Source organism: Trematomus bernacchii, unplaced genomic scaffold, assembly GCF_902827165.1.
Source record: "Trematomus bernacchii unplaced genomic scaffold, fTreBer1.1, whole genome shotgun sequence".
Lineage (NCBI taxonomy): Eukaryota > Metazoa > Chordata > Actinopteri > Perciformes > Nototheniidae > Trematomus > Trematomus bernacchii.
Genome location: NW_022987477.1, coordinates 5,083,015 through 5,143,962, shown reverse-complemented (window position 1 = coordinate 5,143,962; position 60,948 = coordinate 5,083,015). Strand labels below are relative to the sequence as shown.

Sequence of the window (60,948 nt, the reverse complement as noted above, 5' to 3'; positions counted from 1 at the left end):
GCAGCAAATGATCTCTTCAAGTAAGGCCAAAGATAAGGCAAATAAGTCCTTCAGTTTTCTGCTGAGAGGAGCTGAAGAAAAGACCTTCTGTCATACTTTTCCTCATGAGAGATATCGCCTATAATCTTGGTTACACTCTGGTTCCTCAATTGTCTGCCACTGCTGACCACTGACTAAAGCCTATACGGAGAGATATTGACCCAACTGCACACACGCTAAATTAGTTTTGAGGATGCTACTCAAAATCCACCGTACTGTACCCGAGCCGAGCGTGGGCCTTTAAACCTCTGTGGTCAAAGGTAGATTAATCCGTAAATGTGGAAGCTGATCCACAGTTAATGGCAGGCATATTTGCATCCATCTGGTAGGATTGCATTTGATCCCTCAGAGGAGTCACTTAGGTCTATGGGGAAATAAAAACTCCCCATTGATTACACAGCATCAGACTCAAATAATAGAAGGATTATGCGCAGTTCTTTGTGAGAGCTTTTAAGTAAATATTTGGGGTATTTCTTTGAGATCAAGCAGCTTTCACTGCCCACTTCATAAACCACTGCAACTGCACGAGACAATGGAGCTAGTCTGTTTGCAGACAGTTGGTTTGTTATTCCCCTTTGAAAGATAATAGCGCTGAGAATGGAACGATAACAGAAAAAATACCAATTTCCATCATTGCTGACTTCTTTCGGTTTAATCCAATTGAATTGTCTTTATCAGTCCGTGAGGGGAATTTTGCTTGCAGAAAATAAACATGCATAACGAATCACCTCTTCCTCGAATATTTGATAACGCAAGATATGGAGCAAAATTGCACAAAGCATTTCAAACAATTCCATGCTTTTTTCACAGCTATATGAGGTATTGCCATGAAACATGCTAGAAAGTTCTGTAAATTGTAATTATTTGTATTTATGTGCATGGCTTTTTATTTTATAATGTTCTATTGTTTTCGTCTCTTTGCTGTAACAATGTCATTTCCCCTCTGTGGGACGAATAAAGGAATTCTGAAGTTACTGTGACTGTTTCTGAAGCACAATGTGGAGCGCTCATCAAAGGAAGCACCACGCACCGTTTACTGCTGCACTTTAAGGAGATTTCCTCTTTGCCCACTAACGTCCCACTCTCAGCTCGGTGCCCTTTGTGTGTTTCTACTTGCTGACACGTTACTTCCAAAATACACCGTCAGTGCTCATCTGCTACCCAGAGGGACATTGATCTCAGGTCAGTGAGTTTGGGCAGCCATTGAAAGACTTTAACAACTCTCCAATGCCCTTTGCCGGAGAAATTATGCATGAACTTCCTCCAAATGACATCATGAGTGTTAGCTATTTAGTTAGGCACTAACCAGAGACCTGTTGAATCGGGGAGAATGAGAGTAAAGTGTTTTTCCTTCATCATGACCAAACCCATGATTAGTTTTTTTCTGCTTTTCCTCAACATCTCATTGCAGTTGAGCAAACTTTGTTGCAAAGTGTTTTATTTCAGAGGTCAAGCATGACTATTTTTATTTTGATGGCATTTTCCAGTTTTCTGCTTAAGCTGAAGCAAAACAAAAGCAAATCAGTGGAACTAGAGTAGAGATATATATTTTATGAGACTAGACTGTGGAAAAAAAGTAGCATTTTGCCTTTTAGTTAGATTAAATATACTAACTTAAAGGGGACCTATCATGCAAAATGCACTTTTGTACATCTTTTATACATGAATATGTGTCCCCGGTGTTCCAGGGAACTCACCAAGTGTCAGAAAACACAACCCTCTCTATTTTCCTCCATACCCAAATCTCTAAAAAAGGGGCTGCAACGGATCTGATAAAAACTGATCCAGATTTGAACACTGTCCTGACGTCAGGACAGTGGCGCTACGGCTATTGGGCCAACTCCACCAATCAGGAAGAGACAGCCACGGCCATTGCCGTTCGAAAGCGCTGGAGACGCTGTAGTACATATGCCAGGCCTGTAGATGGTGCTGTTCTGCCCTTATCTGCCCTTACAAAAACAGAGCTAACAAATGTCAAATTGAGCAAAATGAGGCATGGCTAAAATGCATGATCTGTTTGGTATTTAAAAAAAAAAAAAGTATAAATATGCCTTATATAGGTATGGTCCTACACTATATTATTCAAATATAGCATGATAGGTCCACTTTAAAGAAGAAAAATTATGTATTTTTCCAAAGCTATCTGTCCTTTTTTGACAGTCTTGCAATGACGAAGACCATGCAAATTGGTTTGAAGCCAACGAAAAGAGAAAGAGATCTTTGGTTTTACTTTGTCACTTTCCAAGTTTAGAATTGTTTTATTTAATTTATTTTAGCTGCACAACAAAACACCGGGTTGACTGATTGCCTTTTTAGATAATTAAGAACATCGATTTAACATTGAGTGACTGTTGGTGAAGTTTTTACACAAAACATCAATAAAATAAAAGGTAGTCATAATAAAAAAATGCTTTTTTACTTAGATGTTTTAATGACCCTTTCCAAGCCTTTTTCAAATCTGTATCCAATAATCCTTGCAGGTTCAGTCTAATACATGACTTATCATCTGCAACCAAAAGCATTCATCAAATGTGATTAAAACATAAAAAGAGAAATAAATCCATAATACATGATGTGTGATGTTGCTAAACATGATTAAACTTCACTTGTAATTGTGTTTTGCATTTTATACTCGCTGTTTAAAGCACTCCTTTCTCATACTAACATTAGCATTTTAATTTAAAACTTCTCACTGGAAAAGTGGTTATTTTGAGAACGCTGCTGTTAACAGCTTGCATAATGCATGGAGGAGGGAAAGGGCTCTTTAAACCTCATTTTAACTCGACAGCGGCCTGTCACCAAATATCTGGATTGTGCTTTCAGTTGTTTCACAGTGATGTGAGGGATGCTATGCAGGAGGAGTGACAACAAAAGAAAAGACTACAGCGTGCCTTATTTGCTTCTTTCTTTATAAAAGATAAATCATCCTGCTATCTGGTGGGTTGTTTTAAACTGTTTCAAAAAAGGGGAAACATCTAAGAAAAAGCAAGTTTCTTCTTCTTTTACGTCATCCTTTCTAAGATTAGCTCCTATTTCTCATATCTGGTATGAGCCTCCTCTCAGGCAGGTGATGTGGTGACTCATAATGATGTAGATGAGAGCCATTAGTCTGAGCTGTGTGAATAAAAGGAGGCTGGAGGCCTTGTGGAGGTGGACAGCTCTGTCTCAATATAAACCTGGACCCTCCAAACTGAAAGATGTTCACTTACAGCTTAACCCGACTACGAGGAGCTTCTGGAGGAAGAAACCTTAAGGGGGTTATCAGAGAAGCTTGACTGAAGTTTCTTTTGTCACAACACCTGTCCCAGGCACTTTTGCAGCTCTGAGGTTTGGTACACACACTGAGCATGGGGCAGCTGGTTCCCTCCATTAGCCTTCTTATAAATCTGGTGCTTCAGTTGGATGGCGTTGAAGCTCCTCTGGCTGGATGTGGTCCAGATGCTCGGCCCTGCTGCTGCTCTTGGTTTCCCTCCAGCGATATGAGCTTTCCCAAGCCAACATTGGTGGAGTCCGCAGAGCTTTCGTTGCTACTCGGGCACCGGGAGGAGCTTCGGGATGCCCGCTGCCGGAGGTTCTGAGAAATAGAGCGATGGAGGTTCTTCATGGAGGAACTGGCTGCCATGGTGGACACCCAGGGGTGACGGAGAGCTTGGTCTGCGCTCAGTCGAGAAGCGGGGTCCAACGGCAGCAGGCGATGGATAAAGTCCTTGGCTAGGTTGGACACTGAGGGCCAAGGCTGTGGAAAAAGGAAAGAGAGCGATTTCCGTCAGTGTGAATATAAAACCACTCGCACCACATTTCAACCTACGCACAGACACTCAGGAACCTGCTGTCCTGTAAAAGCGCCTGCTGGGTATCCAGACGAGGCACTTGCACACATTCAAAGACAGGATTTCATTCTACCACACAAATTAAAACTGATCCCTGTGCCGTGCAGACCCAACAAGCAGAACTAACCTCAAAGGAAAGCTGAATGTCACTGGTCAAAGGGAAGCAGCAGTGTTGGCTGAAAGAATTTGAAGCCTGGGAACGAAGGACAGCCCTGCCATGTGGGATTTGGGCACATGTTTATTCTAAGCCTGCATTAGATTCTTAATAAAGGCACCGCAGATGAGCCTCGCTGGGTTCTTTTGCTGTTTGTTTACTCAAATAGCAAATCATTCCCCTTGTCATGAGGGAAGCTGACATTTAAGAATGCTTTGAAATCTGCCATGCCATCTTTCCAGCGAGACAGGATTATTTATTATCATAAATCACAATTTTTTAATTATTCATCATGACTTTGGTTCTCTGTCATGAAACCTAAATTGTGGAGGCCTGCCACAGGAAGTGATGACCTTTGAGCTTCTGTCCTATTTTAAATTAAGGAAGAGCAGATGGAGATTTGACCACAACACCATGGATTGATTACTACACATGCCTCAAAGGCTCAGGGGCCAAAAGGGTCAGATGCCCCCTGGCCTTCACCAACAAACAGGATGTCACTCAAAGAGACACATTCCAAACAGTAAAAGATTAAAAGTCAAAGATTTCAAAGAAACTGAGAAAGACCAAAAACAATTATAAAGACACTGAGAATTAATTGGTAAAAGTGAAAAACAATCCAAAAGAGACACAAATCAATTAAAAAAACATACAAAACAAGTTACAAAAATTGGCAAAATACAACTATGTGCAAACAGTTAATACAAAAGACCAAAATAATTACAAAATCGCCCAGATTAACTACAAAAAGACTTGTGATGACAATAAAAAGAGGCAAAACAGACACAAACAGACACTAATGGCGCGTTTCCACTACAGCGCGGAGCACGGTTTAAGAGGGCTGTGACGTCAGCGGCCCGTCTTTGGTTGCGTTTCCACTTGGCCTAGTACCGGCCGGCGGGTCCTAATTCACAGTTTTTCTGGCCTCATAAAATCGCGGGTCTAGGGCCAGAGACAACGAGGCTGAGTCGGGCTGAGTATGCTAAACTAGAGAGAGCATCGCTGGCAAGGGGGCTACAACTACAACAAGATGGACATATTTGACCGTGATTTAATTGTAATACACGTTTCAAAATGATGCCGAAGTAACAACATACTGATACCGGTTAGTAAAAACCATGAATTAGTGCTTTGTCAAGTCTGCAGACAGACGGCAGGGGAAAAACCTTTTAAAATGCGTGTTTTCTAAATGGAGATTGGCTAAGCTAACGCAGTATATGCTCCGACCGTCCACACTCACAACAACGGCCTATACAGACATAAATAAACCAGCGACTGTATTCGCCATGACACAGGCAGTCTGTGGTTTGTACTTGTTTAACTTTTGTCTAGTTTCTGAACATATATGAGGAGCTGTGAGCTCTGAGTGCTAACAGCTAACGGCTGTGTTGTTTTTCTGGGGTTCTCATTGAAGATGACGTCACGGCTCCGCCTACACTGCGTTACTATAGATACTACCCCAGTTCCTAAACTGTAATGGAAATGCGCCATAAAGTGAGCCAGTCCTAACGAGGCCTAGCCATACCGAGCGAGGCCGAGCGAGGCCGTGTAGTGGAAATGCGCCATAAGCAACTATAAAAAAAGACTAAAAAGACTGCAAGGAGACAAAAATGACCACAAAGAAACACAAAATAACTACAAGGAGTCACAGAATATTTAGAAAGTAATGTAAAATAACAACAATGAGACTCAAAACCCCAGAAAGATACAACCAAGAGAAGAAAAAACAACAACAAAGAGGCCAAACTTCTATAAAGTATGTGTGTCTTGCTCATGTGTCTTTCCGATTGTTTTATAATCCACCCATACACAACACAATAACCTTTATCAAAAAGCATGGATGACTTCCTCTACATGATGTTTGGTTGTGTAAATGTCAGGTAATTATCAGAGACTTATCGCTTGTATCAGTTGTCTTTAACATGAACAAATGTTTCCACCAATCAGCCGTGTTATGCTCCACTGTGTCTGTCTGAGGAGGATAAAAGCTAAATACAGTAAAACCTGCGTGTGCAGAATTCTCTCATTCTTCGCTCAACCTGGCACAGACTAAATCGCTCTCTTTAGGGAGGTCTCGCTCTCCATTTTAATCCTGAAATGCATTTCTCTCCCCCTTTTTTGTCTCTCGCCGAGTAATGACAATTAATCAAGCATGAAATTGACAATCGCAGGACTGAGAGGAATTCAAAGAAGCAGGGACTCGCTTATTCTCACGGTGCACTGACTGGAGAGGAGTGTGTGTGCGAGCACAGCGCAGAGTGCGGAGCCGAAATGCTTCTCACTCAAACTTTCTTCTCATTGTGTTGTTATTTCACACCTGAGAGGCAGGCAGAGTGACACTCGGCAGCCTGGGAAGGAGAGCAAGTGTCTGATTGAGCTCCCACGACCAACAAGTCTGACTTCCCTCCTTCTCCGGTGCTGTTGGTGATTTCACGTCGCTCCTTATCTGCTGTGCCATGAAAAACACATGTGATGGCAGCCGGGGCTAACAGGTGCCTTCTGTTCGAGACGGGGTGGAATGTAACCAAGTAGTTATTTTGCCATTTTTGTACTTTACTTGAGTTATTCTTATGCTACTTCATACTTTTACTCCACTATATTTGAGAGGTAAACATGGTTCTCTTTACTCCACTACATGTTATATCAGTTACTAGTCACTTTTTATACATGAAAAGAAATGATATGCTTAAATGATATGTTAGTCCACTCTGTAAGTCTCATAAATGTTGAAAAACTGCAACATTCAAATGCTTTTAAATGTATTTGCAGGTGAGAAAAAAACAGGAAAATACAATAACTATAGTAATATATTACTCTAAAAAAGAGCAATTCTGCGGAATGACTGTACTTTCGATACTTTAAGTACTAAAATAAATACTTCTCTACTTTATGTTAAAGGTAGGGTAGGTAAGTTTGAGAAACCGGCTCGAGATACACTTTTTGTTATATTCCATGGAATGCTCTTAACATCCCGATAGCAATGACCGTGCATTTGAGGCGGTGGCCCCAAGGCTATGGAACAAACTCCCCCAGAAAATAAAAACCTCTCCCTCAATAGAGATTTTTAAGGGGCAGTTAAAGACCCACCTCTTCCGACAGGCCTTTGGGGCGTCGGAGGAGGTGAGTTAGTAGCTGACTTTTATTGGTGTTTTATCGTATGTTTTATCCTATGTATTACCTGCTGTTGTTTTATGCCTTTTTATGCCTTTTATTCTACATTTTAGTTGTACTGTGAATTGTGTACTGTACTGTAAAGCACTTTGTACATTCGTGTTGAGAAGGGTGCTATATAAATAAAGTTTTACTTACTTACTTACTTACAATGAATATTTTAAGTGCTTTGACAAAAAATCCATAAAAAATGTCATCTGTGGAAGCCGTAGCGCTGTAAAAAGCACGACCAATCATTTTAGCTGGCCCGGCTAAAATAACTGGATGGCCTACCTGCCTGTCAGCCTTCCATCTGTGCACAAACTTATCTCGTGCCCTCATTGGTCATGTGCGCGTTCGTGTGTGTTGGAGGAGGGGCTCTGTAAGGAAGTGGCAGATTTTTTCCGGTTGTGTATTTTCAAATTCTAGCGATCTCGAGCCGGTTTCTCAAACGTCCCTACCCTACCTTTAAGGGTTAGGGTTAGGCTCACTGGGATTCTAGCATTTGCAGACCATGTACATAAAAACCCTATAACACACTACAGGAAAGAGAAAATAAAGCATAAAAGGGCCTCTTAAATTAGAAATGGAAGTAATATGAAATCCCTTTTTATACTTTAAGTATATCTTGATGCTAATATTTTGTATTATTACTTTTAACCAATATTAATTATACTGAGTATTTATTCCCCCTCTGCTGGAAGATGGTGAAGCATTTACTCAGTGGGAATAATGCGGGGAAAACAAGTTTACTCTCCTCCTGCTTTCAACATGGTGCACCTAAAGGAGAAGAGACATAACTGTGTTTCCTGGAACGTAGCCACCTGCAGGAAGTTTATCTCTCTGCCTTATTTCGAACATTTCTCACCTCAAAATACACAAAGGCTTTATTGTGTTTGCAGCAGAGGGTGAGAGCCGGTGTTATACATCACTGTTGAGCTAGACCAAGAGAAGGGAGAGGGGGGAGGGGGGGAGGGGGGGGGAGTGCAGATATGGCATAAGCAGGGGGAAACCTACAGGGCTTAGCAACATCTTGTTAGAGTGAATGAGAAGCTGAATTTGTTTGCGGCGTGCTACATCTTTACCTGACAGAGCAGTAATTGCAACAAATGAAGAAAACGCTAGAAGGTTGGATTAAGCTAATGTGATCACGAGTTTGAGAAATGAACTACTTCACCCACCTCACAATTTACTCAGATCTGATTCACTTGGCAGCATTTCCTGAGAAACAAAGCCAAGTTTAAATATGCCTCGTCACAATGGGTCCAAATGGGAAACACTGCTACTTCAGGTGAAAGCCTTTTATAACGGAATTTTGGTAATCAGGATACAAACAAAGGTAACTGTATTGCATTTAGTAAAAAAGAAAAAAAATGACTACTATGAGAATTACAATCCATTTGGAAATACTGAACGATATATAACGAAGAAACGCTTTGAGACTATAACTTATAGCTTCATTTACAGTTCATTTTCATGGCTAAAATAATGTTTTCATTACATCGGGAAAAAACATTACACTTTGTTACAACCTGTGCCTTCCAGCTGAGTCAAAATCTAATTTGAAGAAGCATTAAAAAAGGGACATGCTTTGTAGCCTAAATTATACACTTTATTTTCTTTCTTTGTATGTATGATTTGTTTAACAAAACACTGAATTCTAGATAATAAGGTATGTATTTTCTCTTGTCTCTATTTGCATTGTATTTGATAGTGAGGTAATACAGAAGTAAGAGTACGTAATCAGAATATTCCTCTTTTAGTAGTAACCCTCCCCCTCCCCTGTTTAACACACTGTGGCCATGCAGAGGCTGGATGTGTTCAAATGGTGCCCAGAAGGGGGCAGACTGGGCTTACCATTACCCAGACTGCACTGCTGCCGAGTTATGTTTGGCTTCGACCTGGAGTCTTTAATAACACACGGCAGAATGCAGAGGAGGTTACCTGCTGGCTGCTTTTCTGGCTTGAGCTGATGCACAGATTCGTGCTTTACTGCCACGACATGAGCACACATGCACAGAACCCCCCCCCCCCCTCCCACTCTCACACACCTCAGATGAGATGCCCTGATTCTGAGCGAGGGAAACGCTTCGTGCTACGTGCGGGGAGCGGATTGAGTGATAAGGTGTGAAAAGCCCCCGAGGCTACAGGCGCTCTTCCTCTGTCCTCTCCTTTCTCTTTTCCACACCCTGCTATCCATCCCTGACTCCCCCACCCTCCCACTGTTGAGTAAACACATCAGTGTGAGTCTGCTCTACAAGTCTTCAGGGGCTGTTGCACCAGTGGGGGAAATGTACCCAGGGTGTGTGTGTGTGTGTGCGTGTGTTGATAGTGCAGGGAAGGGGTGGGGGCTGCTGGGGATACAGAGGGACCTGTTTCATGGGCAGGTGCCGGGGGCCGTTTGCATTTCCTAGTGAGTCTTACCCCCTTTTTAATGCTGAAACCCCCAGCCCGCCCACACACACACACACACACACACACGCACGCACGCACACGCACGCACACACACACACCATTTTGTTTTGATAAACACACCAAGGTTACTGATACTTTTTGTAAGATTGTTTGTTTGTAATTGCAGCCCCTGAGTATTAATTTGCATAATAAAGAACAATAGTTACTTTCTTTATATGTCCATCTGGAAAAATGATACCTGCAGTCATTCCTTTTTTTACACTTCTGTCGCTCGCTGCATGTTTATGGATGAGCTTCTGATGACAGTATTCTACAATCTGCTATTGATGGACCACAAACACATGCTCAAAATAACTGTGCCAGCTATAGATATATATAAGCCTCTACACACCTGCACTGCAAGCTTCAAATCACCTATGCATAGTGCTTGATGCGTGTCCGAATAGAGAAAAGATATTTAAAAAAAAAGGTTTTATGTTCATGACACAGACTTTTAACCAAGATGAAAACAATACCGCGTTTTCCATTTTTGCAAGAACACCCTGAATGCCTCAAGTATGGGTTAACCCTAAAAACATCAAAAACTCCCACCCCCCCCCCTGCCTGAAACACTTCGATTGTATCCCTTGACGACTTCTGTATCATAATGACATCACTATGCAATTTCAAGCTTATATTGGCTGGTGCTCCAACACATTGTACACAATATAAAAAGGGGTTGGACATTTCCATCTCTAAGCGTTTGACCAATCTCAACAGAGCCGGCCAGCTAACCAATCAGAGCAGACTGGGCTCTGGTTTCAGACAGAGGGTGAAAAGAGGTACTGCAGCACAGGCAGTATGAACAAATAAATAAAGAGCTTTTTGAACATTAAAGCATGGAGACATGTCACAGGAAAACCCTTTAAGCTCACATTAGCAGCAAACTGACAAAGCATACATTTAAAAACAGATAAATAGATGTACCCTGCTTCTTATGCATTCCGTGTTTGGCTCCAGCGGCTCATGATCATGACCCGTTTTATTATATGTTTCATGATCATTTCAGTAGCTCCCTTGACATTTTGACTGCCATTGCTCATGTGAGCTCTATTCTGGTCCGTAGACCTGTTTCAAGGACTCCATTTCGACATGTCACAGTTGGAAAAGCACGGGTGTCGGTAATCAAATGAATGATGTTTTTTTTTTTATTTAGCTGCCTTGGTTTCAGGGTCCTGGTACTGTGCTCATTGGCACGACTTACAGATAATAAGAACCGAGCCATTGGTAATACTATTAGTGCCCTCTGTGCCTTTCTTACTATGACAGGTCAAAATGTCTGCTGTGAAAAAGGCCCATTGTATTGACATCCAATTAAGTTGACAAGTGTCATCTTGAGCCAAAAAGACATTACCCCATCACATCTATGAAAGGAGGTCCCTGTTTCTCTTTGTTGAGCTGGTGGACAGCTCGTTTCAGATGAAACTCTTCAAGTCAAGTTTAATATGAGATGGGAATTGCTCAGGTCGTTGAAACTGTTCTCGTCCCGAAGAGAAGCACCCTTCTGAGTGACATGAAGAACCCTTCTGAAGACGGAGGCCCACATTTTGTGCATACTTGTGAACCTTCATCACACATTACAGCATTATTACCGCAGTGTGTGTGTGTGTGTGTGTGTGACTGGGTTGTCAGTCTATCAGAGAGGATGGATACTTGCACATGACGGAGAATAAGTGTCTTGTCAACATGGAAATGTGATTGATGGCTCTTCCCATCAAGCCCTGCACTGCTACTCAGCCATGTGATGTCTTCATAATGTCATGATGTGAATTCACACATTGATTTCTTTACTGCATCTCAGTGTACTGTAAGATGCTATATGTGAGGTCCTACGAAATATGTTTTTTAAGCTCTGCTCCTAAGGACACACATGAGCCGTGTCGAAAGCCACCATGAGAAACGTGAAATAATCCCTTGAATAAACTCAAGGATTTTGCACTATTGTTGGGTTGGTGGTCAGTGCAGCGGTAAACACATGGATAATAGTCCAGGGCCTATGTAAGGGAGCCTCTTGTATGCCAGACTAAAATGTCAGGCTTTATCCCTGAGAATCGGGCCCGGCTTAAAGCCCAGTGAATAATCCAGCATTGGGTGTAATCAGCGTGAAAGAACAAGCTCCGAGTTGCCGGCGAGCTCCACAGAATAGGCTGTTAAAAATAACCACTTCAGTTGTATGATGAAGGAAAGGGAATAATAAAAACATGCCAGGCCGCAGTACTCCCATTTCCGAAAGCAAACCCTAGCCGGAATTTAGCATCAATTTTTGGGCTTTACAAAGTTGCAGGAAAAGGAATGAAAACGAGCTGCAGTCCTCAGTGCTAAATTGCAAATGTTGTTCTTACAAAGGGTAAACTAATGTAGCTATTTTTGGTAGTTATAATGCAGTCAATTATGTTGGATTGTGTTGTGGGGAGATGGTCTAAGGCAGTGACCATCAACTGGCGGCCCACGGGCCACATCAGGCCCGCCAGTTATTCTCATACGGCCCGCACGGCGGGGGTGACTGTGCCGTGAAAAAAAAAGGTGAGAAAGTTGCATGCTTTGTGATATGATGACGCCTGAGATTGTACTCTTTTGCAACAGCGACCATTTCATTGCAGATAAGGCAAACAGGTGTAGCCTTATTGAATGATGGCATGATGAATGCGTATTTATCCGCCCATTCCTCATTAAAACTGCAGTTATCCACGTCAACTTTACGCTTGAGGCTCTTTGACAGTGACATTTTTGCGTGCCTGGCAAACAATTTTCTTATATCCTGCAACCGTTTCCCACCAATCAGGACACGGTATTAATAAAAAAGTTGATTCCTTTCCCTGCCAATCAGTTTTATTACACCGGATACAGGCTTATAAAAAAAAAGATAATTTTTTCAATAAAGTGAACATATTAATCAATTATATATATATATATATAAATATATATATATAATTTATTATGATTTATATATAAATATATATATATATATATATATAATATATAAAAATCTCTGGCCCCCGAAAGTGTCTCTTGGATTAATTTTGGCCCTTGGACAAATGTAATTGGTGACCTCTGGTCTAAGGTCAAAATGGAAATGCCAGATGGATGATTTACTTAAAAGGCTGAGATACACCCGCACATCTGCACCAGAACTGGAAATAAAAAACGAAATAGTCTTATCCATAAGCACAAATAATTACAACCAGCCAAAGAAATACAATTTTTTCTAGTTAACTGTGCTTCGGTCTAGTATCGACAGAACAAAAAAAAAACGTTACATTTTGAGTGAAAAGGCAGCACGACTCTGGAAATTCAGAATACTATGGTGCCTTGGTACACCACAGAAAAATGTGGGTAAATAATCTTTAATACCATCAAAATTATTGGAAAATGTCATATATATATATATAAACTAAAATACTCAATAACAGGTAAGTAAACTTACATCTCCATGGAAGCTGTATTTCCCTCTCACGATGGACCTGTAGAGGCGCGTCTGGCTGTCGTCTTCAAATGGCATGGACCCACTCAGCACGATGTAGGCGATCACCCCCAGGGCCCACATGTCCACAGCACAGGAGTAGGGTCTACTTAGCAACACCTCAGGGGCCATGTACTCAGGGGTCCCACAGGTAGTTCTGATGGACCAAGTTTCTGCTCCTGAGTGATCTCCGGATGAGACCTCGGACTCTGTGCCGCCAAAAGTGGCCAGTCCAAAGTCTGTGACGAGCAGCCTGGAGTCAGCCCCTGGATGGTAGTACAGCAGGTTCTCAGGCTTCAGGTCTCTGTGGGTGATGCCCAGATTGTGGAGGTACGCCACCCCAGCCAGCACCATCCTGAGGGCCTGGGTGGCGTCCCTCTCCGTGAAGTGGCCCCTGCTGACCACGCGGTCCAGTAGCTCGCCCCCTGTGGCCAGCTCCAGCACCATGTAGACCCTCTGCGGGAACTGAAACACCTCCATCAGCTGGATCACGTGAGAGTGGCTCACCCGCTGCAGCACCGCCAGCTCCGAGGCGCACACCTCGCGGCCCTCGGGGCCCTCCACCTCCATCATTTTAATGGCGAAGGGCTGGCGAGTCGCCCTGTGCTCCACGCGCACAACGCGGCTGAAGCTCCCCCGACCGATCAGAGCCTTGATGTCGTATCTGACAGGACAAGAGGGGAAAGATGAGTCATTACAGCATTAGTATCTCATGATACATGTTACTCAGCGCTGAATGTCCCTCACTGCAGATGCAGCTGTGATGTATGGGGAGATATCTGCATGTTGTACGGTGAAGTCGATGAGACAAATTCATATAAGAATACACAATGATTTAGATCCCCAACAAGGCAATATATAACCCTCCACTAATCAGATGTAGAGGGAGATGCGCACTGACATCAGTATCCGAGCTTTAATTGTCTCTGCTCTCTCATCTGACAACAGGAAGCCAGTCTTCAGGTATAATAAGGCCTCTCAAATGAAAACTGTTACTGCTAATAAATTGTGTGGCATGAAGGTTGGCGTTGGCAGGCTGAGTTAATGAGAGAAGCCGGTGACATTAGCAGTCTTTCATGAGCACTGTGAATGCCTTTAATAAGTCACTTCACCTTGTGTCGTGCTGTGAAAGATCTATTTTTTTTAATGAAAAATGGTCTTCTCACAGGGCTGAGATAGTAGTACTTGTTTACAGTGCAGCATTTATATCTTTCAAATGAGAAATAAGAAACTCGAGTATCATTAAAAAGATCTTCAAAATATCAGTATTATTTATTTGTTTTTTGGCAGAATAGGGCGCAATTTAACATAATTGATGTTGGCAAATAATATAATTTAATGACAGTTGCACTACAAAAACAAAATGTGTCATATTGCATTGCTGGGTTAAAGGATTACTTCAATAATAGGGTTGTCAAAAAGTAGATCCGCTCACCTTGCTGTCACACGTGGATCAAACTTGTCCTTATACTTTGCGACTCTGTCCTGCTGTCGTCCCTCTCTGAGTATCTGCTGCTGTCCGCTTGATGCAGGTTGGAGATTTTTAGCACCGGTGGAAAACCATGGAGCTCTTCTCTTCTTTGCATGCTTGTTCGACTCATCATCACTGTGAGCTTTACTGAAGGCCACGAGAGACTGCACCACACTTACATAGCCCTTCTTGGATGCCTCAGGCAGCACCTTAGTGTTCCCACAGCCCATCACTCGATGATCAAGCCATGCAGGGGACAGAACACATCTCCTGTAAGCTGAATGTAGCTCAGAAATAAGAAGAGTCCACACTGCAGCAGGTATTCTTTCATGCAGGTGTTGCTTGAGGTGTGCAAACAACAAGCTCCTCCCACAGCAGCAGGGAGGTCGGCAGGTGTTTGAACGCACCATCTCACTCACATATGTGATAGAAGTGTCAGGTAAACGAAAGTGTTTTGAAGCTATTGTCAATCCTCTCACGGTAGATTAACGTAACAAGCACAGCATGAAGGAGAAAATTGTGAAAGGAAGAACACCAACCAAGCCAAGTTTGGTTATAGTGACACTCCAGGTAACAGTAGAGCAAATATTCATGACCTACTTTAAAGGTGGGGTAGGTAATTTTGGAGAAACCAGCTCGAATGCACTAGAATTTGAAAATACACAGCTGGAACAAATCTGCCACTTCCTAACAGAGCCCCTCCTCCAACACACCACAAACGCGCACATGACCAATGAGGGCACGAGATAAGTTTGTGCACAGATGGAAAGCTGACAGGCAGGTAGGCCATCCAGTTATTTTAGTCGGGCCGGCTAAAATGATTGGTCGTGCTTTTTACAGTACTACGGCTTCCACAGATGACATTTTTTTATGGATTTTTTTTGTCAAAGCACTTAAGATATTCATTGCTATCGGGATGTTAAGAGCATTCCATGGAATATAACAAAAAGTGTATCTCGAGCCGGTTTCTCAAACTTACCTACCCCACCTTTAAGCTGTTATACGTGACATAAGTGTATCAAAATGCATTAAAAATGACTATCTTTTGTTGTTGTTTTTAATTGTGAGGTGGTCAAAAATGACATTCGGTGCATTTAGTACTCCATTTCAGATTGCATTTTGAAAAATGATATTGTGAGGGCATACACAACAAAACATGTTGTGAAATATGATTAAAAAAAACAATCAACAAACCTGAGGAAAAATAGGAAACTATGATGTGTTTTCTCGATTACATTGATTTTACAGCTATAGTCACCAAAAGAGACATATTAATATAAGATTGATAAAGAATGAATCACCAAATATCCTGATTTTTGTTCATACATTTCACTAGATTCCCATAACTCAACTCACTAGCCCTTTGAATACATTATCAGGGTTATGTTTTTAATTTCAATTTTTAAATATACCATATGAAGCTGCTTTTTATAACCATTGACTAATGTATCCATCTGTTTTCTCAGGCAGATGTGTGCCTCTTATCACGAGTAAGCTAACCTTCATGTGGAACATTTGTGGAGTGCTGCGGATGTATTTATAAAATGTGTGCATATTGCTACTAGGTAAATTCTTCTTCTGGCACTGTCAACATAACGGCATGTAACGCTCAGATAAATCAACTTATCTTCGAGTCAAATCAGCTACTGTTAAATTTGTGGAGATGTACTCCCTCGAGCAACACCTTGGAACTGTAGCATTTCTTGTTTTTGCATTTACACCTCGAGATAAAGCACCCACATACAACTCATCCTGTCAATCTGTCACTGGCAGCATAAAAAACTCATTCTCACAACCACATTTCGACTATTTTAGAAAACCCTGCAGATATATTTACCTTTATAAAAGTGAAAAATAGCACACTATATGACACACAGATTACTGTATGTGTTTGAAACTAATGCAGTATTATATGTTCGTTGTATTGTCGAGCACAGTAGGCCACACAGTGTCCTGTCAAGCCTATAACTAGCGCTAAGCTACTTTTCTATTTTCTGAATGATGTTGTGCTGCTGTCATCATGTGTCCATAATCTTCTGAGAATAGAACAGCAGAAAGGGAAAATGTAAAAAACACACAGGCTCCTCTGCCTGCCTGCCTTTGCCCCTGTACATTGTTTAGAACAGATAAACCTTGCAGAAACGGAGGAAAACATGCACATATTTATTCATACGAGACTGAACAGAGGAAGGTACGGATCACAAAGTGGGAAGAAGTACCTACCGCTGGTAGTGTGCTGTGCACCGAGTTTAAATTATTCTCTTTCACATGAGCAGGGCAGAAATAATGTGGTGATATGAGGTTTGTATAATGAGTTCATGCTTATGAATAAATCCTGCAGCATGTTTGTATGTTTGCACGACATGCTACGAAAACAAAGTATTCTATCTTTAAAGAAATTGCTACAAACTTTCTTTCTGAAACTTTTTATGTGTTCGGCAACATCGTAGTTTAGTCACATCCTTTAATTCAAAGTTTTGTTGTCTTTCTGCATTTTCTGTTAAAGTTAACTTCCTGCTATGTGTTTTTTAAGTGCTCGCTATTGCTACTTATGCGAACATCTTCTCTTCTTTTATACTTATAAAGAGATATTTGCTGCTGCTGCTGCATGAGAAACATGCAAAACACTGGATTTCTTCAGAATGTTCTATTGTTTAAGTTAACTTCCTGTTGTTGGTGATTTTTAAGTGGTAGCTATTGCCATTCGTCTTCACTTCCTTTGTACTCATTAAGATATATATGCTGCTGTTGCTGCATGAGAGACACCCCCATTTGCTGCCATGTGCCTGGAGGATTATTCCCACTAAAGGCCTACCAGACGCCGAGTGTTTAGAGGCAGCAAATGGAAAAGCTTTCACAAAATGAGTGGAGGTTTAATCGCTATTATGCGTTATTCATTGGCAGTTAATAGGATGGAAATATTTATTTATATACATTTTTTTTTCATAGATGCTATTATAAACTGCTGTGTCTTTTTAAAAGGTGTAAATTGGGTTGTCATTGGAAAGAAAGATAGGCTGCATCATGAGTTGCTGCATTTTATTCTTTACCCAAAGGGGATACTGGGTCCTATCAGTCTGTTATGCTGTCACACAATGTCTTCTCAAAGGACTGCACACACACTTATACCCTGTGAAAGAGAGAGAGTGAGAGAGAGAGACATAAAGCCCCAACGCCCCATCCATAGACAGACACAAAGAGCCAACAGAGGATAGACATCACATCAGCACTGAGGTGGTAAATCGCCCTTCAGAAGCCTTCCTCAAGGGAGTCAGCAGTTCAGCGTTTATCGAACCACTATCTGATTACTAAAAGGCTGTCCTCCGTTATAAATGAACCCACAACATGTTGGAAGCGCAGGGGCCTTGGGAGTAAAAGCCATTATGGGGGGGTGTGAATCAGTTTAGGCCAGAGGGGCGGTCAGAGCAGCTGCCACGTGCCACTCAGTTCATTACTGTTGTTATTGTAGTCAGAGGATGTGATACCTGTGTGTTAGGGGAAGGACTGCGGCGACAGCTAACTTAAAGCTGGGGACTGAGGCGCCGTTTACACGAGGACAAAACTGCTTGTATCTGCATAGTTTCGCGTGCGTATAGCCCTATTATTTACACGAGGCCGATAGAAACGGACCCCACAAACGATAACGGGTCCCAAGGTGGATAGATTTGCAAACGAAACGCTCTGGGGGGTCAACCGAGTCCGTGTAATCACCTCTATACGAATATTTCCTGAAAAAATAACGATAGCCCCACCTCTCCTGCTCACTGCTGTAGCAACTATCAAAAATAGCTGTGTTAATTAAACGCACAAGGGGTTCTTGAATGAAATAATATTATAAAAGGCAAACCAGAATTGTTAACGCCCAATATACTCCTTAAACAAAATAAACAGAGTCAGATTTCATGCATTGATCCATTATATTGACAATTTTCCAGCCAAACAACACAAACAAAATTAAACAGTCCGCTCTGCGATACACCAAAATTGTCTTTACTGCCTAATCTCGGCCATTATTGTTCATTGCTCCTGCGCCCGTCGGCGGCAAAAAGAGAAATGTTTGTGTCCGGCGTGTCCCAGAGGAGCGATCTCACCCGGTGTTTGTAGAGAATATCTCTCTTTCTGAGCACGTCCTCTCCACGGAGACGTGCTTCTTGGTCGGTCGATGCAATATCCACAGATTCGGTTTCTTTCCGTTAACTTCCCCGTTGCATTTATCCATATATTTACATGCTGAGGAAATTACTATATCCCGCTGAATACCAGCAATCACCACACACACTTCCTCCTGTCAGTAGCTACTGCTAGTGCTACTGCTACTGACCATGCTACAGATATTAGTGCAAAATCTACAGCTCCTCTACCACAACCATCAGCAACAAGTGGACATGGAGAATTACATGAACTACATGTTGCTAAATCCACCGCGGGGCATAAACAGAAGGGTAGCCATGGCAACATTGCTGCGGGGCTGCTACGGAGTCTTCTTCGTTGCTTTTGGTGTATTTTGTGGCGGAAGTTACAGCGCCACTTACAGTCCCGGCATATGTACTACAGCGTTTCCAGCGGTCTCGTTTGAACAGACACGTTAAATGAAACGAATGCATGTGAACGGAAGACTTTTTTGAATACGCATACTGTGCATAAACGCAAACGTTCCCGTGTGCACAACGCCTGAGGTGGCTCACAAGCCGAATGAAAGGCTGCAGGAGAGCTGGTGTTCCTAGGTGTAAAGCATAATAAAAATAAAATGTTGGGTCGAAAGAAAGAAAAGGTTTGCCACTTGAACTTTGAAAATGTAAGGTTGCAGCATGCAGCCATTTTGGAAACCGCTTATTACAAAGGTTACATAACATATACAATTGTTGCTCTTTATTTTAATATTGCTTGAAGGAAGTCGGAAAATACAGAAGATAAAAGTCTTTAAGTAAATTGTTTTCCTATCTTGGTGCAGTAGCACTTGACTGACCTGTACTGAGCCTCTTGAATTGTAAAGGAAATTAAAATGAATGCAATCTTTTTTAAAACAACCATATTTTTAGGTCATTTGGGTGTTGAAATAGTTGGTTTCTTGTGTGAAAATAATACAATTGTAACATAGAGATAAAGAAAGGAATAATAATTAAAAAAAGACCTAGCATAGAGCCTTGTGGTACTCCATAAGAGACGAGCACAGAAGAAAATATAATAAATAAAAAATAATGTCTTTGAGCCTTGGTTAAAATGGCAACAACTGCATAAAATATTCCAATATCAAAGTATCAACATACGCACCAGAGAAGTTTATCCAACAGGTGAAAAAGCACTGGTCTCAAAATGAAGTATGTCAGTGCACAGATCAGGTATTCAGGTCTGATCCTGTTTTTTGTTCTGTTCCATGTCCCAAAATCCTGTGCACACCAGATAAGTTCTTCCATAGAGACCATGCATGGGTTGATAAAAAAACACTGCTGCTGTTGATCAAGCCTTGAGATTTAACCCCCCCCCCCCCCTCCTCCATCCGTGTTGGCCCAAGTCCCCTCGTGACCTCTTTCATCCGCACTGAGCCTGAATGCAACATTATCCAGCTGATTAATTAAAGCCATCCACGATCCATCAATGGAACACTGGCCTGTAATTGTGGTTTGCAGAGAGACACAAATAAGTTGGACACATGAAGCATGTTTGCTTATTACAAGCTGTTGAGAAGAATCAATGGTGGAGGAGAATACTTGTTTTTTTCATGTCAGGGCATTTAAAGCCATCCTCCTTTAGCACTGTGGCATGAGCCCCGGCTGCACAGAGCTACGCAGCAATAAAGCAGGGCTGCTGAGCACAATAGTAGCGAAACAAAACTAATTACAGTGACAAGTGAGGCAGGCGCCAGGTCTGTCAACAGAAGGGGAGGATGCTACATCTCCCAAAGGCAGGACCCTTAGGGACGGCTGACGGATACTCTAATTTTCTTTTCTGTGAAGAGCTCGGAGGTAGCCGCCGGACGACAAATTGTCTGTGACGCCTTGATTGAACAAATCAAGAACATTGTGCGAATTGGCAAAATTGGCTCCAGTTGACAGAAACAGTCACCTGGGCAACGCTCTGATGTCTGGCCATGGACTCACATGTGTAATTAATGAGCAGCAGCGATAATTACTCTCTAGCAGACAGAGGGATAAAGAAAACAACCGTGGGAGGGTCAAGTGGACTAATAACTCTGATTTTGAAAGCACAGCGCTGTGAATAGTAAAGAAATGCAGTGAGTCATACACTGAGTAATCTCTGCAGAGATGCTTCATTCATTCCTGTAATTAAAAGAGCGGACTTAATTAATATGTGGGTAAGCGTGCCCTAAACAAACAGTGCTGGATAATATTTTGCTTACATGACTAGCATGGGTGTCACTTTGTTTTGAAAAGTGGTAGGGACTCATATTCATGTTGCCCCCTGTGCATTTGGATAGTAATGTTGGTGTAATGTATTTTTCGGAACATTTTTAACAAATTATACTTATAAAAAGTGTTGGGCACAGAATTGACCATTTGAGAAAGTGGTTGGGAGATGTCTGATGTGTAAATGACGACTATGATTCCAAGAAGATTCGAAACAAACTATTTGACATTTCAGATATGTCTTCTCAAATGTACAAGCTGACCTCTGGGAAAAGTGTACTTCCAAAAGCTCTGAGGTGAACAGCCATGGCTCAGAAACCGGTTTCCAAACATCAGACTTGACCTTTAAAATCACATAGTTGAAAGAGAAAAATGTTAAAGCTCAAATAAAGACTATACTGGAAACAGCAGTGAAGAATTTCCCCACAAGGTTTATTTAATAGCTGTCTTGGGGCTTTCAATCATATTACTTATCATGGACAACATAACAAAAAAAGTACATAGTACAAATAAAGTCAAATGTTATAAATCCACATTTCTTGTGAATTCACATTTAAAAGTGCTGGTAAGGCTGTACAAATATATTAAAAAGATATATCTAAAATATAATCATATATATTTATATCAAGGCCGTATTTTTATTAATTATTTGAATTTATTTTAGTTATTTATACATATTCTAAACATTTCAAGTGGATTAAAAACATGACAAATCTGACTACAAAGATATAATCTTTAAAAAAAATGTATTATAATTTTATATAAAAAGTGTAGTATAATATTTACGCGCCAACAGCATCTAAAGATGTGACACATACTTTTACTGAATAAATGTTTCAGTGAAAGTGAGTCATTTGAAGGCCTCACAGAACAGCTCTGCTGTTGGGGATAGACTCATCCACACTTCTGAAATATTGACTGATCAATTTGAGAAAGCAACATTTTACTCAAACAGATATATTGCGTTTTTATGGGAGAATTCTTCAATTATTTAGTCACCCGATGGCAGCAACTCCAGAGTTTGAAGTGATGGAAATCTAATATCTGTATCACATCCATCAAGAGACGAGCACACACACTGCTCTCACCATCAACACCGAAATTTAATTTGAAAATGGGCAGCAGGATTATTCCCATTATGCTGCTTCCTGACACTCATTTTTAAATAACACACAGAAAGAGGCTGTAATTATATTCCCAGCATTGAAAGGTTTTTCTGTCTTTTGTAGCAGTACCTGATTGTTAGAGTTTAATCAACCAGCAATTCATGCTTTCATATTAACACCTCCGATAACACAAACAAGATTCTGAATGCAGGATGATTATTGGTGTTATTTGTTAACCTTGGAGAGCAGGGACTGGCAGTGTTAGAGTGCATGTGACACATTTATGGATGCAGGTTTTTTTATCTGCTTCCAACTTTTTACCCCAATTCGCACATGACTGTAACTTTCTTTTAAGGCACTGTACAAGGTTTCATATTGATCAAGATATATCCCAGCTGTGCTGATACATCTTTGAAAGGAAAAGCAAAGAGAGCGAAGAGCTTTTATGTTGCTGTGCCAACACAAACTGAGGAGCCATTCAGAATCTATTCTTGTTTTATTTCTTAGACTGAAAAAAAACCCAGCATGCATGATGCATTTCAATATTTGTATAAATATCACAAACACCTTCAGGATGTTCTTTAAAAGGAACATGTTCTATAAACTTGTCCATCCATGTAGTATAGTGCATGGCCTTCGATTTACTCACCGGCCTAATTGTTGTAACTTAAGTAAACTGAAGTAAGATCTCAAAGGTGAACATTGAGGTATTAACTTTCCTTGTAAACATAAATTAAAGCTGAGAAAGACAATTTTTTCTGCAATATCAAAATACCATTATCGTAGTTGGGCTTCTGCACTGGGCAGATAGATTAGGGTCATGACATAATTAATAAGATGAAAAAGATATTGTTAACTGCACAGCACTTTTTTAGACACATTTTTCACTCGATAATCGTGATCTAAATCTAAATTTTGAGTTTTTGGTGAAAGGTATTTGTTTTTGATGGTGGAAAATGGAAAACAAACTGAACAACAACGTCTCCTATGTTTTGCAAAGTTCCTTATACATATATTTTCAAGTTATGGTAGAAAGTATGCCAACATTTGCAGAGGTGGGAAGTAGTGGAGTACAAATACTTTGTTACTGTACTAAAGTACATTTTTCTGCTATCAGTACTTTAGTCCACTACTTATTTTTCAGACGACTTTTTGCTTTTACTTCTTACATTTTGAACACAAATACCTGTACTTTCTACTTCTTACATTTTCCAAACAGGCTGGTTACTTTAGTTTTAATCTGTGTTTGGTGGCGTGATCATTATTATTTAGAGTCATTGCGTGCCTATTGATCATTTCCTGGTCTTCTCTAAAGAAGAGGGACCAATGAGAACTTTGTCATGTTGCCGTTGTTCAGCATGGAAACATTCATTAGCTAACAATGACATTATTGTTCTATTAATATAAAGGGAGGTCAGTTACTCTTTAAAACAGTTGGTAGTTATGGGTACTTTTTACTGAAGTACCTTTCAAAGCCTGTGATAATAGGACTTTGGTATTGCAGACAATACCTGGCTGTCCCTCTCACTTCTTAAAACCATAATCACTGTAACGAACACGGCGTCCCCAAAGCTGTTATCTCTCCCCTGTCTTATCACCTCCCAGCAGGAATAGATGCCTCAGAGGGGAAAGAATGGTTTCATGCATTGAGGTGACTTATTATCAAGTGAAATCATTGTTGCTCACTTGGTTAGCACGAGGTGTCAATATGGAGTCAGGAGAAAACATCTATCTTCGGCTTGCTTTCAGAGGTGTGTGCATCTCTTCTAATGCAAGTGTAAGTACAGTTCCAGCTAATGTTAGAATTCATCATTTTATGTAAAGCAGTGGTTGGAATGGCTCTGCTGGGAAAGAGATTTACAGGAGCCATAGCGGGGACTCGGTAATCAAGGCATGCTCATTTTTTTTAGGTTAGCAATGCAAGAGTAGACTGAAGGCGGAAGACTGATGTTGCAGCATGCAGTAACGCTGGGGTTGCAGTATTGAGAGGACACATTTTATTCCTGCATGCAAGTTTTAATTCAGTGTTTGATTGGTGAAAAGATGTCTTGGGTAGCTAGCAATCCATTAGCCTCACTTTGAAAAGTGGTGGGGGCACGTTTTTAAGATAAAATGAACAACTACGGATTGCGTTCTCCCCACACAGAGTACACTAGTTACAAAGGCTTATTATTTTCTTAGCAACACCTGAAGACGTCTGAAGAATTGGATTGTGTTGGGAAAATACTGAATGTACTTTTTCAATATCAGAGTACACATGATAACAAAGGCCAAACTCTAGCTGTGTACGTAACAGGACGTATGATTAGCATCAGGACTGTTTTAGGCATATGATAGCTATGTGATTATAATGATGATTCAGATCATTTCTGACGTGGGTCTTAGCTAATCTGAACTAAGCATAGAATACTGCTTTGAACCGGTATCCATTATGACTGAATAACACCCTCTCTTGTATATAAAGCATCCGAAGGACACTAGTTGTATCATATGCTCTTTATGTGATGACTACTTCCATTCTTGAGAGGATAATAAATACATGTATCCTGATTATTGAAACTCAAGCCGGTGACGAGTGATACATATTTTTTAAGAACAGATTGGCTCTTCAATGTCCAAACCTGAGTCAACAGCTTAATCATTAATAGAATGAGAATGGAAAACTTGAACAAGAAGAAACTGCGTCAACCATTTGTTAAAGTTTCTGATTGGCACATGCAAGTATTAGAATAAGTAGGCAAAGGGGGAATTATTTATGGCTTACATACATTTTTTGACATATAGCACAGTGCCAGCCCTGCTGCTGAAAATCGGGAACAATGTTTGCTTTCCTATTTGCTATTCAAAGTTGACAGATATCACATGTCCAAATTGCACCATTTGGGTTCCCAGATTTTTGTCCAAGTCTGAACAGAGACACCCGTTGAGATTGTACATGTTCTGCCGACAAACCTCACTCAAAGTGTTCTTATTTCATTTCTTTTTTCTGTACAGCATAAATGATTAGCATAAAATACACAAGAGTGAATTCACCTAGGAGACTCTAGAAGGATTGAAATCTGATAACAATATATTGGTGAACTTTTTCAGCATACATGACAATAATCGTTACTCCTCCCAGGTGTAACGACACCATTAAGCCATCTGAAGACACAGCCATGGAATTAGCCTCTACACTCCTGTGATTATGGCACCTGGAATAACACTCAAACGGCATTAAAATGTGCCATTCCTTCACGTCTCATAGATCAACAGGAGGAAAATGGCTACAGAGATTAAAACCCACAAGGTCATGCATAATGCACAATGATCTGTGTCAGTATTAGCCCATAAACATCAGACCCTTTTGTCCTGCTAGACCATGCAACACGTCCTCCATGTGTAATGCTTTATCGGCTACCTAGCTCAACTGCTCGAAGCAAAAAAGCAAAAGTTACAACAACAGGTTTATCCCTGGAGAAATAATACTTTTATCACTTTTTCGTGTGCACATGGATGATTCTGTCACCACACACCCAAGTCAAATTGGCAGACTCCATTCATCTGCCTGTCAATCAACCTGCCGCACGACATAACAATCGACGTCTGAGGAGCAGGGGGGACAAAGACAACCGCTCTAATACCTCCACAAGCTCCAATTAGTGTCTCGCTGCACATCAATCAAAAACAATTATCAATCAATGAGGCGCAATTACGGATAAACCGGATTAAATTGTCGTTATTTCTCAGAACTGTCTTGGATATGACAGGGTTACTGCTTTCATGTATTGCATGTTACCACTGTGTCAACACCATCATAGTCATTAAGAACATGTGGAAGGAATACTTCTCTTTGAAATACAGGTTTCTACACACACTGACAATCATTATTCATTGCTTGCGTTTTAAGCATTGAAGTTTCACTGAACATTGTAAAACAGCCTTGGATCTCGAAAACATACACAGACGTGAACACACACACACACACACACACACACACACACACACACACACACACACACACACACACACACACACACACACACACACACACACACACACACACAAGTACACACAAGTACACACAGGGGTAAGCTCTGAGGGGCAGCCAGGCCACAACCTTTCCTCCACCACTTCACGTTCATTTGATCCGTGATTCGAAAAGTCAAAGGCTGAAAGCTAACCTTTCACAGTTTATAGGACCACTAAGAAACACACACTGAGGATATCCTTGCTCTGTCTCACTTTTCACGCTATAGTAACATTTCTTATATCAAAAGAGGGAATACACTTCCTGATTGTAGAGATAACACATGCTTTCATGACTCATTCAAAGACATGCTCACTAAGTAAGGTTGAAGCATGTGAGTACTAATCTTAATAAAAGGTCAGTTCCACATTCTCAATTAACATAAGTAGGAATCTTTCTGCCATGCTTGCGGTAGGGCTTTAAGATCTTATCCACACTTTGACCTTTAAGTTCCTCTGTTCTTAAACCCGCCAACAAAGCTGCGATTGGTTGGTGGTTTCTCAAAAAGTAGAATCAGTTGTCAATAGCTCTTTTGGACCTGGGTCTAATAAAGTTCTGTGGACATGATTTTACCCCCCCAAAAGACACCAGCCTGGCCCTGTGAGATTTTTGAGGAAAGCTAACATTTTTGATATGTTTTCAGGAGATAAAACCAAACCAAACAAAGGATAACCATTTCTATTCCCAATACGTGGTCAGTTCTTCCAAATAATACCTGTGGAAATGTTTTTCGATGTTTTTGGAGATGTGATGGAGACGCTGGAAGGATGCATAAGATTTGTATGCCTGTATTAGGAGGCGCAAAAAAAAAAGGAAAATACATCTGTATGTATTCTCTTGACCTGCATTCACAAAATTAATACTTATTGTAGAGCGTTGAAAAGCCAGGCCGATAGCAGCAGCAAATACAACTTTTTTTTCACAGTAGGCTTTCAACTCCTCCATATATTCACAGTGTAGGTTTTAAACTAAATGCCCTGTGTTTTTCACCATTGATTATAACTCTCCCACTGTTCACCTTTGTGATAAAATACAGTCAATAGACTTGAGATAAGACCCAAATTAATCTCTGCCTGAGGTGAAATGAAAGAAATGTTCTGGGACTGACAATGCACAGTAAGAAAACACTGGAAGATGGAGTGCTGAAAATTATTTTGAGATAAATTGATATTCTACGCTGTGAAGGTCATAGACCCTCGGGATTAAATGCACACCGCATTGTGTTTGTTGATTGATTCTTGGTTGTGGCTATTTTTCTTTTGTGGGCACCGACATACTGTGCATTAATAACACACACACAAAAACTCACACACACACAGTGTTGAAGAGCGATAATCGTTTTCAGATGCAGTCATATTCTGGGGAGTAAAGCTTGAGAACTTGGGGGCACTAGTTTGTATCGGATTTCTTTCTTTCTTTTATGTTTTTCCTGATCCCAATCGAGAAGAGTAGAAGGTGTCATGTTCACAGTTTTTGTGGCCCTTACATTTGGGATACTTTTTACATTTTTAAAGCTATGCAAAGTGCTTGTTTTTATTTGTATTTATTTCACATGGGAATATTGTACTCCATTTGACTTATCTTACAGTTATTTGAGTTAGGGGTTATTTAAAAAAAATCTAAAATCATCTGGTAAAATAATAATGTAGCTTCACTTCTACTTTTCTGTACTGTAACAGTAATACTGTATATTATAACTCCCTTAAAGGAACATTTGAATACTTAAACATTATTTAGCCAGTATTACATTTGTACTTTTACTACACTCAACTTTGTCTCTCCAGCATTACTTGGTCTGGTATGACCATTAGCATATCATGGCTAATGTTAGCACACACGGTAGATTAGTTTTGGTTTTACTGATGGTTTGGTTTTAATATTTTGGTCATAGACCTTTGCCTGAAGAATATTATTATTTGCAATAATATAGTTATACAACTTAACAAAATATAAAACATAAATTCTAGTTGTTTTAATTGCGGAAATGCTATATATTAAGGGTTATAAGGCTTAGGGTTTATTCTAATTGTGTATTTGAATTTGCTAGATTTTTGTCAAACTGCTACTATGTGTTTCTGCTTACTGTATCTATCCAACAAGTCCTTCAAATCTCTTGTTAGCATACATCGGCTTCAAGTAGATATTTAGAATTGCTTTGAAAGTAAACAACAATATCATAAGCTATTTTCAAATACTTGCATTTTGTAGTTTTAATTCTAAACACAGCTCCTAATTCCTCTGATATAAGTCTCAAGTGACAATATTGGTTCATGGATTGGGTTATATTTTGCATTTAGAGCAGATCTGCCTGAGAGAAAAGTTTACATTTAAAACTACAGTCAACAAGCAGACTGATTAATGAAGTCACATGAATGAAGTCAGAGGGATAATTCTCATGAAGTTGGTTTTTGTATGAACTTTGGTAGCCTGAAAGGACTTAGTATGTTACTGCTCGCCTGTTACATTACAGTTTGGAGGGAAACCTGATACAAATACTATTCTCCATGTTTGCTCCATCATTGCAAATAAGTCATGCATTTTCCAATTACAGCTCTACAGTCACCAGCCCATTCACAAGCACTGAAGCAGACACAAACAAGAAGATTAAGAATAAATGATACGACACACAATCGCATCTCTAACTAGACCATGACAGAACTAACCAACACGGCCGGCGAAATAAAAAGCTTTTCAGAAACGGTGCGAGAAAAGTGGGAAAGAGGCGGAGAGGTTTGTGCCGAGGATAGAAGTTGCTGTGATTGATTACATGTGATGTAGGGCAATTAAAAGAAATTAACAATTTGCATTTTAATAACATTATTATCATCAGTTAAATGAATTCATTAGTCTTGATTAGTTTGGTATCAGTATGACAAGTGCAGAGCAATAGAGCGCGATGACACTAATAAGACGGCTGAGGGACGTAACAGAGACTCTCCTGAGGAAAGATAGGAAGGTGGTGATGGGGGGCATGTATGTATGCAGGGGGGTTATCAAGCAAAGATGGCTGTGAAAACTGTTAAGAACTAATATGGCTAAACTGAAAGAACAACGATGATCAGCCTTGATATAGTGCTGCAGGAATGAGTCCTAAAACCTGGAAATGAGTCGGCATTCTACCACTTTTGGTTCCTTTTTCTCAGAGTCGATGGTTTTTCAATTTGTTTTTAACTAGACAACTGTCATAAAGTCTGTGATTAACACAAGCTGAAGAGAATTTAACGTTTTGTATTAGCCGCCTCTAACTTAGCGGTGGTGATGTAAGGTCAGTCGATCTATAGTTTGTTGGTAGCCCAATGTTAGCTTTTGACTTAAAAAAATCATAAAAGTGGTGCTAATATGTGGAAATTACCGTGCTGAGGAAAACATGTAAGTATCATAAATGTAGCATGTTTATCACAAAGATTATTTTCTACAACATTTCCAAATCCAATGAAAGCCTTTTCCGATGGAACCATTGCGTTGTCAACTTCCAGGACAGCCTTCACAAATTCATAATAAATGTACCACTCTATTCAATAATCAATCCTAAACGAAACACCTAAATTAACCCCTTTGCTATCTAAGTGTGTCTTTGACTGTTTCAGGTTGTCAGACTGGGAACATTTTGCTTTTGTTTTGGAAACTAAAATAACTTTTTAGTTTTTAATCAGAATGGCACTTGAACAGCACAGACCTCCGCAAACACTTAAGCCGCATTAACATACTTGGGAAAATGGACACTAGAAATATGTTTTTATGCCTATTTTAGGGCTGAGCATTATGACTACTTGTATGACAAAGTATAGCACAGGAGACAGATAATGTCTACCAACATTTTGCCTACTTTCTAATTAATATAAATCACATGACTGCAGCACAAATGCCTCACAATGTTTACAACGTTTAACCAATAGGTGTATCCGCCACATGATTTCCCTCTGCTTTCAAATCCATTTCCACCAAGTTTCATGGAAATTGTAACTTTTCCAAAATCCTGCAAACAGACTCACAAAAGAAGTTAAAAAGATGACCTACTTTAGAAGAATTGTGAACAATTGGCACTCCAGATGCAGAATCAAACTGATTGTCATTGACAATGTTTTATTAAGTACCTTATCGTAAGTGATCATCTTAACCTCTCCGTGTAGTTCCCTAATTTAATCCTCCGTGGATACCTGACCTTCATAACAATACTATTACTAAGAGCCTGGAAGCATTGTTGCTGATCTTGAAAATAACAGTGTGACAAAAGATTCTCACTGCAAGGTCCACTTAGGCCCCGCTCACACGGGACCGTTTGCGTTTATGCACAGTATGCGTATTCAAAAAAGTCTTCCGTTCACATGCATTTGTTTCATTTAACGTGTCTGTTCAAACGAGGCCGCTGGAAACGCTGTAGTACATATGCTGGGACTGTAAGTGGCGCTGTAACTTCCGCCACAAAATACACCAAAAGTAGCGAAGAAGAGCAGCCCAGCAGCCCCCGCCGCAATGTTGCCATGGCTACCCTTCTGCGGTGTATTTAGCAACATGTAGTTCATGTAATTCTCCATGTCCACTTGTTGCTGATGGTTGTGGTAGAGGAGCTGTATATTTTTGCACTAATATCTGTAGCATGGTCAGTAGCAGTAGCACTAGCAGTAGCTACTGACAGGAGGAAGTCAGTGTGTGTGGCGATTGCTGGTATTGCATCCCGACCAAGAAGCACGTCTCCGTGGAGAGGACGGCTCAGAAAGAGAGAGATATTCTCTACAAACACCGGGTGAGATCCTCCTTTGTCAATATAATGGATCAATGCATGAAATCTGACTCTGTTTATTTTGTTTAAGGAGTATATTGGGCGTTAACAATTCTGGTTTGCCTTTTATAATATTATTTCATTCAAGAACCCCTTGTGCGTTTAATTAACACAGCTATTTTTGATAGTTGCTACAGCAGTGAGCAGGAGAGGTGGGGCTATCGCTATTTTTTCAGGAAATATTCGTATAGAGGTGATTACACGGACTCGGTTGACCCCCCAGAGCGTTTCGTTTGCAAATCTATCCACCTTGGGACCCGTTATTGTTTGTGGGGTCAGTTTCTATCGGCCTCGTGTAAATAATAGGGCTATACGCACGCGAAACTATAGATACAAGCAGTTTTCTCCTCGTGTAAACGGCGCCTTAGTTTCTGTTTCTAAAGCTTACTGGTACTTCTCCACCAAGATTCTCCTTTCACACTTAGGTGTCATTATAAAAACAACCCCATTCTTAAAAACACTTGAAAGGATATGAATGTGACTGACAGCTTGGGAAACGCAAAAATAAAATAGAGTGTGATGAGATTATCTTGTATTATTTAATCTTGATTGCTCCTATTGTTCTGCTGTCTGAAAGAATACAACTTTCTATGAATCTAATGATTCATTGTTGGACTTGAGAGAGGGCTTCTCTTTAGGATATCAGCCTAGTATTTGATCTGTCCAATTCTTTAAGTGTTTTTGGCTCAGTTTTACTATTACAATTTGTCATGCTTTTGTTCAGACAAATTAATATATGGCTTTTACTTGCAGACTCTCCATTTGGTTATGAAATCCATGAGTTGTAGTGGACAACCTTTGACAACAATCCAATTCTTTAATAAAAGGAACAACAATAGTTTAAATGTGGAACATGGTGACCTACCATTTATTTTATCGTGGAACATTTTTGAGCATTTCATTCTTCTCTGTGAATTGGTAATTATATTATATAATGAGATACATTTAAAGAAAAATCTTTTTTATAAGGTTACAACACTTGGCCTGGAAAGGCATAACAAATAACACTTTTCTGTTTAACAATGAGCCTTATCCCGACAAGAAACCTAATAATCAATCAATGGTTAATAGCTTCTTGAATGTCTTGATGAACCAGTGAATGAATGCTAAATGAGCAGCTAATCTCATGGCCTCCATGGGAGTAAAGAGACATGTTATCTTTAATCTGTAGATCAGCACCCATCTGCACTTTATAATGAACACAATTACCGCAGCTCTCATGTGATTTCCGCTCTATTACATGTTCTCTGTGTGCTTTCACATACAGAGCAGAATATTATTGCTTAGCGCTCGCACTGTTCATCCTCAATTTGTCAACTTTATCAACCTAAAAATGAACACAGATGGAAAAAACACAGTTTCTACAACACCTCTGCAACATAAGGACAAATATCTGTGTTGCACAGGAGTTTCCCTAGCGCCCGGGCTTAGGTAATTAATGAAGTCAAAAGAAAGGCTACGCTAATTCTCTCCACTGATTGGCATCAATTAATTAATTGTGACATGGTGCGATAAGACAACGGTAGCCTCTGTATGGAGTAATAGCCAACGATTATTCAGGCAAAGCCGGGAACAGCAGAAAATACTGCTGCTCTTCTCCTGGGAGCTGCATAAACAGTCCAATCTGTCTGCAGCGGGGTGTTTGGGGAGACAGGGTGTGTGTCTGTTTCAGTGTACAACACACTAGTTTGATTATACACAATTCATCAAGCTGATAGTGACGTGTTGTCCAGCTTTGCATTTGATCTAAAATCATAACTAAAACATAAAGAAATGCAGTGTTATCTGCCTTTTTATTAGACATGTGAATGAACTGTAGAGATTGCATCATTTCTTTAATGTAAATGTGTAACGTCATTAACTTGTACAATAACCATGTTCCTACATATAAATAATAAAATATAATGGTTTGTATTTAAAGAAAGATTGTAACTAAAGGCTGTGTATGTTAAAGGAACGTCTTATCATTGCATTTTTTATAGTTTGTAAAGGGCTCTTCAAACTGTCAGATCTGTAAAGAAAACACCACTGGAGGAATTTAATGATCAGAAAGTGCAAAATATCTTGGCCACAATTTGTGTTTCTACAGTTTTAAGATGCCCCGGTAGGCTACGGATTTATGCATTTATCTGTCTGACATTTCGTTCTTATACATTCTCTGAACTGACAAATGCATTGAAGATAATTTAGGTCATCTGCAGGTGTGTAGCGGTGAGTGTGTGTAAATCTATAGTGTCTATCTACATGTCCTTTATTGCATGTGGAGGTGTGTGTGGGCGTTTCCTGTCTTGTATCTGTGTGTGTGTGGGCGGGTGGATGCGTGCTGTGTATCAGTAGTGACAGTCAGTGCACAAAGGTCTTCCTCTAAAAGGCTTGCCTGCACGTGAAGCAGCACTGCACTGGGAATACCTTTCCTTCAGGACCAATAAACAGCATAACAGGGTAATACTCAGCGTGCACCCTGGGGAGCCTCAGCCACCGTGCACTTTCAACAAAAAAACCCTCCAAACCCAGAGCCAGGTTTGCTTTAAAACTCCCCAACTTCCTCTTAAGTAGTGGAAATGATATACAGCAGCGAGATCTCCATTCATTTGAGGGGTCAGTTATATCATTATTGCCATTGTGGTGCTTGGGAAGGGTGAAGCAGTCGCTCCAAAGTAAATGGATTTCACCGGCAGAAGGAAATTGAATGGATACGTTCAGTGAAATGTTAGCATCAGGAGGAAATATTGGGCCAAATCAAGCTCAGATTTCCTCCGGGGCTCTGCCGCGTTTGGATTTGATGTGCCGAGGAAAAAGTTTCAATACAGAAAAAAGAATATATTCTAGCTGTAATGGAGTCAAGCTCTATTTTGCGTGTTGTGTTTATATGACAAATACTTTTGGTTAATCCAGCAGTACAAGCCAGTGCTGAAACATACAAATAAGCACAACAAAAACAAGCTTTTCAGGTTATAATAATAACAAAAAAACAGCAGGGGCTAAAACAAACAAGCCAAATAATTATTAAATCGAAATATATTTGAAAAAACTAAGTGTTTTTGGCTCAGAAAATGAGTCAATACACGAAGTAAAACAATTTAAATACAATTTAAATGGGCGAATAGGACTCGAGAGCAACATGTGCTCTTAATGCAACGGCAAAGCAGAGTTCCAGTTTACAATTTTCCACCAAAAAAAAAGGGTCTTCAGGTATTCTAAAATGTATATTCTTTTAGGATACTCAACTTGTCTATAGGAGAATTACGCTTCTGTCATAACATGTGTTGGAATCCTCCGTGTCTAAATGCACCATTAATGTGATCTTGTCATCTTTCTACCACCAATAATCAGGTGATTTCAAACGGGTCCCGAACCCCCAGCACGCTGAACATTTAAGACCTTTCCTTTCCACCACAGTCTGCTTCATTCTGCTGCCTGTCAAATACCACTAGGCTAGCTGAGGATGTTAAATCCCATTTGAATTTAAACAGTCGGGGTGTTTAGTGGAAGCCAAAACTAGATAACGACACATCGATAATTGATGATTATATGCTTTGATAGACTTTAATTACCTCGCGGATTGAACTGTTTTTAATAATGCCTCAGTATGGAGTGTGTTTCAGGGGAGTTCCCTGAAAGATCCAATAAGTGTATAATAACCATGATGAATGCAATGTTAATTGTGTTTGACTTGATTTGGCCACTCTCAGGAGGGGGCAAACTGACTCAGAGAAGAGAACGTGTGTAGTCAACTCACATTCATTTTATTTATGCAGCACAATAATACAAATCACAAGTCTGTCCTTCTCTGACCCACGCTCGAAAACACAAGCAGAAGAAGAAATGGAAGAAACCTCAGGAAATATCAACTGAAGACGGATCCCTTTCTCTCTAACATATGCGCAATATACGCAAAAATACCATGAAACAAGTAGGAGTGCAAACCCACATCCTCACATGCCTACCCAAAACAAATTAAACAAAGTGTCTACTAGTGTTACGCCACAAGGTATCTTAAAGACAATAAGTGCTATGGGATGCAACCTAGTCTGTAGCAGACTCATTAGCCAGTTAGTTAGCAGTGATCTTACAAAACTACAAGCGCCATGAATGATTAAAAGCACACGTGACCCAACTGAACTCTGCAGCAACTGCTAAGGAAGCTACGCTAAGCATGTCAAAAGGTCTGCTACTGACACTCAACGCAAACCATGGTGAAAGGTTAGCAAAATGTAGTTAGCGGTCATGTGAAAAAGGCTAAGCAGGTATGCTAGGCTAGACGATTCCCACTGCTGATTTTGAGTGATTATTCTGTATGCGCTTATTATTAAATGTACATAAATAGTTATTGTTTGTGATGACATTTTTGTTAAGTTTTGTTTACTTTGAACAGCTAGCACCTAGGTGTTTTCCAATGTGCAATCTCAGTCAGCAACTCGTATGCATGCACACTTTCTCTCTCATAGTTATAACTTCTACAGGCCATGCAAACCACAACCAGAAACGCTCCTCAGGACTCCACGAGGTACAGAGGAATTTCCTTATTCTTTATCCATAAATGACCATATTGGCCAATTAGGCACTGATTTGAAGGAAGGACCTCTCGACCCCGTAGACAGTTAATAATCACTGCATAATCATAAGAGGTGTGTGTGAAGCAAAGTGGATAGATAAAAAGCTCTGATTCCTCTCACATTACAGCTGGCTGGAGTCCCAGCAGCCTGCAGAGGCTTCGGAGGCCCAGGGTGACTTTGAAATACTGCTCAACAAAGCCTTTGCTTTTACATGCAGGGGAGTGCGCCTACCGTTGTGCACCAAAAGTGCAATTTATAATCTTTCTGACAACACCCCCCCAGCTGGCGCAGAAAAGCATCAGTCATAGCAGCCGGGCTTTGCATATTGCGAGTCAAAAGCGTTTAATGGTGAGATGTAACTTCCCTCTCTTCCCATTGATCATGTGGCAGGCTGCGACTCCCATGAGCTGTGCGCATTAAGGCCAGTGACAAGCGGAAAACATTACAAATGAGCTTTAGCAAATTTGCAAGGGAGTGTCACCTCTTTGATGTATAGATAAGTGGATGCCGACTGCTTTCTCTCTTCCCTTTAGTCCGCTTCACTCTCTCCGGTTGCAGATCTACCCTTCCCCATCTATCTCCACTTCTCTGTCTGCCGCTCCTTCTCCTTCTTCCTCCCCTCTCCCACTTTTCAGATTAAACAAAAGCGATGCCTGTGAAAAGTCTTTGTGATGAACACGTCGTGGTTCTGATGAGGCTGAGGTTGAGCGTGTCATAAATCATGCCCTCGGAGAGCGAGGCGTTGGGGGGAAATTGTACAATGATAAATATTGAGAGGTGGAATGAGCAATAGTTTTGTCACAATGTGGAGGTGCCTACATCCCCCCCTCGCCATGAAATGTGGCTTTGTGATTGTGCCTGGGCAGGGGCTGAGCGGAGAGCTGTAATTCAGGCAGCTTCAGTGAAGGATGCTTTTTTTTCAGAAAAGCTAGTGATAAATTGTAATCCAAGCTGCGGATCGTCTTCTTTTTCCCCTGCTCTGCCAGACTTGGGAGACACGTAATTGAGAGAGAACATGCAAACAAAGCTAATGATTTTCCTCCCACTTTACATTTCTTCCCCTTAGGCTCTTGTCTTTACAGTTGTGCTCATACATCTTTCACTAAGTACAGCTCAGTGTCTGTCTACTGACCCCCCCTCACAAGGAAAAAGGCAGGGAGAGCTAAAACGTAAGACCCTGACGGAGAAAAGGAGTCAGTGTCTGTTCGGCTGTTAATCTCATCCTGTCTGGGACCTTCTTGCTGAGGATTGCCTGCGGACTTTTTTCCTCAGAAGAAAGTACACCTACAGTCAATAAGAGGACAACACATTCATGTAAAAATATCTGTGTGGCACAAGAGTTCATGTACATCAGATGAAAAATAGGATCCTAAAATATAACAACCATGTCCCAACACTTTAAGATCAACAAAACACCTTGAAGCCCACAATAACTGAACATTTTTGCACTTTTTACATATTATTATGATTTTAACATTTTACCATCACCACCGAATCACCATTCGCAAATAAGTCTGGTGGAGCTTGATTTTTTTTTTTTCCCCTTGTTCTATTGGTGTGTCAATAAACTGTTTCCATGTCAATATGTTACAACATTTGTGATTCCTGAGCTGTTTCCAAATGTGTAACGTACACAATCTAGCATGCCTAGGTTGCAGACATTTTATTGGAAAGCAGTGCAAGAGGAACACAGTCTTGGATAGAAATGAATGATTTGAGACAGCTTATAATGTCAAACAGAGAGAAAAGGGAAGGAAGCCGCCTTTTCACAAAACATGAAGTAAATATTCCAGTTCTAGTGAAATCAGCTGCAAATCAGTTGCAACTAGGACAGTGAACTCACAACTATCCAATGGATCTTATTCAAATCATAGTTCATCAACAATATCTCAATGAATATTGATTTACTCTGGCACTAAAATGTTCCTATGACTTTGACAGTGGCTGCATATCGGGATTTCTTTTTTAATTTTTGTTTGCTGGTTGCCTATCAAACAGCCACACGATGCATTAACAACCGTGTTTGCTGTCAGTGTCTGAGAGAAAGACTCAAACCGTACATGAACACTTACTGATGCTCACCCAGCTAAATGCTTACAATGTAAAGAATAATGAACTGTAAGCTATAGCAGAATACCCTAAATGTAGTATCGTCTGCATGTCATGTATCGTAAAGAGCATTATCTGAGAATTATTATTGGAGCTGTATTTGACGGAATCCATCCACAGTCTGGTACTTTCTGAAGCTGAACTTCAATAAGGACACATGGCTCTTATGAAAATGAACTGAACAGTTTTTTTGCACGCTTTGAGAGCAGCCAGGCTGTGGAGGTACAGAGGGACCAGGAGCTACACTGCCCTTTTGTTTTAAATAGGGCAGATGTGTGTAAATCCTTTAAAAGGGTTAACCCACACAAGGCTCCTGGACCTGATGGCATCCCTGGCCGTGTTCTCAGGGTGTGTGCAGTTCAGCTGGCAGAGGTGTTCACAGACATCTTCAACAGGTCCCTGCTGCAGTCTGTAGTCCCCACATGCTTCAAACATTCCACTATCGTTCCTGTCCCGAAAAAGACAATCATCACCTGCCCCAACGACTACCGCCCAGTAGCACTCACCTCCATCATAATGAAGTGCTTTGAGCGGTTAGTCAAATTATTCATCACCTCCTCCCTCCCTGAATCTCTGGACCCCCTGCAGTTTGCCTACAGAGCAAACAGGTCCACAGACGACGCCATAGCCCTCACCCTCCACACTGCCCTCTCACACCTGGACCCGAAGAACAGGAACACATATGTGAGAATGCTGTTCATTGACTACAGTTCAGCATTCAATACCATTGTGCCCTCCAAGCTGGCCATCAAGCTCAGAGACCTCGGGCTCAACAGCGCCCTCTGTGACTGGATCCTGAACTTCCTGACGGGCAGACCCCAGGCAGTGCGGGTGGGAAACATCACATCCTCCACCCTGATTCTAAACACCGGTGCCCCTCAAGGCTGCGTGCTCAGCCCTCTCCTCTACTCCCTGTTCACCCACGACTGCGTGGCCACACACAGCTCCAACACCATCGTGAAGTTTGCTGATGACACGACCGTCATCGGCCAGATCACAGACGATGACGAGACGGCGTACAGAGAGGAGGTCGAAAACCTGACATCTTGGTGCCAGGATAACAAGTCCATCTCAACATCAGCAAAACAAAGGAGCTGATTGTGGACTACAGGAAGCAGCAGGGAGAGGGACACGCCCCCATCGCCATCAATGGGGCTACGGTGGAGAGAGTCAAAAGCTTCAGGTTCCTTGGGGTCCACATCACTGAGGACCTGACATGGTCTCTTCACACCACCACCATCACCAAGAAAGCTCGACAGCGGCTCTTCTTCCTCCGCAGGTTGAGGAGGTTCAAAATGGATCCCAGGATACTCTGCAACTTCTACAGGTGCACGATAGAGAGTATCCTGACTGGCAGCATGACGGCCTGGTACGGCAGCTGCACCGACCTCGATCGTAAGGCTTTACAGAGGGTGGTGAAAACTGCACAGCACATCACCAGATTCGGAGACAGTTGCTTCCCGCGGGCAGTGAGACTGTTAAAAAATTGAACTGTTGAAACAACTTCAAACATTCATCTGCTACTCAGTAGTATGTATCTAATACCTAATATATATATATATCATTCCAATAACTTGTATATAGACTCGTACTGCATCACTTTATTTTATTTTATAACTATTATTCTTTTTGTATTGCTCTTGCTCTTATTGTTATTATGTTATTATGTTGCATTGTTGGAGAAGCCTGTGACATAAGATTTTCAACTACATAATTACTCTGTAGCTATGTCAGATTGACAATAAAGAACCTTGAACCTTGAACCCTAACGTTCACTTTTTGAGCTGTTTCTTGACATTCTGCCAGTCAGTGTTACCATTAAGCTGCCGGTCTGTCCATTAGGCCATACCTACAGGCCGTCATTTCACACTCACAACCTTTGTGAACGCAGGTTTCAATCATCCACCTACAGCAGGTGTGTGTCTGCTCAGAGCAGTGCACTTTACATTTTAAATGCACCCAGTTGAACTTGTAGGAACTTTTGAAAGGCAAAACAAGTGCTTTAGTTGGACTAACTCTTATTCAAGAAGAATAACCTTCTCACTTTTGCATTTCATGTTTGTCTACCACTTGAATTCATATCTGGATAGATTTGTATAACATCTTGTACAGACATTCATGATCCCAAGAGAATTATCACTGATTTCTCTGGTGATCCTTTGAGTAAGGAGGTACAAAAGGCCAAAGAACCTCAGCCTATATTATTTTCAGGTGTGCACATCTTTCAAAAAGATTATTCCAAACAACGCTAGTAGTCCCCCACATGATTCAAGAAGACCACCAATGTCCCTGTCCCTAAAACACTGGAGCCCTGTGCCTGCAAGACTACTTTCTAGTATTGATAGTATTATTTGACCTCACCTAACACCACCTTTTTTCTTTTGGACCCTGCTATTCCCAATGAACATTGCTATAAGTATTCAAGAAAATTCCCAATAATGACAATATTGTTGAGGTTAACAGTATCAATATTTGATCTTTTGTTAATTCAAGCGTAGTTGCAGCAACATCTGTACCCAACATAATTAAGATTTCGAGCCACAATGAAATGTCTGTTTTATTTTGTGTGACTAAATATTAACCTCATAATCAGACCAGCCTCATACATGCTTTTGAGCATTATTTTCTCTTCCATTTCTCAGTTTCTGGCACAAATGTATGACGTAGCCCCTAGCCAGTCTTAATCTTACATATAAAGCTCTGTCTGACTGTGGCTCAGAATAAACCTGCTTACAAAATCCTTTAAACTTAGTTTATTACATCGAGATAACATTTAAATGCCACCCAGTGTTAGGAGGCTGCATCGACAATTTTTCTTTAGATTAAGAGTGGCATGTTTATGAAGAACCATGTCTGCATCCTTTAATTCAAGCGTTTAGTCTGGACAGATGTGCTTTATTTCCCTCCACAGAGCAGCTGGGAATGTCTCATTTAACTCATTCTTACACAAGCTCATAAATGTCTGCTTGTGCATTTACTCACACAAAATGCTTACTGTGCATCAGTACACAAACACGGGTCACATGTGAATATCCTTACACTTGCACAACTAAAACGCATGTCTTTTCATCAGTAATGAAATGCCCGTCAGTGTGTGATCTTTGGTTTTTATTTACGCTGCCGTAAAGCTGCTCAAGTGTGTGCACAACACAATCTCCCCGTAAATATTAACACGGGACAGAAAGCAATTACAAAGAGGCGGAATTAGACTATAATGACCAGAGAGAGGAATGAGGACATCACAAGGACACTTCTAATAAGGACTTAACGACCTGTTTTGACTGTAACCGGCATATTTTCTCAGCAGGAATGGCTTCGTCTTGGTGCTCAGGAGAACAGATAGCTGGACAATTCCACCCGGAGACTGCGACTGTACTGCACTTACGTTCGCTCGCGTTTTACTTAACAACGCAGCAATCATACAGCTAGACTCGCGATTTGACCTGACAAAGGAGGCTTATTACCCTTCCATAATTGGAAACGCCTCGCAAGGAGGGGGCACAGCGTCACGATTACATTTACAATATTTACAACTCAATAAACATTTCGTTTCATCCTCTGTCCTTCATGCCTGTGAATTCCAGATAACACAGAGGTTAAAGAGAACACTAAATATAAATTGGCTGAAAGCAGAGCATATGGAAGTGAGGACTGAAGGATCCCTTTGAGATTGCCACTGCTTTAACTTCACATTACCGCCAAATGATATTGGGTGTGAGGCTTGAATTAGCACTGAAATCAGGCGTGGGATACAATCAGGCTTTCGAGGGTCTCGGGTCTCCTGTGTACTTGTTGGATATCTGCAGACTGCTGACTGACTCAGAAGTGAGTTGAACACGGGCCATGTGCTTAATGTGCGTTATTCGAAAAAGACTGATGCCACTGGCTGCTCTGTGGTAGTTCAGGCAGTTTACTAAAAAGGAAGATCCAACTGGAAGCACTTTAACGCTGTGAGGCTGACAACTATAACAAATCTGTTTTCTGGGCTCCATTTTGTGAGTAGGTTGTGCTCAAACTTAGAAATAAAATGCTGAACATATAGGAAACAAAGTGAAGATGCAAGGTGTTACGTTGAATAGAAATATAGAGAAAACATAACTATTTTAGAATAGAACAAATACCTCAAATGTACTCAACCACAGAACGTGAGAAGAAGGTACAGAGTTTGCAGCGCTGTAGTATTGATATTCATAGCCAATGCAAGTGTTTTGCATTAGAAATGCATGGAAGGATGTTACCATCAAAATAACAGAAAGCCACACAATAAATCTGTTATGTTCAGCCTACTGTTAATCCGTTATCTTGGCACTCATTTACTGCTTTATAAGTTTTTATGTTATACTGAGGAACGCAGACTACTATGACAAATGTACATTGGATTTCTGCTGCCATTTTGTTGCTAGTTTGTGCTCAAAAAGCAGGCTAAACATACAGTATAGTACAACACAAACACAACAGTGTGCATCTTCACATTGTTGTATATAAAGAAACATAACATTGGAATACTTCAAAGAAAGAATACCTCAAACCTACACACAACTTTATAATATACCCATTACTTTGCAGCACTGCATGGCAGCAGCTATTAATATCAGTACTACAGCGTTTTGCATAAGCGAAAAGGCAAAAGAACAGAAAGAAATTCATGGAAATGTTGAGGATGATGGTAAACACTTCTTATTTACTGCTTTATATGATTTTGTATAGGATATATTTATGTATGGCTAATTATCTGTTCTGTTTTGCTGTGTTCTTGTTTATAATGTCTTTGTCACAAATGCAGTAGAATGTGCAAAAACGTCTTTCTTGTGTTGTATATATATATATATATGTTTTTGCACAAATACAAAAATAGAATCAAAGCAATGTCATACAAAATTGAAAAGTTTTAAAAGCTGAAATACAACAATCCTTATAAATGTCACATTCAATTCAACACAGTCTCATGTGGATAGGTGAGCTACTTCTCACAGCTTCTTTTCAGTATGTGATGTGTTGTTCTCAATGGCATACAGAATACATTCAGTTCAAAAGATCATATTGAATGTATGACTCAATCCATTTCTGCTAAAGTGTCCTTGTAAAGAGCATGTCTGGCTAACATCTATATACTCCTGGGGAACACTGCTGTTAGTTTTCACAGTCTATCTTCACTGGCATGTTGTAAATAACTTCTGAAAAACACTGTGACTGAAGGGCTCTAATACTTATAAAAAATTAACCATCTGCCGTTGAAGCAGCGCCAGATAAGACAGCACGCACACACAAACACTTGGTTGTAATCCTGTGAATACTGTGAACTCCCACTGAGGTACGATGGGGGGGCTAACAGACCTGCTGCTCAAATCTACACTGTTTGAGCCGTGATGAGGATGCAGCGGTGTGTAGAAATGAGGGGCTTCTGCTGTGGAGGTTGTACACTACATTAGCATCTGCTGGGCCATACGATAGGAGATAAATCTGCAACAGGCGCCATGCATCTTCATTAAATTCACCACTTACTACCTCTCACCTGAAGTGCCAAACTGTCTCTGCAGCCAGATGCTGCTTTAAGCTTTGTTTTTGGTGTTTTTAGGGGGGAAATGGGTTTGACATGGACAAGCGAGTGTTTCATGCCACTGTCAGGCAAATCTAGACATCAATCTTTGTTAAACAATTACATGCTAAGATGGTAATTTACACAGAGCTTAATGGCAGCGGTGGACAACTGGAGATTGGGCTCACTTTCCTGCAGCTGTGATGCATTAGTAACCCGTTTGGACAATTCTTCCTCAATATCACTCTGTCAAAATTAATTAGTATACTGCGGTGGAGAAAGTAGTCCTTTTCTTTCAGTGGAAGACGGTTCTTTGGACGGCCTGAAGGAGGGTCAAATTTGACTTTTCTGACAAGAGTTTTTAAATGAAGCTTCTCCATTACAGACACTGAACAAGGCGGGACAACTTTTAAAAGGCCTGTGAGGCTTTGATACAAGCTTGATTGATGTCTAGTGCTCCCAAGGGCTTGCATGTCATCTGTTAAATATTCCTCTGCTTGCAAAGTGGACACTGATGATAAATATTGTTTTGTATTTGTCGTATTAGTCCTTGTTGTGTTGTGAAATTTAATTTCCTCGGTCAATCATGATCAATAGCACTCTCTATCACGTCCTGATTTATCTAAAGGAAGTTCTTCCCAAAGTCTGTGATAGTTTATATTTTGTTACATTTTGGTAGTGATACAAGTTCATAAATCAATGATCATGACTGATAGATAATGACTCAAGGTGGCCCCCAAAGAGGCGCAGATAAAATGATGAATGTGAGAATAAAAAAATGTGTGTTCTTGCAATTCAAAAATTCCTTGTTCTAACTTTGTGATAATGACTTGTGGAGTTTTTGTGCATCATTTAAACCAGCATTAACACGTTTGTGGCCACTTGAAACCAACACATATTTTCTTAAAAATGTAAATAGGCAAATGGTCGCCTTTTTACACACACACACAATAATCAAGTTTTAAGGACCTTCCTTTGGAGATTTCTCTTTTTCACAGTTGTTTTGGAGAAACAGCTTGTGACCTTTCAATGACCTGAACATATCTATAACCTTCCAACCAGCCATTTACCACCTACTGCCTCAGGATTTGTGTTGTTGTTGTTGAAAAATATTGTATGCGTATCAGGATAAAACAGTATATCTGATGAAAAGAAGGCCGCACAGACTCCATTAGCTTGATTAAAGGAGCAGGGATCACCTGCTGAGACTCGGAGGGATGCGGACTGATCAAAGAATATACCTGTTGTGATGATTTTCTTCAGAGGGAGCCATCTTTCTAAAGAACACCCCTGTCTGCTTCTGATCACTCTGCATCTAGCAATTGACATTTTCTCTATGCGTTTGGATGATTAATGCAACCTGGCATTCATTTCATGCGAGCAGGGAAGGTCAGTGGTATTTGTAACTGGACGCAAAGATTAGCTTTAACCTTAGCAAAAACATTTAAGGGGGGTGACATTTGCAGAACAAGACAGCCCTAAGTCCAAACCAAGCTAATTTCTAAAATGAGGAGTTCCTGTACCGGGTTTCTTTAAAAAAATCCTCAAGACAATTCTATGGTCGGTAGAAATATGCTCAAATGATTGATTTACTGGCCTTCAAAAAGGTGAGTTAAGAATATTAAGGTGAAAAAAACTACCAAAATGATCAACCAAATCGCAACTAGTTCCTCACTTCCTCATTCAAAGTAATACAATCAGGGTCGGCGTCAAGGAGGGTCATTCGCGGGCCATGCCCCCCCAAATGAGTCACTGTGTCCCCCCAACGCAGGGCGGGCAAGCCTTGCCACTTTGCCGTTTTTTAATTTTTTAAATCATATAAGTGAAAACGTTTCCACTAAAAGTTTTTTGTGTGAAATAAATCAGAAATAAAGAATACAAATATAAAACACAGCCTGAGGTGTGCTCACTGCTGCTCTCTGATTGGTGTGTTGCTTGACCAATGACCCCCGACTTTTGTTTTGTTGTCATTACGTGGCTGTGTGTTTAGATGAAAGCCCAGTGGCGATCTGTTCATCTGTTATACTGATTATACAGTAAAGCCATCGAAAATAATATGATATAGTACAGTACAAGTACTTCTGGGTACTTCCGGCAGTGGCTCAGTCAGAAGGGGCTTGGACTGTGAGCTGTAGGGTCGTCGGTTCAAGTCCCCGACCAGACCTAAATATGGAGTGTGGACTTCTACTTGGAGAGGTCCCAGTTCACCTCCTGCCCTGCCGTGGTGCCCTTGAGCAAGGCACCGGACCTCCCCCTTCCCCCCTCACTCCCATTGCTCCCCGGGCGCTGTACAATAGCTGCCCACTGCTCCTAGTACTAGACTCCTGGTACTAGGATGGGTTAAAAGCAGAGAACACATTTCACTGTGTGTGTGCTCTGCATGTGTGACCATTAAAGAGGGTTTCATCCCTCCCAATTCTATTCTAATTCTGTGTTTCATTCAAGCTCGGCTCTGTGGAGTGGAATGTTGTTGTTAGCATCTGGTTAGCTAGCTATGCTAACGGTTATAAAGAGCTGTTTCTACACCAAGGTGGAGGAGAGTCCTCTCCTGTCAGACTGAGAGGATCTTATAACGTCAGCTCAGTGAGGTAAAGGACTCTCTCAGTGTTTAGATATAAGTTATCTCACCATTTATGTAAACAAGTATTTGCGAGGAACACCTTTATATGATCATTATAGTTATTAAAAAATAAGAGAATAAATGAAAAACAGGTATGAAATACTATAGGACAGTAACACAAGAATACAGTTTAAAAGGGGAGTGATTAGTAAAATATCCATAAAGAAAAAGTAAATCGGTTTACAGTTCTGTTTCATATGGATGCTGAGAGATGTAGGCTATCCATAGATCTCTTAATTTTGCTCTAAAAGTGCACCAGATTTATGCATTTAACTTCAATATTGAACAAAAAATCTTCCCGGGGGAGCATGCCCCCAGACCCTCCTAGAGGAGGTTAGGTCCACCCCCCACCTAAAACATGTTCACATGGATAGGATACTCAATACATTTGCACACTTTTATACGGTGGCCTATGTCCATATTTTTCTGTTATGGTGGTCGTGCCACAACCGTGCATGTATATGCACAAGTCATAGGTGCGCTATAAAATAACACTACACCCCTACAATGTGTGTGAAAGACAATAGACTTTACAGCATGTTTTTTTAAATTGAAGTTGCGTTGGTGTTTGTGTGTTGGTTGTTGACGGCAGTGTGTGCCCCCCCGTGGTAAATTATTTACCCCCCATTCGATTTGTTCTAGACCCTGAATACAATACAATCCCGATGCAAACAACTCTTACCTGCAGCAAAACCACGTTTGACACACCTGAGCAAAGACCATTTTAAACCTTTAGCCCCTCCCACTTCCCTAAAACTTTAAATGAGGAAATGAAATCAATACAAAATCTAAATAAATATTCGACTTCTTAACCCCCATACATATACATCAATATACATCAGGGGTGATTGATATTTTAATAACTATTCTCCTCCAAACAGGTTATTTGCATCACACATGAATCATTATTAACCAAGACGCATCTCACGTGATTTTGAGATTACGCGAGAATACAGTATTAAACGGAGGGAAACGCTACGACCCCTTCTTGCCAGCCCGACCCACGGATGCACTCTTCCAGTAAGAAAATATAATGCTATGTAAATGTTTAATTGTTTAAAGTGAGCAACCATCCATCGCGCTACTACAATGGGGAATGTGTGTGCGCGCGCTTCAACCTCTAGCATAATAACAACCAATTGAATTCATATACTTATCTTCTTTTTTATTTTTGTGGACTTTGTTGTATACATTTATATAATAATATGAACCATTGACCTCCTAAAGCTGCACTTATTAATATATGTTTATTTAATATTGTGGAAAATGTATATAATGAGCCAGAGAACCTTTTCTCAGGAGTTTGGGAAAACCAAAACCAAACTAAAAGAAGAGTAAATACATATTTATCTTTTTGTCAGAAATGTAAACAGAATATGAACATTTTGATTCAATTTCTTACATTATAGATTAAAAAGATACAAAATATTTGTGTTGTGTTTGTGCAGCTTTAAGGACACAGAATCACTGTTGCATTCAAGATGACCTTTACTTGACAAAATTCTATTTTAATAAAATGGCCAATCATAAAACATAAACATATGTCAGTGACACCTAAAAGCAATTGGAGGTGTGTCCTTAAATATAATTTGAGTTTATTGTGTTTTGATAGAGTAACCAGGGTTTTGTTTGTGTACACGTTTTTTTGTTTGAACGCCACAATAAACAAAGAAACAGTAACAGATATTTACAAAGCTTGGGGTTAAGTTAGACATTTTTTATTTTTTTAAGAGTCCTCAGGGATGTCATAAGAGTAAATTATTGAATCAAAGCACCAAAGTATTACTAAAAACAGAGTTGATATGTGGGATTATGGCTAGCTGCGATACATTATAAAAATGCTATCATTGATATTATTATAAGTGTATTATCATTAATTAATTCTGTGCTTCTCTTTCTGCAGAACCTGTTCCCCCCCCAGTTCCTTGGGAAGCAAAGCGTGAAGAAGTTAGGTAAGTCAAGTAAGTACTCCGGTGTGAAGGCGCGTTCACACCGGAGTACTTTTCCCACAATAGTTCATCAGAACTACGATATATTTGCGTTCACACCAAAAAGCCCCAGTAACTAAAGTAGTTCAAATTAGTTCGTCCGACCCGCTTTTCAGTCCCTGTTAGAGAGCAGAAATGCGGAATGCAAACCACGCCCGTTTGACTCTGAATTTTTTTTTGTAAGCGGCCATTGTATTTGCTCCCTTCGGCCAGCGCACCCGAAGAGATTACTTTTGTGAAAGCAGTTATTATAGCAACACTAAATAAATCATCGGAGCGGTGGAGTGATGAGGATGTGTCGGCGCTTCTGGCGATTTACTCGGAGGACGCGAAGCGCCGCATTCAGAAGCTTCTACTGAATGCAGTTTCTGTGGCTCAGCAAAGTTAGCAGACCTGGCAAAGTCATGTCGGGACGACTACGAAGGTAAAATAAAATACAGGCACTGCACTGTTTTAATCTGCACAATACTGGTCTTAGATGTACTTCTATTTGCTCAGTAGATCGAGCTAGCCATGCTAGAACTTGTTATCATAGGTCCAAGCTGGCTAACAACATCTAGCTAGCTAGCTATTCTCAGCCGTAACCGCTATGAACACGTTTTGACTTGTGAATAAGTGTGCAATGTTCTGTAATTTGCTTCACTAACTCATGGCACTAATCGTGTGTTTCAGGCGAGGTGTTTCTCTCAGGATTAGAAACTAGTTTTCCCCTCCGGGATAAAACGATAATATAATGTTAGCAATTAGCATGCTAGCTGGACATAATGCTACCTCTATTGTAGTTGCTATAATTTCAAGTCATTTGCAACATTCATTCTACATGTTAATGGTAAAAGCTTAAACAGTTGATTACCTGCATGCCACAAAGACTGATGTTCTAATATTTTTGAATTAGAATGGAATTGAAATTCTATTTATTTTTCCTTTTTTTTATTGATTGTTATAATTGTACTCAGCCATGTTATGTTAGATGTCAATCCACTTACACTGTAACTACTCTGGCCTTGAAAGAAGGTTACACATCTAACTGATGTCCACTAATCCCTATAAAACAAAGTTCAAGCATACATTAAGCACAAAACAATAAATAAGGGCACTTTGATATTTATTTTTTATTTGATATTATTTGATCCTATCTTATACTTTACACCTGCATTTTGTACACTGTCCCTGCCTGCACCATGTCCAATGTTGGACAATGTTGTCTCGTTGTTGCGATTAAACTGATCTTGTATCTTGCATATTTCACCTTAGGAAAGTGGGCACGCGATGACAGCTTCCTTGACACCATCATGGCGATGGACCGCCGTGCCATGGTCAGCAAGGAGAATGAGGACCTGCGTGCCAAGGAGATGCACGACGAACGGCTGCTGCATTCACACAAGGCCCAGGAATCGAGGTGGAGCAACAAAATACCTTTCAGGCTGGGCTTCTGGCAGTGCTAAGCGACCTGATTAAATCCAACAGGCCTTCAATACAAAAATTAAGAAAAACTTGTCGTCGTTGATAAACTGTACAATGACTTGTTGGGAGGCGTGTGGTGCAGTGGTCTGGTGCGTTGGTGTTCGGATCAGGGGAGCACAGGTTCAAACCCCACTGCAGTCAGGATGTCGTTGTGTCCCTGGGCAAGACACTTCACCCCAAATTGCCTACACCTGGGACAGTTAATTTTGTATTATTGTGATTATATATATATATATATATGCCACTGTTATTAATACTGACACCGAACTTTGCACTAAGGTGTGTCTGCTGCTGAGCCTACCTGTTGTTATTATATATATATACATATTCCCACTGTTATTATATTGTTTTGATACTACTGACACTTATTGATCTGCTGCTGATAAATAAAAGAGAACCTACATGCACGGCACTAGCATCATGACTGTCTTTGTTTAAACCAGCAGCAGTGCAGCGGTACACAGACTAACCTGTGTGTGTGTAACGTAGTTCTTCAGGTGTGTATGCTTAACATGTATGTATTTATCACAGTAAAGATGGTATACAAAAGCTTTTTAAAGAGCTTTCAACCTCATCCCATTGTCTTTAACACACATTTAACATAATAATATACTCATATTAATATACAAATATACAGTATGAGTACTGTTTTGATACTGACATTTAATCTTTGCACTAAGGTGTGTCTGCACTATTGTAATTGTGTCTGTTGACTGGTAAATAAAAGAGAGAACCAAATGCACTGTACAAAAGATCAGCTTTATTGTCAATTTCCAATTTCCATGCTGTTCAGATGCCACATAAGGGCTGTGCACGTGTCTTGCCCCGCGGCGATTTTTTTAGGTTGCGTCTCCCCAACGTTGCTTCCAGGCGAATATAGAGGAGTTGAAAAGAGCCCTTGGACATTCGGAAATCTTTGATCCACTGCACATTGGTGTACGTTGGCACCACCTCCCACCAGGCTGATGTTCTATTGTTCACCCAGAGAGAGCGCGGGACACGACGTGTTCCGTAGTATTCGCATATCTGGAACACATACAAAGACACAAATTAGCCCTACATAACTCCATAAATCCTACATTAGATAGTATTAATGTGATTTAATGAACGTACCATTGCTGTTCTTTGTTCGTCGTCCAATCCTTTTGTTAAGGCTTCTTAACCGCCTTCGCCTCCGACTCAGCATTTCTATTGCATTTGAATGGTCGATCTGTATTTGTATTTGTGGCTGAGTTATTGGCTTAAATAACTCAGTTACGAAGCTGTATAACACGACCACCAAAACGTCAACTTCATACCGTGCCTGAGGTCGGAAGGTAAACAGAAGCATACAGCGGAAGCGGAAGTTTTTTTTCTTCTTCTTCTCTCGGTTTTTTGGCGAATTGCAACTTTAAGGTGCATACCGCCACCTACTGTACTCGCCGTGAAGTTGTTTGCGGCCTGCCAGTAAACCCAAAGCAGAAGAAGAAGTGACGTCAGCGGCTCATTTGCCTAATCCACCCCCAGGAACTCATTTTGGTGTGAACGCGATCTGCTTTAGTTCATCAGAACTAAAAGAGCTCTCATGAACTAAAGTTCTCATGAACTACTGTGGGAAAAGTACTTGGTGTGAACGATGTGAACGTGTTGCTCATCAGAGACTAGACTTTTAATCGTCTTTACACATCTTAGCAGTGAAGGAGAGGTGAGTGTCCATGTTTTTCTCATGCAGTTCAACATATTAATAACTCACAAAAAAATCTATAATCTTCCCTACACACCTCAGTCCCCGGTGTGATAGATTGAGCGTGACCGACCTGAATAAGTCAGAGTTGCTCAAAACACTTCAAATCCATCATATGAGATACTATGAAACACTTTGCAATTTAGCTATATTCTCAAATGAGGATCTGAGACAGTGAAAAAAATGGCAAGTACAGTTCAAGTTCAAAGCCAAAGGCTCATCTTTCATCCCATGGCAGCGAGGGACACGTTTGTACGCTGCTGCAACAATGAACTGTCACCGTTAATGAGTGATGAGTGCTGATTTATTTCTGCTGCAGTGCTGTGTTAAACAAATCACTTCATAATCCAGTCCTATAATATTCTCTATTATGACAAGGATACTTATATCAGTATTTATGAGGGGGTGCAAGACGCTCATAACCTAATTATTATTTGGTTGCTGGAGGTCAGAGGATTTCTAAGAATTTACAGAATATCTTTATTAAGAAAAACATTTATTTCAATTATATTATATTATACACATTTGTTTTTATTACCGAAGCAAAAGCATTTATATTGAGATGTTTAAATGTTTTGTAATAATTATATCACCCTTTCTTGGCTCCGCACTCTTCTCAGTTAGTGGAGCATAGCACAGCAACACTAGCAACTTTTTAATTAACACGTAATTAATTCATCTTTATTCAGCGTTAAAAGTGTACAACGTAAACGTGTTAATATAACACATATAATATAAATGTTAGCATAAGTGATTGGCTAAAGCATTCACACGCTGGTAAGTGCACTACCAGTTACATTTAGTGATTGTTGGTGCAATCACTATCTGCCCCCTAAGGCCGAAGCATTAAACCCTCACAAACTCATTTGACATCATCTGTGTGCATTAGCTAGCTGCACTAACGGATATAAGGAGATGTTTTTAGAACAAGGTGAAGGGAAAGTCCTCTCCTGTCAGACTGAGAGACTCAGGTGAGCTAAAGGACTCTCTGAGTGTTTAGATAGTTAACTTTAGTCTAAGTTATCTTAGTGGGTCTCAAACGGTTTGGTCACCACCAATACAATATGACAGTAAAACAAGAATACAGTTTAAAAGGAGAGTGATTTGTAAATAGCCATAAAGAAAATCTGTTTACAGTTCTGTTTCATGTGGATGTTGAGAGATGTATCCATAGATCTCTTCATTTTGCTCTCAAAGTGCACCAGATTGATGCATTTAACTTCAACATTTAAAAAAATATCTTGTCTATAACACCCCCCTAGAGGATATTAGGTCCACCCCCCACTCATAAAAAATAGCACTTGACCCCTGCTTACACCTATATGCCGGGAGCTGATTATCGAGCCTTCATTGTAACAGTCTGTGTACTGTGTATGTGCGTGTGGGGAGTGTTGCAGTAGAAAATTCCACTGTAGCGCCCGGTACCTTAATGGGAAACCCTAAATGTTTGAGCACCCTCTATGAAACGTCAAGCTACCCCACAGCACCCCCAAAAGAAAATCTCTGTCACCGCCACTGCCTGTGTGTAGCTGTAGTGCTTAACTGTGTGTTTCGCTGCATGTGGCACGGTGACATCTCTATCAATCATTTTCAGATGTATGCATATTTTTATTTGTTATCCAGTTAATATACACATTTGCAAGAAAAAGAAAAGCATAAATGAGCAGTGTTGTAATCGGTTCATCTGTATCATGTATTCATTTAAAATTAATGTCTAGCAAATGCCATATAAGAAACCAGACATTAAAATCTCCATCTGCATACGATAGCTCCGAAAGGTTAACAAGACACAGACAGCCATCAATACTAAACAGGGACTGTGCATTTATTAGTCAGGCACCTGTGTTGGGTTATCGGTAGTGAATTTATACAATCTGTGAGATTTCATAACAGTAAACAGAAGTGACCTTACAGGAGCTCCCGTGGCAAATTGAGCTTAATACATTTCCGATAAAGCTGCAAATGTAGTTAGTATCCGAGGACATTAGGATGCAGGAGATGCACCGTAGCAATCTCCTGGAAGAGTGTAGCCATCAAGAAAAGCACAGCTCAAGCAGCAATAATTTATTTTTATTTTCCCATATGTTAGGGTGAAAAGCAAGACACTGCAGCAGTATTGTGATTCCACACACTTCCTAGTGATGTCTTGTCAATCCAACTCTTTTTTTGTGATTGTTTTATTCTGTAAGGAGGTATTTTACACTGGGCTCATCGATCTTTTTCAATCGTTTTACCCCTCATAATTCAAGGACTCTGCTTTATACATCTGCTTATTATTGTTCCCTGGATGAATCAAGAGAACTGGACATTCTCCTTGATGAAATTCATGTAAAGTTGGTCATCTAGTGCTAGTTGAAAGCTTTTCTAGATCATGCAGTTTATAAGTTAATTGAACCTAATGCCTCATGTCGATATGGGTGAGTTTTGATTGTGTCACTGCCTTCTTAGCAATGTCATGCATTATTCCCACTATATTACTGCATTCCTAATTTTCCACTCACAGACATTGCAAATTAGAATCAGCATCAGGTTTTCTGGTCAAACACATTTGATTTTGCAATATTTATCATCTGCATAGATATCAAAAAGCTCCCTTTATCCAATATCCTTTAAATCAAATTGAAAGCATCTTTACATATCTGCTATCTGTGTTTATTTTGTAATAAAACATAGGACTTAAGGGGAAGTAACTGATGAAAACCAACTGTAAATGTGATACACCTGACTCCTAGAGTACATATTTGGTTTGGTACCGTTTTTATTGAAGTGGAAAAGGGTCATAACGAGCAGCTGTAGAAGTTCCTGTAGAAAGTGATGCTTGTCAGTACATTGTCTATCCAGCAGATGAAATCATTTATCCCATTATCTTCCCGCACCTAGCCAAATGTTCTGCCTTCATTCTGTTCTGCAACAGACGAAAGAAATCAGATGTGGAGGAATATTGTCCTCATTAACCTTCGATCGAAACGCCACCAGAAAGACAGACTGCGAGACAAATTAAAACCTGCTCACTTGGACTGAAGGAGTCTGCTGAGTGATTTTGTTTTTTTGATCCCTATGTTTTCAAGTTGAATGCAATCCAGGCCAATTGGTATAACTTCAAGAAGTGTTTCAAATACTCAAAGGCTCGAAACAAGGCTAGGCAGAAATTATTTCTCTTGCACAGAGGAAGAGAGAAGAAACAACACAGTACTTCAGCTTCCTTCTGTCCTCTTTTTCGTCATTTATTTTATATTTCAAATGATTCTTTCCTGTGTGAAGTCTAGCCTATTTAGAAATAAACCACCCTCACAACATCTCTTATGTGGATGTTTGGCTTTTTCTGCACATTCAAACCACAGTAAAAAAGTCAACGATGTGAATTTGTTTCACCTCTTAGATCTTGGTCTTCAATGCCATCAATCAATCAATCTATCAATAAACGTTACTAATCCCATGGCGAAACATTGATGGAAAACAGTCTGGAAGCCTTCAAGGTTGTTGTCAGATATATCCTGGTGGAGCCATGTTTCCGTAAATTAAACTAAACTCCAGATATTCCTTCTGACTCCTAGCTAGCACCGTTAGCTGTTCCATTATTAGCCGGTGATCTTACGTTGCCTAGGATGAGAGGGGGGAGACACAGCATACATTGCATTTTCTCCATAAATCTGGATCCAGCTTTCCTCCTTTGTCTCTTTGGTTTACCCCTGCATCGCTTCTCCTAATTTCATTTGGAATAGCCTTTGTTCTGAAACCACCATGCTAGCTGGCTTTAGCACGATTAGCTTCTCCCAACAGGAACATCAATTCATTATTTACTTAACTGTCATCATTTATCAGAAAGATATGACCAGTCAAACCAGATTTCAAGATTGCATGGAGACAAACTAAATAATTACCCCTTATATATATATATATCATTACAGACCTGAGCTATAAAGCCACAAATTGATACATATTTACAAAATGCATGTTGCGCAGTACAATCTCGACTACTTTTTCCTGATTTAATAAAAAGCATGACACTTAAACTCCTGTCGAGCCTCTTCCCCTTATCTTGACTTCCATACTGTCCTCGCTCAATGAAGTCCAAGGTTTACAGCTTCATAAAGCCAGATAACCTTATAAAGATAACTATCCGTGCAAATATTAGTTTTTAGACCCCACTTGTCTCATAGCCACAGGACATTAGCTGATATCTCACACTGGGAGGACTACCTTGCATTTAAAAAGGCATGACACTTGCTGTTATAGGTGAAAATGTGTGCATGGAGAAGCTTATCTGATACAGAATGTGGACTTCTTGAAGGCCTTTGAGGATGTTTGTCATTTGCGCATGCCGATATCCACACAGGGATGAAAACACTGTATTTTATGTGAGAATATGCCTGAGGACAAGACAGGGAGAGAAAGAATGGCTGCCATATGTGAGGAAATGCTGCAACTGATCATTTCTATCATATCATCCTCTGGGCGCGGGTCTGCAAATGTGTGACATGCCTCTGCTTCAGTGGATGTGCGCCAGTCCTGGCTAAACGAATGATGAAATGAAGCCAGATGGTGAAAGAACAAAACAGCTTCCTCCTGAGGAAACAAATGAAAGAAGTAGGAGAAAAAAAAAACAGCAATGAATGTCAAGCAAAGTCACAGGAGAGTGCATCATTTCATACAATAGTGATCTTAATCCCACCAAGAAGAAAGAGAGAAGTTACACTCCAGTGGTCATGCAACTATTGATTTCATAGAAAAGTCTCTTGGAAAAGCAAGCCCTATACTTCTCAGGGTCCTGTCAAGTCTGGGGCCTGATCATTGTTTACGGGGCCCCGGTTGAATTCATCTTGTTGTCTTCATACTCGTGTGACAGTTTTTTGCACCAGCTTGCAAGAAATATATCTCCACACTGTGCTCAGCAGATTCCTCAAGATGCGACAACTTGTGTTCCTGAATATTAGAACGGAAAGCTCCGAAACATGTTCATTCCTGTTTGTTTCTGGGGAGAAACGACATCCCACTGTGTGTTATAGTGTTGTTTAATGCAGGTTTGGGGAGTAACGCAATCTTCTTGACATTTTTGTAGGTGGACAACTGATTTGTTAAAAATACCGTGGTTACACTAAATACATTTACTGTAGTAAGCACGTTTTATTTTGGCCTTGCAAGCTATATTGTTATGTAGGCTAATACTTTAAGTTAAAAGGTATACGCCTACAGAATTTGCTTTATGGTTTTCACTTTCTTTGGTTCAATTTAATGTATTAATTAAACTAAAACGGAATTTTTCTCACATTTTTACAGGCAGTATGAGGGAAAAAAACAAACAAAGATAATTGTCATATCCTAGTTTACATTTTTACGTGAATGAAAAACACAAAGAAAGATAAAAAAAAGAATTGTGTATTCCTTTTCTAAGGTTAAATTGTTTGATGACTTACATAATATATTTTGTGTAAGCCCTTTATTATTTTCTCTTGTAAGAATTGCTGTTGCATTTGATATTGAGGCTATCCTAAAGTTACTTTTATATTGTGATACTTAGATTAGGTTTTTGATTATACATTTCTGTAGGTAATTAGTAACTGCAACAGAATACATGTTTACTGTAACTCCGCCAACTCTGGTTGAGTCTGATGAATGCCATCAGGGTCACATCAGCCTTGTACGTGCTGTGATTGATATGTAGATCGACCAGCGACATCATTTCTGTCTCATCAGATTGTGATTGATGAAGCCGGACGACCAAGGTCAGGATCGTGATATTTGACCTCCACTGTGAAAGTGCGAGAGAGCGAGAGATTAATGCACCTTAATAAACCAGTCACAGCCACGCCGTTATTGACTCTGACATACATTTCAAAGAAGGCAGAGGTTAACATGCATCTTTACAAAGCGTTGCCCCAGCTCTTCATCAAACGCTATAGGGTTAGTTGAGCAGAGAAAAGACTCTTGTGTGACAGACCTCCATGTTCAGTCTAAATAATGCCTTGCAGCCATTCATACGCCATAAAAATACACCACTGATCCCCCTGTGATTCATGCTGTCACCAGTGTCTCCTTAGCATGGAGACTATTGCCCTTTTCAGCAGAGTGTGACACACAGTGCAGCTCTACAAACTCAGAAATCAGGGAGGGATACACAAAGGGTCACAGGCTGACAGCCAATACGACATATTGTGCCCCGAGGAGATCCTCTGAGGAGTGAGCGAGTTACTGATTTCACCCCTCCCTGGTTTGCACATTCGAAGAAACCGCTATTAGTATTCAAGGACAACCCTCATGCTTCTAAAGTCATCTGAATAGGGAACAATCTTTGGCTTTCAGGGTTTGTTAATGAAAAATGCTGCAGGCAATAACATATTATGAATTTAGTGCTTTTTAGCAATGGGATTCAGACTGTTGGACATTATTGTTGGAACGTATTGTGCTACAAGACATTAAGAAAAATCGATATGTGTGTGTTGAGAAGTCACCCTTTGGAGGTAAATGCCTTGATCAACAAAACAATGGAAACCTTCCTTTTCTTCAATTTGGTATCAGGTGTTATACTTAAGAGGAAGTAGCACTATAGTTTGTGATGAATACAGAAATAATGATTACCAAATCAGATTTGAATGTATAAAGATTATGCTGCAGGTAACAGGAACATATTTTGGTAATGGATGCATTCTGTTTGTAGTTCGAGTAGTATTGACTAAAACATTAAGGTAGGCTTGGGTTGCATGAGGTAGTGAGGTAAGTCTTGGTTATAATATAACCATACTCATCAGGAAGATGTTTACTAAGGCAACAAAGCAAGTCAAAAGTGTCTAATTCTCTCATAGACTTCTATACAACCTGACGACAGCCAATAGTTGCCCCCTGCTGGCAATTAAGGTTTCCGCTTGGCTGAACCGTCACATGAGTTCTTCATATGACATTTTTCTTTTGACGACCATAAATAACTGATTTCACCCTCCTTTGTTCGCACATTTGGAGGAACGGCTATTAGTATAAAGGGACAACAATCATGCTTTTACATTCATTTAAATAAGGAACCATCTCTTTGGCGTTCAGGGTTTGTTAATAACAATTGCTGCAGGCTGTCTTGAAATAGGAAGGTACATGCATTAAATAGCATGACATTCAAATACACAAGTGAATAACCTTTAAACTTAATTCTATATCTTCCTCTATTGCCTTCCTTTTAAAGCATTCATCCGATACTGAAATTCAATCAGTGCAAGGTTGGTTGCTTCACCAATTCAGCTGTGAATGTGTGGATTTTATAATGTGGGGATGGAACCTGTGATCTTTACCACAAGAACATCCAAGCATATGCTCTCCGAACACCCCACAGTACGTCCAAATGATTTATCATATGTGTGAAACAGATACGCCGTGCATTGCTCAATCATATATATTCCCACACACTGTAATTATTCAGGGATTCATGCATGCCAAGAGAGGGGAGGTGTGGGCTTCATGTTCAGGAGCTGTGCATGTTGTGTGGCCAAAAGCCTCAAGGGGGAGCAAATGAGGTGAGGAGAAAAGAGTGAGAGAGAAAACGTGAGGATGGAGATGGTGAGATGGTGAATGAGAGATGAGAGAAAAATGCAGCAGGGTAGGGTGGAATAAAAAGAATCAGCAGACAGGGCGCTCGCAGACAGATTGCTGTTAAGTGAGAGATGCAATGCGTGCACTTTCCTGCACCAGGCATGACATTTAGAGTTTTAAATGAAGAGCAGGGGTGTGCTCAGCCTCACAGCTTTACAATCAACTCTTATTTCATGCTCCTGGAACTTATGCTGCACATTTACCTGCCTGTGGACAGAATGAAAAGTTTCCTGTAGCTCCAGAAAGATATTACCAGTGATGGAAAGGAGTATTCAGGATGTGGCTAGTTAGCTAGCATGCTAATTCCTGTGCTCGTTCCCGTGACTACTCCACTGCTTGTTTGTGGCAAAATCTTTGAGCGATATTTCTCACTATTTTCATTATATCAAACCCAATTGTACACACATATAAAAAAATGGAGTGGTCCGTATTAATATAATGTTTCCACCAGTAGCCTTAGGTGTCACCAATTTAACCAGACTTATAGGTAAATACCATAGTTTTGATCAATTAAATGTACTTGATTTTCAAAATTAACGTTGCGCAGCTGGTGGAGTTTATTATAAGTACTTTAAATACTTTAAACAGTTAGATTCATACCAATGTGTCACGTTAGTTGATACTAGTAACTAATAAATATAACTATCGGATAAATGCAGTTAAGTATAAACAGTTTTGCTCTGCAATATAGTGTATAAGAAGTATAATAATCCAAGTAAAAAGAAGGCCACCTCAAAGATATATTAAAGGACGGCACTTTATTAAATGTACTCTCTGACCTGCGATCAATGTAGCATGGAGCAATTTAATTTAAATGGATATTAATTATGAGGAAATTGGCAGGCAATGGATTGCTTAATAGCTCAAGGAGATTTTTTCAGGGATCATATTATCTTTAGAGAAGCAAAAACTTTAGCCCACTATCGTAACTTCGCTTGACTTCACTTTCACTATAACTTATTCTGTCAAACACACTGGCTGTTCAACTTATTCATCTTCCTCCTCAAAAATAAAAAACAGAAAGCAGCAGCAGACATTACAAGGATGAGCAGGGAAAGCTTCCTCTTATGACAAGAAACACAGAGCACTACACACAGCACCTTAAATTAGTGTTCATGCAGTAATGTGAGCATATGTTCTGTAATGTGCCTCCAATGGAGCATGCTGTAACATTAAGTGAATGTGTTGTCGGCTTTATATGTAACCATGGGTGTCAGCACACTCATGCATGCTTTATAAAAGCTGTATGCTATCAATTAGTAATGTCAGGAGGAGTCTGTTAGGTCTGTTCTATGCAAACTGCAGGGCTGTGCTTAATACTGATCTGCTGCTAACAGGAGTTTTTGATTGATCCACTCCGGGTATAACAATACTTCAAATGAAAATACTCTGACAAGGAGCTGTCTAAGAATAACATCAATACAACATGTTGTTATTTACTGCCATATCAAACTGACAAGTTAGTCAGCTCTGAAATGTTCAGAGCACCTGCAGTCGAGCTGTTGTACAGATAATCTTTTCATGAGAATGCCAATATAACCAAAAAATGTGATCTGCAACTTTTACATAGTTTGATTATGGTTATAGCTAATACGGAAGAGAGCTACGTTATGCTAACAGCTAATTCCATGGATTTACATTGGATTTGCTGTGAGCCGTTAGCAAAAAACAATGCTTCCTTACAAAAAAGTAAATTATGACATAATAGTTTAAGCAAACATTTGCTTTTATCCATAGTCAAAATAAATGCCTTTTTCTTCATTAAATTACATCAAATGGATTGGCAGTTCCCTGAAAAATGCTCTTTGGTATGTAGTGATGCAGTGTACTGTATATGGGAGTAGGTAGTAAAAGGGGGGCCTGGAGGCAGACTTTAATTGAGTTGAGGAGTAGAGGCTTATAGGGAATGTATGCCAATGCCATTACATTATGCAATCAACATTTACTTCATTATGATAAGTCAAACAAAAAACGGTTTCTATTGCTACTTTAAGTGTCATGGTAACGTGTATAAGTACTCTTAGGTTCCTCACGACATAACAATTGATTAAAAGACTAACCCAGCTTTATTCATGCTTGCAATGCATATCTTTTGAGAGTAAAATGTGTGTAAACAACATATGCACAAATGTTAATGCATGTTTTGAATATATGAATATGAATGTTAAAATATTCTCCCTTCCAAAAATGCATGAGAAATTGTGTTTCTCCCGTGATAAATTTAAAAAGCTCTCTTAACAGGCTCTATTATTAGTGGTGGAACGAGTTACCTCCATTCTAAATCTCACTTAAGTTAAAGGTCACCTATCATGCTATTTTTAGGGAATAGCATAGGTCTCAGATATATATAACAAATATAAAAAACATGTCTATGAAGTGTTTTGGTCAGAAAACCAAACAGATCACCCATTAGCCATGCCTCATATCCCTCTATTTCTCTTCCTGTTACAAAAGGGCTGATTCTGGGTATAAACAGGTCTCTCTTGAGAATGAGACCCTGTGTCTCAATGAGATTTTCACCTGTATAAATAAAGGCTAAATAAAAAAAATAAAAATAAAGCT

General features: G+C 40.2%; 1 protein-coding gene across 1 annotated transcript; it reads right to left on the bottom strand.

The window, feature by feature from the left end:
* Positions 1-3,417: 3,417 nt before the first annotated feature.
* Positions 3,418-14,788, bottom strand: LOC117497856 (serine/threonine-protein kinase H1-like). Its single transcript, XM_034149882.1, is given in 4 exon segments — positions 3,418-3,543; positions 3,545-3,775; positions 13,052-13,751; positions 14,523-14,788. Coding segments are annotated over 4 exon segments (1,323 nt in total).
* Between the last annotated feature and the right edge of the window lie 46,160 nt (positions 14,789-60,948).